The sequence below is a fragment of the Zalophus californianus genome, chromosome X (assembly GCF_009762305.2).
Source record: "Zalophus californianus isolate mZalCal1 chromosome X, mZalCal1.pri.v2, whole genome shotgun sequence".
Classification (NCBI taxonomy): Eukaryota; Metazoa; Chordata; class Mammalia; order Carnivora; family Otariidae; genus Zalophus; species Zalophus californianus.
In genome coordinates, this window is record NC_045612.1 from 87,481,321 (window position 1) to 87,550,360 (window position 69,040).

Here is a 69,040-nt window from a genome sequence, read left to right on the forward strand (position 1 = left end):
CCACACCGCGGCCATTCCCCGGCCTCCTCTTCTGGCGTGTCCCCCCGCGGGAGCCTGCAGGACAAGGGCCTGGAATGTCAGCGTTTCAAGTGAAGGGATTTAATTTCTCCCCTTCCGCCAGGCGATCGTTGCCGTAGACACCGAGTCCCTCGACGCCGGGACGTCGCGAAATACCACCCGGCAGCTAGCATGTTCATCACCCCAGCCCTGCCCTTCCCGGGCAGTTCCCGGAAGACACAACAGCGATTCAGATCTGATCCCGCCCCTCCCCGGTCACCATAGCGACGCCCCTCCTCCCGTCTAGCAATCCTTCTTGGCATTCCCCAACCATCTTGTTCCCCCCGCCCTCCGCCTTCCCTTCTCGGGTTCAAGAGCAGGACCCGGGATCAGAGACCACCTCCGGGGCTGCCTCCGGCTCTTGAGGCCCCCGGGGCGGCCCTGAGACCAGTGTCGCCCTTTCCTTCTCTCTGCTCCCTCTCTCAGGCTCCAGGCAAGATGGCCGCCTGCTGCCAGGAAGAGCTGCCAAGCACAGAGCGAATGGATAGGAACCCTTCCCAGGGCGTGGGAGAACCACGCAAGCGCGCTATGGGAGAGTAGCTTCCGGCACAGGATGGAGGCTCCACCCCTTAAGTTCTACCCACCCCCAGTCCCTAATGGCATTTTTTGTATACACAAGAATAATATCCAAGGGCCAGAGAGACAGGGAAGAGTATGCGAATCACTAAAAATTAAGAAATACGACTTTCTTTTGAAACCGTGGAATAAACTGATTCTTAGGAGCACAATCTTGGCCAAGCAAGATCTGAAGCATAGGAGGGACCCCATCATCACTGCCGATCCGATCGCTTGCCATAGCATCAAAAATAATCACATATGCAGAGGCTCCTAGGCTGTTCTCCAGTTCTTTTTTTTTTTAAGATTTTATTTATTTATTTGAGAGAGAGAGGAGAGACAGTGAGAGAGTACTGGCAGGGAGGAGGAGAAGGGGGCTCCCCCAAGGAGCCCGACCCGGGGCTCCATCCCAGGACCCTGGGATCATGACCCCAGCCGAAGGCGGACGCTTACCCGACTGAGCCACCCAGGTGCCCCTGTTCTCCAGTTCTTAAAGTGATTGACAGGCCTCCATACAACCCTGGGATGAGAAGAGTCTGTTTTGTGATGGGGGTGTGTGGGGGGGGGGGTTGGAGGGTCCCAGGAAGCTTGGTCTGGGCGTGAGTCTCGAAAAGCAGAAGACATTAAGTAGGCACAACAGGCTTTGGATCCCAAGAGGCCATTGGAACCATCCTTACTTCAACTCTAACAGGAAGTTGCAACTCTTAACTATTCATCTTTTTTTTTTAAGATTTTATTTATTTATTTGACAGAGAGAGAAACAGCGAGAGAAGGAACACAGCAGGGGGAGTGGGAGAGGGAGAAGCAGACCTCCCGCCGAGTAGGGAGCCCGATGTGGTGTTCAATCCCAGGACCCCGGGATCATGACCTGAGCCGCGGGCAGATGCCCAGCAACTGAGCCACTCAGGCACCCCTCATCTCTTTTTTTAAAGTAATCTACATCCAATGTGGGGCTCAAACTTATTTCCTTGAGATCAAGAGTTGCATGCTCTACCAAATGAGCCAGCCAGGTGCCCCTCTAACTATTCATCTTAATGTGGTCAGGCATTAACAGAACTTACAAAATTGAGATACGAAAGTTTAGTAGCTTCCTATTGGATCTTAACATTAATTAACTGCCACAATTCTCAAAACTTTTTTTCACACTTTATTTTATAACATACAATAATCTGAACAGTTTTAAAGCCACTTGAAATGAGGAGACACATCCAAAACATGTATTGCGCTTTGTGTGTTTTAACAAAAATAGACCACTCTGTTTCGTATCGACAGAGCACCTCCCTTGTCCGTGTAACTAAGCTGTGGGTGTCTTTTTAAAAAGATTTTATTTGACAGAGAGAGAGAGAGAGAGAGAGAGAGCGAGCGAGAGCGCAGGAACACAAGCAGGGGGAGTGGGAGAAGGAGAAGCAGGCTTCCCGCTGAGCAGGGAGCCCGATGCGGGGCTCGATCCCAGGACCCTGGGATCATGACCTGAGCCGAAGGCAGACGCTTAACTAATATAAAGTATATTAAATTTTTTTTAATGATTGTATTTGTTAATTTGACAGAGGTAGCACAAGCAGGGGGAGCAGCAGGCAGAGGGAGATGGAGAAGCAGGCTCCCGGCTGAGCAGAGAGCCCAATGTGGGGCTCAATCCCAGGACCCTGGGATCATGACTCAAGCTGAAGGCAGACACTCAACTGACTGAGCCACTCAGGGGCCCCTATGGGTGTGTTTTTAAATATCTTCTGTTTGATGATTGCTAAAGAATAAACTGTTTGCACAAACGTGTAACCATGAACATTTATTGGATATGCTGGACACATGGTGATTTACATGTATTAATCCATTTAATCCTAATAACTGAATGTTGTGGGTTCCCTTACTACCCCCATTTTACAGATGAAGAAAGCTGAAGCTCAGGGAGTTCAAGGGTGACATTTTATTGAACTGGTCTCCTATTTGTGACCAGCATCGGGTTTATTTTCAAGTATTTTTCTTGCCATAAAGAATGCTATGACCAATGAAGCCTTTCCCATTCACACCTTGACCCTCCCTGGATGGGGCCCCACCCCTTCATACCACCACTCAGCTTCCAAAAAACATGGTGGGGAAAAAAAGTACAGGAAAGTCAGGGATGCCAGTGAGACTTACCCTCTTAAACTGCTGCAATTGATTTTTGTTGTTGTTGTTTTTACAATATTCTGTATGTTAAAATTTCAAAAATTTTTTTAAAATTTCACCCCTGTAATGCTAGACTAGATAAACCTAATGACAGGGTTGATGTAATGAGCTAATGCATAGAAAGTGTTCACAACACCTGTTGCGTGAATGTTTGCTGTTTTTCTGAGAAGTACTACAGTACTTTTAAGAAGGCAGTATAACTTGGCCACTTCTGTAGGCTCTGCCAAATAGGAGCTATGATCTTGGGAAAATCACTTAATCCCTTTGTGACTGAGTCTCATCTGAAAAAAAAAAAGCTTCATAAGGTTATAAGGAGGACTAAATGAGTTAATACTTGTAAAGCTTAGACGAGCATCTGGAGAAGAGAAAATACCCACTAAAGGTTATCTACTGTCAGCTGTTTTAAGAACTTTTCCCAGTAACAGATCCATCTGTCAGAGGTAGTTATGGTGCAGAAATAATGTGAATTAACAACCACAGCCACCTCTTGCATTTGTTGTGTTTTGCATTTTTTTCTAAAATATTTACACACTCTCACTGGATTAAAAAAGGTGTTTTGAACAAGTTGGTGACAGAAGGCACTTTCAGTTTGCTGGGAGCTTGGCGAGAAAGTTGCAGAATTTATCTGCAAGAATGGCAGCAGGTCAGTGGGTAGGGACAGGAGGGTCTCAGGTCTGGGGATATCAAGTCATCAGAGGCAGCTCGTGGAGGCTGGGAATGACCTTGGTTGCAAACATGTCATCTAGAGAAAAAAGCTGAAGCCCATGGGGGAACCACAAGTCCTACTCACTCTAACAGGACCTGGGCTATTTTACTGTCAGACTGATGGTTAAGGTTAAGGGTCCTAGCCAGATGACAGAAAAGATGGTAAGCGAGAGCTCTTTGAAGGTAACACCACATCACAATAGCGACTCGAGTCGTGGCAGAAACAGTCAGGGGCTATGTTTTTCCTGGACTCTTCCTTCCTTCATGTGCCTCTTGCCCATTCGGCACCCCCTAATTTAGAAATGCAAAGGCAAGCACTGGACCACACTAGCTGTGCCCACTTTCCATTACTAAGACAGGCTGACACCAAGCCTGAAGTTGGGCCCCATCCTCAGGAACAAAAAGCAGTGTAATTTGAGGGAAAGCCTGGGTGGCTTGGGGTGACAAGGGTATGCTGAGAATCAAGACCAAAGAGCAAAATGGGAGACATGGAGCTGAGGTGTAAGTGGAGTGTAGAGTTCTTATTCACTTATATTACCCCCGAAGTTTCTTCCTGAATGGGACAAGTGGGGGTTGGGACATAAGGTCGTAACTGAAATCTTACCATTTCCTGATGGGAAAACATTTGCTTCTGAAGCCACAGTTCTCCTAATCTCCAAAGTCTTTTTTTTTTTTTTTTTAAGATTTTATCTATTTATTTGACACAGGGAGAGAGAGACAGCGAGAGAGGGAACACAAGCAGGGGGAGTGGGAGTGGGAGAAGCAGGGAGCCTGATGTGGGGCTTGATCCCAGGACGCTGGGATCATGACCTGAGCCACCCAGGCGCCCCCTAATCTTTAAGTCCTAATGGTAATAACTCTCCATAGCCTGAATCAGAAACAAGATTCCTGCAGTTGGGAGAAGCCTCAAGACCACTTGAGCAGCCCCCAGCAAGCTGAAACAGAGAGCCAGCCTTCCAACCAGTATTTATTTGTCAAGCCCCTACTAGGTGCCAGGCACTGGGAAAACAGTCGTAACTGAAACAAACAGTTCCTGCTCTCACGGAGCTGCCACTGTAACTGGAAAGATAAACAGTAAGATCATATAAGAAATTGGTACTTACTATCATTAAAATAGAAGTTTGGTTAGTGTTGCTGAGCTGTGGGGGAAGGGAGGAGGGATGAGAAAGAAATTTAAGTTGGAACCTGAATGAAAAGGGGCCAGATACACACAGCTCTGGATGCTGAGTGTGTGGTTAAGGCCAATGAAGCTGGTCAGGGAGTGACTCAGAGAGGGGGATGAAATCACTTCACAGGGCAGGACTGGGGTTGCTCTGCTCCTAAGATCTCAATTCCATTTACTCAGTGAAGGATTTGGGGCCAGATTGTGGCCCTGGGAAAGACTGGACCCTGGGTTTGGTACCTCATTCCCCAGCAGTACAGCCCTTGATTCTTCACATTTTTTTCTGCTAATACACTGAACTACATCTCACTGCTCTTCGAATATTAAAGGCGCCCTTGCTTTCCTGAGATCAGCCTTGCCTGGTCCTCCTGTGATCAGCCTGAATTTACCAGGCTCTTACTACATCCGTCTTCTGCGACTGTCACAAACCACCCTAGTGAGGTAGGTGTGACACTTAGCCCCGCTGTGAAGATGAGGAAAGTGAGCCCTGGAGGGGTTTACCACCCATGGTCACAGAAGCAAAAGACATTAGAACTAGCATTTGGACTCAGGCTGGAAGTGGAACTAGACTCATTTTCTTACCCTGGACACCAGAAACCACCAAGCCCCGGTAACCAGCCAGCAGCGTTGACAATAGTGCTCCATCCCTCTCTTCTCTACACATCCCCAGCACCGAGTCTCAGATCCATTTCCCCTCCTGTCTTTTGACCTTCTGCACTGGCAGGTCCACCCCGAAATTCACAATGGCTCCCAGCTGCGGTGAGGAGTTCTCGGGCCTCCTCTCAACTTCACCCCCTTGTTGCTCTTACTCAATCCAGTTAGGTTCCAGCCATGCTGGGTTTCTCGCACATCCTTTGAAAGCTGCACAAACTGTTCTTGGGCTCTGGAACGCTCCCTCCCATGCGCTCTCAGCAAACACTTCTGCTCATCCTACTAATCACAAGTGCTCTGTGCCAGGCACTGTCCTAAGCACTTCACGGACATGGAAAACCTTTAATCCTCACAGCAACCCTATGAAATGGGTTACTATTATGCCACATCAGAGATGGGGAAATGGAGGGAAAGGGCTGAAGTGACCTGCCCAAAGCCGGTCAGTAAGCGCTGGGGCTGGATTTGTACCCAGGCCACCTGGCTCTGGGAATCCTTGCTCTTAACCACTACCATTTGACCCGTCAGCAAGTCCCGTCAGTCCCACCTTCAGCACGCATCCAGAATGCAACCTCTCCTCTTCATGTCCACTGCCACCACCGCCTCAACCACCCTAAGCCCTCCCTGTCGGCTCTCACAGCAGCCAGAGGGTCCTGCTACAACCCAAGGCAGCCCTCAGCCCTCCTCTGTTCACGCCCGTCCTGCCTCCACCTCTCAGAGAAAAGCCCACAGTCCTCCCTGTGGCCAGTGAGGCCTCATAGGACTAGGCCCCTGTCACGTCTCCAAGCTCGCCTCCTGCCACCCTGACCTTCTTGCTGTTCCTCATGCACACCAAACAAGCTCCCACCTACCTCGGGGCCTTTGCACTTGCTTGCTTTTCCTTCTGCCTCCAATTCTCTGCCAGACAGCAAGGCAAGGTTAGGCTGACGGATCTGGTCAGGAAGGAAAAGAGCCCTCATTCGATCGAGAGGTTTGTTACTTACAGTGAAAGCAGGACCAGCCACAGATGCCAGCCCATGTCCCACATTCTGGGTAACACCAAAATGAAAGGGGCCGGATTACTGCAGCACGGATGGCAGCACATCCCGTTGCCAAGGAGCTAATGCCATGCTATGCAGTTCTACAGCCGTAGGTCAGGGGAGGAAAGGGACAGAAAGCCTCATACCTGACCAGATCCATGGGTGATGCAAAACTGCCTCACGACAGCCTCTTTGGTAGACAAGGAGTGAGAATTGGCCTCACAGCAGTTCCTCACTAGCCTCTTGTGCTCTGTGTTCTGAGGATCCCAGGGTGTTCTGCCCATACCTAGATCAGCCTGCCCACGTGGTCTGTGGGGACGTGCAAGGCAGCCAGAGTGCCATGGCAGAACCATTCCTCTGCACCAGATATCCTCCTTGCTTGCTCTCCCCAGCTATCACTAACTTCAAGACTCTGTTGAAAGACCACCTCCCGAGTAGCCTTCCCTAACCAGCTTGCATAAAATAGCACATCCATCGCTCTCCACAACCCCACCCAGCTTTAGTTCTTGTCACTCCCTAACATTACGTTACACACCAATTTATTACTTTACTGTCTTTAGACCCCACCATGACATGACTCCTGAGGGAAAGAAATGTTGTATCCATTGCTGTCCCTACAATTATGTCACACATAACAAATGCTAACATTTGGGACGCCTGGATGAAATCTTAAAAAAAACAAATGCTACCATTTATTGACCACATGAAACTACCACTGTTCCAGGTGTTTCCCATATTTTAACTCATTTAATGGGCTACTGCCTTTATTATCCCCCTTTTTATAGGCCAGGAGAGAGGTGTTAAGGGGTCCTGGGTATGGAGGTTGGAAGGCAGGACCTCCAGTGCCGGGCAAAGGGTAGTCCTTCTGCCTGGAAAAGCCAGAGGGGCCCTGAGATCTGTGATGGGGGCAGAGAAGCAGGATGGGATTCTAGGGCCAGTATCTGGAAAATAAGTGTCAGATGCCAAGAAAGAGAAGCTAGCATTTATAGGACGGGGTTTCTTGAGGCCTTTGGAGTAGAAATGCCTGTGACTATGCAGAGGCCTTTGGGGGACAGGGTAGGCTAGCAGAAGATAGCTGACGGCTACCCACCTCCCATGCCAATGCTGAGGTCTGACAAACCACACCCCTCACACTTTTGTTATAGAAAATCTCGAACTTACAAGAGTGTTGATATAATGAACTTTCATGTATCTATCACAGAGATTCAACAATTATAAACACAAAGCATTTTTTCAAAATGCAGGCTTCACAAGCATTTGAGAGGTTTGGGCCAGCTGTTTTGTTAAGGTACAATGAAGTGGGGGCGCCTGGATGCCTCAGTCGGTTAAGCATCTGCCTTAGGCTCAGGTCATTATCTCCAAGTCCTGGGATCGAGTCCCACATCCCTCAGTGGAGAGCCTGCTTCTCCCTCTGCCTGCCACGCCCCTGCTTGTGCTCTGTCAAGTAAATAAAAATTAAAAAAAAATAGTTTATTTTATTCATTTGAGAGAGAGAGAGAGAGCAAGCGAGCACAAGCAGGGGGAAAGGCAGAGGGAGAGGGAGAAGCAGACTCCCTGCTGACCTGAGAGCCCGATATGGGCTCGATCCCAGGACCTGAAGATCATGACCTGAGCCGAAGGCAGACACTTAACCATCTGAGCCACCCAGGAGCCCCTAGTAAATAAAATCTTAAAAAAAAAAAAAAGATAAAACGAAGTAGGAAACACCAGGGCACTTTGCCCATTTCATTCATTAAGCCTTTCTTCCACTTACATAGACAAATGGGTGGACTGGACTCCAGTGAAGAAAAATCTACCTGTTACTATGGATTACAATCATAAGGGTTAAAAACAGAGACTGCAAATCTTGTGCTGACAACTATTAAGAACTAGAAAAAGCAAAGCAAAATTCCAAAGATGAGTTTTACCTAAAGGAAGCTTAAAATTGAGTTAAAAAAATTTGACTCGACATTGTACTAGGAACGTTTATACAGAATGCCACTGTCCTTGACAATTTAGAAGCCTTAACTTTCTTTTGTGCGTTCTCTGTATGTTAAGACCACCCATTAGGATCTGGGGCAGCTTGCCATAACCACTTTTTTGCAGTAGCTCTGGGGTGTTGGCTGGCTTAGTCGGAAGAGCATGTGACTGTCTGAGGTTGTGAGTTTGAGCCCCACGATGGGTGTAGTGATTACTTAAAAAAAGAAACTTAAGGGGCACCTGGGTGGCTCAGATGGTTAAGTGTCTGCCTTCAACTCAGGTCATGATCTCCAGGTCCTGGGATCGAGCCCCATGTTGGGCTCCCAGCTTGGCTGGGAGTCTGCTTCTCCCTCTCCCTCTGCCTCCCCCCCTGCTTATGTGCACACTCTAACGAATGAGTAAGACCTTTAAAAAAAATAAACTTAAAAAGATTATGAAAAGCTCCATGTCAGGTCTTGTACCCAATTTGAAAAAAACGTTTCCAGTTTCTCATATCTTTATGCACTCTGAATTATAAAGGATCATGGCCTTGGGGCGCCTGGGTGGCTCAGTTGGTTAAGCGACTGCCTTCGGCTCAGGTCATGATCCTGGAGTCCCGGGATCGAGTCCCGCATCGGGCTCCCTGCTCAGCAGTGAGTCTGCTTCTCCCTCGGAACCCTCCCCCCTCTCATGCTCTCTCTCTCTCTCTCATTCTCTCTCAAATAAATAAAATCTTAAAAAAAAAAGTTTAAAAAAAAAAAAAAAAGGATCACGGCCTTTAAGTTAGCCGGCGGGCAGCAGAAGAAAGCAGCTGGGCAGGGACAGGTTTTGTCCTGAGAAGCTGTCGTGGAACACTGGCTACTGATCATTACCCAATATGCCTTCTTACATACCTTCAGTATTCACAGCAGCTTATTTTGAAAAGCTTATTCCAAGTTTCCTACACCCCCAAATCCAGGAGTGTGTGGGGCAAGGGTATGGGTGTACTATCAGTAATTTGCCATGTCCTAAAACGTCCATCTGGTGGGTACTATTATTCCCATTTTACACATTGAACCGGAGGCAGAGAAATGAAACTGTGAAGCAGGATGTATAATCTGTGTTTTCAACCCACATGGGGTGGGAGGGGTTAGGCCCTTGGATTTATTCTTGAAATGGGCAGGGGGTGGGGTGTCTTAAAGGTTTGGGTCAAAGTTTTTGGTCTAGGCAAGATCCAGGGCTTGAAAATACAAGTATTTGCAGACCAGGGATCTGGTCTTCGCAGGCCTTGGGACAGAGGTTCTTTAGGAACCTCTGCATGGAGTTCCTGGTCTCCGTGGGTTAAGAGACGGGCATGCACACTAGTGAAATTCTGGTCAAACTGAAGCAGAGGACAAGTATTTTAAGGGGGCTTTGACTCCCATATCTGAAAATTTTGATTCAGCAATTGCAGTGAGAAGATCCTCTAAGCCTTTTTTTAAAGCAAATAATCAGCAAGAGATTGGGCCTTTCTGGGCTGGATTACAAGGGATCTTCTATATTTAAGTAAACTCTATGCCCAATGTGGGGCTTGAACTCACAACCGGGAGAATCAAGGATCACACGCTCTACCAACTGAGCCAGCCAGGCACCCCTACAACGCACCTAACATCAGGAGAGCAGAGCAGGTGTAGAACACTGTGGTCTTCATTGACATCACTTAGGGATCACTTTGTTGCAGGAACTCTGCAGCTGATTATGGAATCTTGCCTCAAGCCACACCAAGGGTGAGGGCATTTCACTTCTCAACAGGCAGGGAGCAGGTACCCCCCACCATGGCCTACTTGCAGCGTGGTAATGGTGCTCCTCCTGCCAGGCCCCATTGCCTTGGCTCCCCAAAGGCCCAGCACAGAGGGCCTCCTCAAAGTACCCAATACCTAACCAGTCGTGGTAGCCACAATGCCCCTTTTCCTGGGCCAGTGAGTTGTTAAAAGTTCTCTAGTCTCTACCCACCTGCCAAAGCAGATGTATGATTACTTGGGTGGAAGGGTCCTTGCAGCCTGCCCCAGCTAGCTGGGACTGGGGAGGTAGGCTTCTAACACTGGGACTCTTCAAAAACAGGAACCTATAGTTTCAGTCAGTTCAGGAAACCGTAAAAACACCACAGACTGGGTGGCTTATCAATTTCTCAGTTCTGGAGGCTGAAGTCTATCAGGGTGCTAGTGTAGCTGAGCTCTGGTGAGTGCTTTCCCAGACTACCAACTTCTGGTATCCTCATGTGGCTGAGAACAGAAAGGGGAAGTTTTCTTGTTGACTCATGAGGGCACCACCCTTCATGACCTTATCTAATCCTCATCACCCCCGCCCCCCACCAAGGACCTCACCTCCTAATACCATCATATTGGGGTTTCAATACTGGACTTTTGAGGGAACACCTTGAGTTAACACGCTCCATGAGGAAGTAAGGCCGTTAAAAATGTCCTGCAACTGGCGATCTGGTGGTACTTGACTTTTCCATCAACTAGGTGGAAGCCACTGACACAACTGATTAGATCTAAATTCCAAAAGGAGGGACAAAGCTAATAGGACTCCACTGCAACCACCAGGACCAGGACCAGGACCAGGACCAGGACCAGGACCAAAGAGTAGCAGTAGGACTGAGGAACGAAGACCAGCTACACGTGCAAAAGCAGGCCCAACCATTACCACTACCCTACCACCAAAGACCCTCATAGCACCAAAGACTGAATCCCTATGACTAAGATATTTGCTAACTATTCTCAATGACTGTACATGCCTATTAAATGTACTTAACCCTCAAAAAATGCAAAATGCCCATGAGGCTGAGGCGCACAGGTTAAGTGTCCTACCCAAGGTCAAATATAGCTGGAGAGCAGCAGAGACTTTGTTTGAATCCGGGAATCTGAATCCAGAGCTCTTAGAACCTTGTTTTCAAACCAGGATTCTTCCATGTTCCTCAAAGGGGAGTTTAGTACACTTCCTCCACCTCCCAACGTTTCAGAGTCAGAAGAAACTGGAAATACTGTTTATGACAGAATTTAACTTCCACCAGGTGCTTGAATTCTCAGAACAATCCTGCAAAGGGCACCCACTGATGCTCTGAGAAGCTGGGGAAGACTCAACCCCAAGCGGTCGAATTCCCAAGCTGACACTGATCAAAACAATGGGACCAAGAGGCCATCTCAGGAAACCCAATTCCAGCAAGAGTATTTATTTCCTCTGTAACCCCTACCACCCCATTTCACTTATACCCAAATGCAACCAAACTTTGAGCTGGAGAGGTCTACTCTTATGGCAACTGCTGCCTACCCCCAACTACTTTCCTAAAAGTCTCCCCCCTTTCTTGATCTTCCATTTTTAGTTTGAAAACTGGGTTGAGCAAGGAAAAAACACGTATCAGTTGTTTTCATGTTTCAACTTTTTAATCAGCTCCGTGGACATCCTAAAATGCTAAATGAGACACAACAGAATATTTTTTCTTCCAGTACTAAAAAAAGGACATTCACAGTGAGTATTTTAAGAAATTTCTGTATACTTAGGGTGGTGACCTTGAATAAAAAAACCCACCTCTAATTACTTTGATTTCTTGTACTTGCATTTGGAAATTTCTTCCTAATCATGATAAACATTGTATACAGGCTTTTAAATGCCTATTTTTTTAAAAGCAGTCTGAACAAACATTTTTTGCCATGATCAGTAATCCTGAGAGTCCAAACTGAAAAACTGGTGAAAGGAAAAAATACCCAGACTCTATAAACGTCCCAGGATTAGTATTTAAAAGGGAGAAAATTTTAGAAAACACATGGAGCTTTCTAAAAGGTCTTTGTGACAAGCTACCTTGGGAGCTCAGTTCAAAAATAGAAGTTGATGTACTAAAACAGATGTGTCAGTGCAGCTCCAAAAATCTTTATAAATACAGCCATTTGGAAGGATGATCCTGGACCAGAAGTTTTATTCCTTGTGTATCTGAGAACAGTAAGAAGGGGGAGAATTGTAATGTTGGGAAGGCAGAGGCACACATGCTCACCTCCCAGGGTTGATAAGGATTGCTGAGCAATGCCGCTTCATCTCCTCCATGCCCAGCAAGAGATTACAAGGGAGACAAGTTTTTAGACATCCCCTCCCAACAGCAGACTAGCTCTGACAGGCACCTGAGAGCAAAGGAGGCCTAGGAATGGTGTCAGGTGGGCCAGGTGAACTAAGTGCAGGCAGGAGGAAAGGTTGAGTGGAACATGACAGGGCTGGTGGACAGAGGTCCGCTCAGTGGCAACATCTAAGCCTCACCTACATTAGGTGCACATGCCTCATCTCAGTTGTCGTAATTGTCTCTGTAATTTCCTCCTGAGTAGCGGTCATAACCACCCTGGCTTCTGGGAGAAAACAGACACAGCAGTTAGCACGGATATATCCTAGACACCTTAGTATTAACAACCATACGCACACAAAAAAAAAAAAAGCCATACGCATTTACACATCCTATCGTGTTCTGTATGTTATTATACGTACTTTAACGTGTAAAACAGATGTATCAAACATGCAGTACAGAAATCACGTAATTACATGACATGTAACTCACATACAGCACATTAAACACTAACAATATAAACATAAAACCAACTCGACACGATAAACATGTTATTACCATCTACCATATTACAACTTCATTAACTTACAATTTACTAGTGCGTTATACAGAACTCAAAACGTACTGAGTGACATACTTAAAGTTCCATTATAATTTGTAAAAGCTAACACTAACACCAAAATGAGATATGTATGAACTCTTAGGCAGCTGAGCTCTTAAAAAGAAAGCAGCACCACCAGAGTACCCCAATCCCTTGGCTACCCACCTGCCACCATAGTCTCTGGACCTTCCATATCCATACCCATATCCTCCAGGTCGACTGTCATATCTGCCACTCCCATAGCCCTGGTCCCCACCACCTACAGCAAATTAAGAAAAAGTTTATAGGCAGCTGCCCAGATGTAAGTCACTAATAAGCCACTTTCCCCCATATCCAAACTTACCACTGCACTTACCTCTAGAGTAGCTGCGACCACGCCCATGGGCCCCAAAGGCACCCCCTCTAGTTCCCCTGGCCGACTTGCCTGCGTGATCCACACGGATCTGGCGACCATCCAGAGACTACGTGTGGGGAGACACAAGGAGGATGGGTTAGTGGTCAAACAGGGCAGTAGTTAAGGGAAGAATGGGTAGGGCAGGTGGGCAAAAGAGCCCAGAAACTGCTGCTGGGCACCAGGTTCTGGGTGCCACGTTCGAGAACAAGCTCCTTTGACCAGAATGGTTTTATCAGGAGCTACAGAATCCCACAAAATGACCTAAATCCACCGTGTTCCCCCTGCTACTACTTACATCTTGACTGAACTCAGGCTGAGTTCTCCTCCCCACTCCTATAAGCTGCCCCACTATTAGGGCTAGATAGACACCTCTCTTGGTTTGAGACTTCAGAGTCCATCCCAGAAGACTCACGAGGTCCTCTCCGGGCCAGGCCCGCAGGTCTGCAGACTCTACTACCTAAGCCCAGGGCAGGTCAACCATCCACAGGTGGCTTCTCGGCCTCATGCAGGACCAGTCGTCGCCTCCCAGGCAGCCCGGCTCTGTCTGCCGCTGCCCTCCACCCCCTAGAACAGAAGGCAGTCATGCTCCTGTGAGTGGGCACTGCGGGGTTTGGTGGCCGCGCTGCCCCTAGCAGACACAGAGGGAAAAACAGAAAGAATGGTGGAAGTGGCAGATGGGGGCAGGGCCCCTATGTAGGTAGGAGACCTCACCTCTCCATTCATGGCTCTCATTGCATCTGAGGCATGCTCTGGATTGGTGAAGGTGATGAAACCAAAACCCCGGGATCGCTGAGTCTCCCGGTCCTTGACAACGACCACTGGATAAAAGAGAGAATGTGGGTAAGAAGAACATAAGTGACAAAGGGTGTCAGATAGAGGACGGACCCCCTCCCACCAATCCTCAATTGAAAAGTTACGGGGTTCTCGTAAGACTACACCTTAGACCTAGGAACAGAAAAAGGAATATGTGAAAGCCTAGGGTCCTGATTTTTCTCCTTCCATTTCTTGAAACGTAAGGGCCCCAGACTTTCACCAATACCCAGATCATCATACATCTGGCCCATGTCTCACCCTCGGAAATAGGACCGAAGCTGCTGAAGTGGTCTTCCAGAGCCTGCTCATCGGTGTTGAAGTTGAGCCCTCCCACGAAAAGCTTCCCTTCTTCAGAAGACATGGCAGCGAATTCGAGGACTGCTGAGAGAGTACGAAAAGGGGTGGGAGAAACCGTGGAGATGAGAGAAAAAAGCAGGAGCAAGAAAGGATTAAGAAATTAAAGACCACAGAAAGAAAGAAACGAAGAGGCGACTGCAGACCAAAAAGAAAAGCAGAAAAGGCGGGAATTGGAGGTGCCGCATCAGGGAGGCAGCCATTTGGGGGCGACCTTCGCGCATGCCCATATCATCATCACCACCACGCCCGTCATTTTGTGCCGCTGCGCAAGTCCAGAACACCCTCGCGTTCTCTCTGCTCCCGCAGAGTAAGATGGCGGCGATCACGTGGGGGGGGGGGAAGGGCGCCCGCAAATCTCGGCTGTCGCGCGGTCACTCCCGCCACCGACGTCGCCAGTCCTTCCCAGCATTCCTCGCACTCAGATATAAGGCGCCAGCCTCCCACCAACAGAAAAGTGTCACCTCTCAGCACGGGACCCGCCCACTCGGGAGAAGCCCAAGCCTACGTGTCAGAAGCCGCTGCTCTCCCCACTCGCGCACCTAGCTCCTGGCCGGCGCGGCGCACATCAGTGAGGCGAGAAGCAGCCGGTTCACAAGACATGTGCTGCTTACCTGCAAATTAAGCAAAAAGACCAGAAGAAGAGCTACGGTCGAGGAGCGCAGAGACTGGGAAGATTGCCGCGCGGGAAGACGCTTGATAAAGCGTACGTAGCGTACACGTCACGAAACGTCCCCCCCGCGCGCACCAGCGTTCATGCTTATTGGCTGAAGCCAGCAAGGGGGGTGGGAGGAAGGGACGGCAGAGGAAACGGACCAATAAGCTCAGCATGCTTCCGGGAATGGAGGCGAGCCTTGTGCGGTTGGTGCACCCTGGGGTCGTCTACGTTCGCTGGCCCAACCATCTTCTCACTTATGCGCATGAACCTTTTCGCTCTCACGCCCCTTTCCGGCCCTGACATCACCCCGCCATCCTTGACGTCATATTCCCCCATTGGTTCTGGCGTCTTCCTCACCGTCTCAGTCATTTTCCTGTAGGTCCCCAAGACGTAATTACTGCAACCTCCTTCACCTCCCAGTCCTCTCATATCCCTCAAGGGCCCGATGTTTTATTCCCCACTTTCCCTGTCGTCCTAACCCTTCACAGTCCTTAACGTCAGATCCTGCATTTTCTCAGTGTCTGATGCCGATCCCTACATTTTCTTCCCTGCCCAGCATCTAGCCGCCTGTTCTGGGATCCTTTTGCCTGGCGTCATTCCTTCTCATTTCTGACTTCAGCCCTCCTCCTTATCTGACAGCCTCCTGAAGCCAGTCTCTTGATTTCCCTGCCAGTAGACTGCCCGAGATGCTTTCTACAAAACAGGATGCTCCAATCTTCAGAGGGAGTAAATTCCAATCCACAGAACAAGGGTTCCTGAGCCCTTGATCCACAGAAAAGACTTTCACAGTACACAGTGGACTTACCCAAAGCAAGGAGGGGCTGAGCTCACTGCCCACGATTTGGTCTTGTCCAGCTTTCAAAGGGTGTCTAAGCTCCCCGTCAAGGAAGACTGGGTTAGTCCGCTCTCAGAAACTCTACATTTCTTATCCATAGGATGGACTTGTCCAGCTTTCTAAGGGTCAGCCCTCCAAATACAGACTAGATTTGTTAACTTTCGGAGTACACAATTGTATGCATCCACAAAATGAACTTGTCTGACTTTTGCCATATCCAGGCCTCCTATGCCCAGGATGGACATGATTAGATTTCACATTGTGCATATGCATAATGGTCTTAGGTAGCCTTTGGAGAATCTGAGCCCCCATGCAAAAAAGAAGTACGCGCTTGCCTCTCAAAGTGTCTGAGCTCTGATCATACCCGACAGTTCATGACACATCCTCATTGTTGTTCCATGAAAAGCCCCTCATTTTATTTATTCTCTTTTAATCCTGCACCCAACTTTTGTTCTCTTCCTTCCACAGCTAACCATTTTATTGGGTTTAACGTGTACTTTTTTCAACCTTTCTTTCCTGATAAATGTATTTAAAGCTACAGGTTTCTTGTGTTAACTGATCTTGCTGTGTCCTACAAATTTTGCATGTAGTGTTTTTATGTTATTTAGTTGTAAATATTTCCTTTTTTAACATTTTTTTAAAGATTCTTATGTATTTATTTATTTGGGATAGAGAGCATGGGGGCGGGGGGAGCAGGGCAGGGAGGGGCAGAGGAAGAGGGAAAGAGAGAATCCCAAGGAGAATCCCCACCAAGCATGGGGCCTTATGTGGGGCTCAACACTTGGACCCTGAGATCATGACCTGAATCATGAAATCAAGTGTCGGATGCTTAACTGACTGAGCCACCCAAGCATCCTTATTTATTTATATTTTAAAGTAAGCTCTATGCCCAACATGGGGTTTGAACTCTCGACCCCAAGATCAAGAGTCCCATGCTCTACGGACTGAGCCAGCCAGGTACCCCTAGTTGTAAATCTTTTTTTTTTTTAAAGTTTTATTTGAGCGGGAGAGGAAGAGAACAAACACAGGGAGGGGCAGAGGGAGAGAAAAACTTTAGCAGACTTCTTGCTGAGCTTGGAGCCCTACTCGGGGCTTGACCTCAAGACCCTTGACCTCAAGACCTCAAGATCCCTGAGCTGAAACCAAGAGTCAGATGCTTAACCCACTGCACCACCCAGGGCCCCCTTTCTTTTTTAAATATTTTTATTTATTTATTTATTTATTTATTTATTTATTTAGATTTATTTGAGAGAGAGTGAGTGCATGAGCAGGGGGGAGAGGCAGAGGGAGAGGGAGAAGCAGACTCCCCGCCGAGCAGGGAGCCCAATGCGGGACTCGATCGGAGGACCCCAAGATCATGACCTGAGCTGAAGGCAGATGCTCACCCAGATGCTGCTTAGTTGTAAATATTTCTAAAGTTCCTTTATGATTTCTTCTTTCATCTAAGGGTTATTTAGTAATGTTAGTTTCCAAAGATTTTTTTTTTTTTAGCTTTTTGCTGTGCTAATTTCATTGTATTATGGTCAGAGATAATGCTTAATATTGATACTTTCGAATTCACCGAGGCGTTAGTGCCCTAACGTGGTCTATTTTTGTAACTGTTTAAGTGTAAGCATAAAAGTAGTCTTCTCCAGGGGCGCCTGGGTGGCTCAGTCGTTAAGCATCTGCCTTCGGCTCAGGTCATGATCCCAGGATCCTGGGATCGAGCCCCGCATCGGGCTCCCTGCTCAGCGGGAAGCCTGCTTCTCCCTCTCCCACTCCCCTTGCTTGTGTTCCTGCTCTTGCTCTCTCTCTCTCTGTCAAATAAATAAAATCTTTAAAAAAAAAAAGTAGTCTCCGTTTGTTAAGTGTGGGTTATATAGGAATGTGTTCTTATATATATATGTTAATATATAAATCATATATATTATGTATTATATATTATACATATATATGAAATATCAAGCTTAAAAATGTGTTGTTCATGGGTGCTTGGGTGGCTCAGTTGGTTAAGTGTCTGCCTTTGGCTCAGGTCATGATCCTGGGGTCCTGGGATCGAGCCTGTGTCAGGTTCAGTGCTGAGCAGGAAGTCTGCTTCCTGCTTCTCCCTCTGCTCCCCCCACTTGTGCGCTAATAAAAAAATCTTAAAAAAATTTATTGTTCAGTGCTCCTTAGGTGTATATGTTTGTGGTAGACATATCTTCCTGTCAATGAGTGTATGTCCTTCTTTGTCTTTTGTGATCTTAAATTTTATTAACTATTGGGATGGCTATCCCAGCTTTCTTTGGGCTTTTATTAATGTGCTCTATCCCCTCTTCATCCTTTCATTTTCAACATTTCCCAATCTTTGCGTGGGTGTTGTTGGACCTTTTTTTTTTTAATCCATTGAGGGTCTCGGTGTTCTAAATTTTTTTTTTTGATGTCGTGTTCCATGATTCATTGTTTGCATATAACACCCAGTGCTCCATTCAATACGTGCCCTCCTTAATACCCATCACCAGGCTAACCCATCCCCCCACCCCGTTCTAAATATTTTTTGTGATTGCTATTTATAGTAAAACTTCTGACATCCCATTTCATATTCTCCATTTATAGCATTTTTCTGTTCCCTTTTTTCCTATCATACTCACACCTAATATTTTCTTTAGGTCCCTTTTATATCACTTGTTCTGGTTTTATATTCTACTTTTATCTCTTACTTATTGTATTTACTTCAAATTCTTCATGTGTGTCCCAATACTTCTGCTTTGGATATTATATGTCACCCGGTATGGTAGCCAGCCTCCAATATAGCACCTGATGATCCCTGCCTGCTGGTATTCACGTCCTGTGTAGTTCCTTCCCATGTTGTCCTAGGGTTGGTCGGTGTGACCAAGGAAATATAGCAGTAGTGATGATATGTCATTTCTGAGGTTGAGTTATAATAGATGCTACAGTTCCGTCTTGCTCATGGTCTCCTGCCTGCTTGTTGGGACCACGTGTTGTGAGGAGCTCTGTGGAGAGGCTCAGGTGGTGAAAAACTGAAGCCTCCTCCCAACAGCCTCCTGAGTGGGCCATGTTGGAGGTGGGTCCTTTAGCCAAGCGGTCATGTCTTCAGTCCTGACAACTTGCCTGAAACCTCAGATGAGACTGAGTCAAAACCACCCAGCTGAGTGGCTCCCAGATTCCTGACACTCCAGAAACTGAGAAAATAAATGTTTGTTGTTTTAAGCTGCCAAGTTTGGGGATCATTTGTTATATGGCAGTAGATACCTAATACCTCCAGTTTAATTTTCTCTGGAGGCGGTTATGCTGCCCCGGTGTCTAGTCGTTTCGGTGGTGAGCTCATGTTCCCCGGATGGGAGCAGCTACTGTGGCATGTACAATGTATTGAGGGAAGGCTGAAGGCCAGACTGGACTCTGCTAAACCCCCAGGAGTTCAAAGTGTAAAGACACGGGGCGCCTGGGTGGCTCAGTTGGTTGGGCGACTGCCTTCGGCTCGGGTCGTGATCCTGGAGTCCCGGGATCGAGTCCCGCGTCCGGCTCCCTGCTCGGTGGGGAGTCTGCTTCTCCCTCTGACCCTCTTCCCTTTCGTGCTCTCTATCTCTCGTTCTCTCTCTCTCAAATAAATAAATAAAATCTTTAAAAAAAAAAAAGTGTAAAGACACGGGTGGGGAGATGAGCCAGAGGGTGGGCAGCCCCGGGCACCACAGGAGAGCTACCACTCTCATCTGCTAGTGCACCGCTTGGCAGTTCCTCTGATAGGAGTTTCTTCTTTAAACTCCAAGAGGAGGCCATCTCCCTAAGTGTCACCAGCAGCCCTGGTGTCTGGAGGGGGGCGGGTGGGAGAATGATTGCCTCTGGCTGCTCATTTCCTCCCCTCAACAGGGTTCTTGCTGCCCTGATAGTAGCCCCCCCGCCACCCCGACAACTGTAAGTGGTTTGGATGATGTCTGCAGTGAGGGGCAGACAAGGACCTTCCCAACACGACATGGGGGAGAGGTTAAGAGCCAGAATTTAAAGCTATCCTGTATTTGCTGCCTTCAGCCATTGCCACTCAAAATGTAGGCCATTTAGAGACAGCCTTCCATTTTCCCATAGGTCTCCATAGCTGTGCTGCGGTTTCTGGAACTCACATTTCCCTCTGTAGTTTCTCCAGGGTTGCTTTTGGGCAAGGGAGTCAGTGCCTTGTGCTGTTTGCCACTATGGCAGGAACTAGAAGCCCCAAGTATTCTCGGGGACTAATAAGAGGTTTCTGCCCTTCAGCGTCTCTGAGCTTCCCAGTCACAGAAAGGACTCCTTTGACCCTCAGAGGTCCCAAGCTGCCATACACAGAATTGACGTGTTTGGCCCCTCAAATATCTGAGCTCATCAATCACAGAATGCACCCAGAGGGTATCAGCTGGTGCCTGATAAAGGGGCCAGTTCAGGTCCTCAGAGGGCCAGATACCCTCTTATCTTGGACGGCCCTTGGATGGGATGTGTGTGTCTGAGCACCTTTCCGTACTCATTAGACCGGTAGCCTTGGAGTACCCTGGACACAGGATGGTCTTGTCCTGCTCTTCCAGTGAAGCGAGCCCTCATCGGAGGAGTGGTCAGCTTCCCCTCTAAAACTGGGGCACGATGGGAACCTTTTAAGGGTTTCTCTCCAGCTTCATATGGCATTCTTGGGGGAGACAGATGAGAGGATGGCTGCCCCAATGCCTCTCATCTCTGTGCCTAGTGCAGCAGCAACTTCCGGCCAGAACCTGGTATAGCCAGGCCATAACCTGAAGGAACCCAGTTACCTAACCCATCATCTGCCATCTTTGTGGAGAACGGCACCTGGCCCATGGAAGAATCCACCTTCTGAGAAGGTAAGTGGGGAAAAGGGTCTTCTTTTGATCATTATCTTCCCAGTAAGTAGGTGACATCTTTTAGGGCCTGAGTTTTATCAGTACTTGATTTGTGTGCCAACATAAGTGGGATGGAGAAGGCTAAGAAATGGTTTCTGTTGCTAACATGGTTAAGACAGGCCCTCATGAGCTACAGACCCAAGTTAGGGCTTAGAGCCCTAGACATGGCAAGGCCACCGTCCCTCGAACTGGTCCCAGAGCAAGTGATAAGAATAGGCACCTCAAACCCCTGCCCAGGACCGCCAGCATTAGTGCATGAGACTCACAGGGGAGGGTCTGGATCCTAGAAATGGTGACACGTGGAATGGCAGAAGTGGCTGGCCCAACATTTCTAAGTAGCCTGTCTGTGTAATGAGACTTGCCCTTTTGGAGTCAGGAACTCCCTCTCTCATGCCTCATTTGGGGACCTGTCCTGAAAACGTCCATTCACAGCCATAATCCAGACCCTTACCGGCAGGCAAATGTACCACAAAATGGCCTCAGGCCTCCCCCAAGCAGTCCTCGACCTGCGCTCACCTTCTAGAACCAATTCTCAGCACCCACTCTCCTGCCACTGGGGAAGCGGGGGCCACCCTCCACCATGTGAGGCGTTTCCACTCCCTCAGGGCAGGAGCCCCTGGGGACTCCTGTCTATAACAAAACCCAGAGAGAGGGCAGAGAAATACACAGACCACAGTGACCTTCATGTGTGCAAAGTCCAGTTGTTAAAAACAATACAACATAAACTGAGAAAGGAGGCCGTGGCCTCCATGGACCAGTGCCAAGGCAGAGCCCCATACTCTCAGACCTGGGGAGAAAGGGGCCTGCACTCCAACAGGTTGAGGGCTGGCAGGCAGGGAGCTGGGGTCTCGTGTAGGCCCCCGTGGTAAAGAACAGAGGTCTGGTGGGGCTCGTGGTGGGCTGCAAGGAGCCTGATTACGACGGGGCTGTGGCCTCGGCCCCCTCCTCTGAGTCCCACACCTCTGACTGCAGGTAATCAGCGAAGAGAGCCTTGGCCCGGCGAAGGACGCGCCCCAGGTGGTGTTTTCGCACAAGGCGGTCAAAGTGCATGGCCAGCTCGTTGTAATCTAGCCCGTTGCGCATGATGTGGTCGCGGTGCTCCAGCAGGATGGCAAGGCAGAGGAAGAGCATAAATGGGTTCCCTCGGCCAAATTCCTGGGGCGGGGGCAGGCCCAGTGGGGGTGGGGGTGGCAGGGACTTTCCAGGTTCTTGTGGGGAGCCCAACTCTGGCATCAAGGGGGATCCCGCAGCCACATCACCAGCGGGAGAGGCCTCTTGGGTGGATGGCGGAGATGAGGAGGATGGGGAATCAGGGCGGGAAGAGGAGGAGAGTGGGTCTGAGGAGTTCAACAAGGGCTCGGAGAGGGACTTGGAGCTGATGAGGGCAGCTGGGTGGGGCAGCTGGACCAGAGGGTCCCTCCTGGAGCCCGTGTTATCCCTGAGTTGCTGGAGGTCATCCAGACTGGCTTGTCTCAGGAGACGGCCCCCGCCACCAGGCCCCTGGCCGGTCGTCACTAAGTGGTCAACAGCATCTTCGAAAGCACTGCCCCCTCCCCCAGCAGGCCTCAGCATGTGCCTCTGTCGCATGGGCCGCCCCCTGTGGCCACTGAAGCCAGGGTCTGCCACTTGGCTGGGGGGTCCGACGAGCTCTACCTCATGTTCAGGAGGATCGGGGGGCAGCGAACTCCAGGTGACCTCGAGCATGCGGAGGGCATCGTCAAAGGCAAACTCGCGCTTGAGTTCCAGCAGCAGCCAGCGGTAGCAGAAGAACAGGTCGTCAGCACCGGCTTCTTGTAGGTACTGGTAGAAGTCAGGGTCGGCATGTCGTAGCAGCAGCTTGAGGTGGGCAAACTTGGTGGCCATGGCGCGGCCATCAGGATGGAAGTTCGCGGCCAGGCGCTTCATGATGCCACAAAAGCAGACGAAGGCATGGCCTTCGTGGTCCATGACGGCAAGGATGGGCGAGGCGAGGTCGCTCATGCCCTGGCAGTAGGACACCTGCGGGTGGGTGACGGCGTAGGTGGTGAGCAAGTCGTGCAGTGCCCGCAGGTGTGGGCCGTCCTCGGGCCCTGCATAGTAGGGGTGGGCCCGGTCCGTCCGCAGCACATCCTTGAGGACTGTGCTGCGGATGAATTCCAAGTCTTCAGGGCTCGCTCGTTGTGCCCACTCACTCTTGAGCTGTTCATACTCGCGACTCTTGCGTTTCATGTAGTCCATCCGCTCGCGGCCCGTCAGCCCATCTGGGTACACGTTCAACAGGTACCGCCACACCACCTGGCCACGGACAAAAGGGATAAGGCTGAGGTTCTACAAATGAGCCACCACATCCCAGTGGCTATCCGTTGCCACCCACCCTGCTGCCTTGGGGCCTTTGTCTTCCTTCGGAAAAGTCGGCCTTTCCTCCTCTGCCTCCCAGCCCCTCCTGAAGGAGAGCTGGCTGTCCTGGAATGGCGCCACGCCATCCCGTGACAGCGTGGTCCGCTGCCTGTGTCTCGTGAGCTAGTCATGGACTGCAGGAGTGAGAGATCCGATGAGTGACCGAGGAGGCTCACCTTTCGCAGGGAGGGCTCCACACCACCGTGATAGATCCGCAGGCGCAACTCCTCAGGGCGGGAGAGCTGGCCCTCGTGGTTTAGGTATGTGTGAAACTCGGCATCGCTCAGGGGAGGCTTGAAGGGCTTGACATCTTCCCCATATGACCAGCTTAGCACCTGCTGGACCTTAGACAAGGTGCGGCCCACCTGTGAAAGAAGGAGGGAGAAAGGCCACCAGTCAGCTGGGCAGGCTACGGGCAGGTGCCAACCAGCATGCTCAGAATCGGGGGTGCCAGGTAGGCCTGCCCTCCCCCTGCAGCCGGCCACAGGGGTCCCTGAAGCCACCTGAGAGAGGATAGACTGTGTGAAGGGCAGGGCAGCTGTCGTGAGCGATGACCTTTTCTCAGCCAGTAGCACGTCAGAACCAATGACATCCTTGGGGCTGATTATGTCCCAGTCTTCCAGCAGAGGGCCTAGGCACACAGAATGACATGTTACAAGAACAGGGTGAGAGTCCCACACCTCAGAGCTGGGTTCCTCTCCTACCAAGGCCAGGCCACCACCACCGCACCCCCCGCCGGGGCAATGAATGACTCCCGCTCTCTCTTCCCATGTCATCTAAATCAGGCAAAACATAAAACCGTGAATAATTCTTTTGTGGTAACTGTCCCACAAAATGGCTCGGCAGACTCTAAGCAGTACTTTAATGGTATAAAGTAATAGTTATTGTGGGGCGCCTGGGTGGCTCAGTTGGTTAAGCCACTGCCTTCAGCTCAGGTCATGATCCTGGAGTCCTGGGATCGAGTCCCGCATCGGGCTGCCTGCTTCTCTCTCTGACCCTCCCCCCTCTCATGCTCTCTCTCTCTATCTCATTCTCTCTCTCAAAAAAATAAATAAAATCTTAAAAAAAAACCCAAACCGAAATTAAAAAAAAAAAGTAATAGTTATTGAGCACTTACTATGTGCCGAGCACTGTGACAAGGGCTTCCCTTTATGCCAGGAAGTGTTCTGAGCCGTTTGCAAATACTGACTCATTTAATATTCACATCCTTTCTATAAGTTGGGCACGATTTTTTTTTAAGATTTTATTTATTTGACAGAGAGAGACACAGCAAGAGAGGGAACACAAGCAGGAAGAGTGGGAGAGGGAGAAGAAGGCTTCCCACGGAGCAGGGAGCCTGATGTGGGGCTCGATCCCAGGACCCTGGGACCATGACCTGAGCTGAAGGCAGATGCTTAAACCAACTGAGCCACACAGGTGCCCCTGGGCACTATTTTTTTAAAAGATTTTATTTATTTATTTGAGAGAGAGAGAGAGAGGGAGGGAGAGCACCAAGGGAGAGAGAGGGAGCAGCAGATACCCCACAGAGCAGGGAGCCTGATGCGGGGCTCGATCCCAGGGCCCCAAGATCATGACCTGAGCTGAAGGCAGATGCTTAACAACTGAGCCAACCCAGGCATCTGGCACCATTACTACTAGTACTACTACTATTATGATTATTATTTTTAGAGATTTTATTTATTTATTTGATACAGAGAGACACAGCGAGAGAGGGAACACAAGCAGGGGGAGTGGGAGAAGGAGAAGCAGGCTTCCCGCCGAGCAGGGAACCCGATGTAGGGCTCGATCCCAGGACCTTGGGATCATGACCTGAGCCGAAGGCAGACGCTTAATGACTGAGCCACCCAGGTGCCCTATTATTATTATTATTATAAATATTTTTATGTCTAAGTAACTGCCACACACCCAACATGGGGCTTGAACTCACAACCCCAATATCAAGAGTCACATGCTCCGCTGACTGACCCAGCCAGGCGCCTCCAGTTAGGCACTATTATTAACACCATTCTTTCTATGAGGAAATAGGCACAGTCAATATAAGAGAGTTGCCTGGGGCGCCTGGGTGGCTCAGTTGTTAAACGTCTGCCTCCGGCTCAGGTCATGGTCCCAGAGTCCTGGGATCGAGCCCCACGTCAGGCTCCCTGCTCAGCGGGAAGCCAGCTTCTTCTTTTCCCGCTCCCCCTGCTTGTGTTCCTTCTCTTGCTGTCTCTCTCTCTCTCTGTCAAATAAATAAAATCTTAAAAAAAAATAAGATAGTTGCCTAAGGCCTCATAGCTAAGCAAGTGAAAGAACTAAATTTGAAGCCCAGGCCCAAAGCTCGAGAGCCCAAACTCTTAATCTTATATTCACGCTAGTCTCCATCCCACAACTGGTACAGGTTACCATATCATTCTCATTTTGTAGATGATGACAAAAAAGGTTGGGACAATTAACAGTCAGCCAAGATTCTACAGCTGGGAAATGGTAGGGCTGGCTAGATCTGTACCTTGTTTACCTTACTCCAGAGCCCAGACATATTTTAAGGAGAGGTATTTGTGGAACAGCAATTTCGTGTATCTTACACAGAGGAAACAGTGCTGTCGTCACTCTACCCAGTTCTGGCCCTTGGAACATCAGCAGAAGTCTATCCCTTCCCTCTCTTCCTTACTTGCCCTCACATCCTTTCTTCCCACCTCAAATGTGATGTGATGGCTGAAGTGACAGTGGCCACGTGCAGGGAAGTTTGAGAGACTTATTAAGAGATGTCAGCCCCGGCACCACAGAGCTGCTAAGATGACAACAGCAATGTCCAGTGGATTTCAAGCTCTGCTATATGAAACAAATCAGCTTTGTTTAAGCCATCGTCATTTGCAGGCCGATGCTGTCCCTAAGCAGCCTGTCCATAGAGTCCACTGTACCTTCTCCCACAGAGCCGAGGGAGGAGCAAACCCTAGGCCATATTTGGATGTCACTGCCTCTCCCTGGATGTCTCATAGAGCACTGAGAACCTACAGAGTCCAAAAGGAGAGCCAAAGATCCACTCTGGACGTGACCTCCTCCTCTGCTCCTCTATCTGTTCATTTGCTTGAGCCAGAAACCTGAGAGACGTCCTTGCCGCCTCCCACTCTCTCAACTCCCAGGGCCAAACTGTCGCTAAGCCCCATGGCTTCTGCACGCAAAACATACTTCGGTTCCACCTCTTCTCTCATCTCTGCCTTGTCACCTGAGCCACCACATCTCTCACCTGAAACTGCCTCTTTGCTCCTCTCCACTCTCTCCCAACAGCTGCCAGAGTGGTACTTTGGAAAGAAAGTATATACTTTGGAAACAAAGTATGAAAACACTTAACAGGCAAAAGAGAGAAGGTCAAACTAATGGTCTGAAAGACCAAATAGAAGAACCCCTTCAAAGTACAGAGCTAGAGCTTGATGATTTGAGTGAAAATGTAGAGATACCCGGAAGACAAGTCCAGGAGACTTAAGATGCAAGTAGTGCTGTTCCTCAACTCTGGAAGCAAGAAGACAGTGGCTTGCTGCGCCCATGGAGCACTGTTAGGAAAGCCTTGAGATGCAAGCCCCCCCGCCCAGCCAAGACAGTACATATCTATCGTAGCCAAAGAAAGACATTTTTGATCATTGGAGTACATCCAATCCATGCATCTTGTTGGAAAACAAGAAGTTCTCTAAGCAAATGACTCCTGAATGACTACCAGGGCTCCAAGTGGGGAAAGGCAAAAGGGAGGGTAAATGGCGACAGGCCACAAGTTTTTAATATGTGTAGTTAAACATGAAATGACAAAGGTACTGTGATTGGGAGTTTGTAGGATTCCTGAAACATAAGTGAACTACTATAAAGAAAATATGACAGCCTGGAATTTAAAAAGAAATTACTATCTATCTATCTATCTATCTATCTATCTATCTATCTATCTATCTATCTATACAAAAAGAAATTACTACCTAACCAAAACCCAGAAGTTAAAGGTTAGGGATCAGAGTAAAAATAAGAATTAAAAGTGTTCTGAAGCTTCCATTTCAAGGGCCTGGGAGGGTGGGAGAGACTGGAGGGAAAAAGATTTCACTGTCACTTGCTTAAGAAAACATAAATCCTAGTATGGGGTTTTTGTGAGAGACATACCTAAAACTAAGTGACAGAGAAAGGCTGAAAGCTGAAGAAACCTAAAGGTATTCCTGGCAAACACCAACAAACAGAAAGCAAGCACAGCCATGTGAATGTCAGAAAAAGCACCGCTCGAGGCCAGAAGTATTACAGGAAAAGAAAGACATTCTATATTGATTAAAAAAAGAGAGAACCCATAAATAGGACGGGCAAGGGATTTCTATAAGCACAAACTCATCCAGTGGCAAAGCCTGATCTGAACTGCCATAAGACTATATAAAGTCTTTATATAACCTACTAAGCGTGAATGCGTACACATTTCCCTGGAGAAGCATCCAAATGTCTCATTATGGGGTGCCGTCCCAGGCCCTACTTGTGGTATTACATAATAGATGCTATGCATACTACATTTTCCTAAAATTGTCAAACTTCCCAAACCCTAAATTAATACATAAATTCTGTGCAATGCCAATCAGAAATCTAATGGGGTTTTTCCTGGAACTGGATAAAAACTATTTTAATGATTATATGGAAGAATTCACATTTAAGAAGAGTTAAGAAAAAAAAAAGAGCCAGGAAAAGAACAGTGGGAGGATGGCAATGCTTGCCTTATTAAAATTAACCACAAAACCACGGTGATAAAAATATGGTGTTAGCACAGCAATAGACAAATGGAGTCAACCGGTGGAATGTGGTAAACAGCCCAGAAATAAATCCCAAGTACACACGGGAACTCAGTGTATGATAAGAGTGTCACTTCAAATCAGTGTAAACATGGTGGTTCTTTAATAAATGATCCTGGCATAACTGTTTATCTGGAATTTTTTTGAAGAACCAGGTGTACTTATCACAATGTTCACAGCATAGAGATTTATATGTAAAAAAAGAAAATAATAAGCACATTAGAAGAAAACGTAGGAGAATATTTGCATAAGCTTGGGGATGGGGAAGATGTTCCAAAGTAAGGGGAGATACTCAAATCATAAAGGAAGAGAGAGGTATTATGTATAAGACTGCATACAGATTATAGTTTTCAGTAGGACAAAAAAAAAAAGACACTGTAAGCAAAGTCATAAAACAAATGATAAGCTGGGAAAAAATGTTTGCAGTACATATGACAGAAAGAGGATTCCATATCCCAGCTGTACACAGTGGTTGAAGGTCTAGGCTGGGTGATCTTCCATCTGTAGAGGTGGCAGAAACGGGCTTCTTCCCAGAAAGAGGGACTGGCTGTCCACGTTGTCACAACAAGCCTGTTGCTTTCACAGTCATGAACATGATCACAAGAACATCATTAATATTTATAATGACAGCCGCATCTATTGGATACTTAAGAGTCTGAGACCATTTATGTTAAACACATACCATTTGTGTATATATACAAATACAAATATACTTATGTTTATATGTGGATAAATATGTGTGCTTGTACGAATAAGTAAAGGAACTGCAAAATTACACATCAAGCTAATCAAAGTGGTTCCTGTAGGGCAAAAGGGTAGGGGATCAAGATTAGGCACAGTGCAGGGTGCCTGGGTGGCTCAGTCAGTGAAGCGGCTGCCTTGGGCTCAGGTAATGATCCCAGGGTCCTGGGATTGAGCCCCGCATCGGGCTCTCTGCTCAGCAGGGAGGCTGCTTCTCCCTCTCCCTCTGCCCCTCTCCCCAGGCTCCTGCTCCCTCTCTCAAATAAATAAATTTTCTTTTAAAAAAAGGTTAGGCACAGTGGTTCCAGGAGACTTCAGTACTATTTGAAATGTTTTCATTTTTCATAAGGAAAAATTTTTTTTATTTTTTTTAATTTTTTTTAAAGATTTTATTTATTTGACAGAGAGAGACACAACGAGAGAAGGAACACAAGCTCGGAGAGTGAGAGAGGGAGAAGCAGTCCCCCCGCCGAGCAGGGAGCCCGATGTGGGGCTCCAACCCAGGACCCTGGGATCATGACCTGAGCCGAAGGCAGACGCTCAACGACTGAGCCACCCAGGCGCCCCAGGAAAATTTATTTACTAGGTAACTAAAAAGTTAATTTCTTTAAAAAAATGCAACTTAAATCAAATTCCCATTAGGATTTTAATGAACTGATAGGCTAATTCTATTAGATGAAAAGAACAGTAAGTGCACAAGAATATTTAAGAAAAATTTTTAAAAAGGAAAACATTAAAATCTATCATAAAGCTATGTGATTGAAACAACATGAACTGGTTTGGCTTTAACAAAGAGATCAACTATAAGAAGACCAGGAATTCAGACGAATGGCAAAGACAGATAGCCAGAGATAGGAACTTCTGCCAGAGTAGCCCTGTGTGCTTAGCTCAGTCACTTAACTAATTGCCCAAGCCTTGGTTTCCTCACCTGCAAAATAGACACAGTAGCACTGTTTCAGTAAAGAAATCAAATCTGTGCAGGGACGCCTGGGTGGCTCAGTCGTTAAGCATCTGCCCCTGGCTCAGGTCGTGATCCCAGGGTCCTGGGATCAAGTCCCGCATCGGGCTCCTTGCTCAGCAGGGAGCCTGCTTCTCCCTCTGCCCCCTCCCCTTGCCTGTGCTCTCTCTCTCTGATAAATAAATAAATAAATAAATAAATAAAAATTTCTTTCTTTCTTTAAAAAAAAAAAGGAAAGAAATCAAATCTGTGCAGCTAATAAACATGAAGAAAACCCCAACTGCATAAGAACTGAGAGGAATGCAGGGACGCCTGGGTGGCTCAGTGGGTTAAGCGTCTGCCTTCAGCTCAGGTCACAATCCTGGGGTCCTGGGATTGAGCCCCGCATCAGGCTCTCTGCTCAGCGGGCAGCCTGCTTCTCCCTCTCCCTCTGCCACTCCCCCTGCTTGTGCTCTCTCTTTCTCTCCGTCAAATAAATAAATAAAATCTTTTTTAAAAATTAAAAAGAACTGAGAGGAATGCAAATAAAGCAGAGAGACGGACCCTTCTCAATTTGACAAAAAGACATTTAAATGTTATTTTTTTAGAGAATCAACTTTCCAGTTATTGATGAGTCCATTCTTTTCCTACTGTTCTCTCATTTACTACATTCCTGCATTTGGTAAACAAACCTGTTTCTGTCTTTTGCCCATCTCTGTCACTATCTTTCTCCCTGACTCCAGTTTTTCTCTCCCTCTCTCCACCTCCTGCTCTTTTTCTCAAGGCTGCCAATCTTAACAAGCCCACAATTTCATAGAATCAAATGGTTAAAAGCAAGGAATCTGGAGCCACCATCTGGGTTCAAATCCTGCTCTTGCGCTTACTGTCTGTGTGACATGCGCAAGTCCTGTTCCCCTCTCTGGGCCTCGGTTTCCTCAACTATAACATAGGGATGACCATCATGCCTACCCTGTAAGGTTGTTTTGACAATCCAATGAATAAATATTACATGTGTAGAATGGTCCTAAGTGTTCAACATATATTAGCTATTTATATGTTACTATGACGTTCATAAAAGACCTCAGTCATTCCAAATGAGTATATGAATTCCCTGAGGCTGGGAACCATGTTTTCCACTCCACGACTTTTATTATTTATTTTTTAAGATTTTATTATTTTTTAAAAAGATTTATTTATTCATTTTAGAGAGAGAGACAGGGACAGAGTGGAGGGAGGGGCAGAGGGAGAGAATCTTCCAGCAGACTCCCCGCTGAGCATGGAGTCCAATGTGGGGCTCGATCCCATGACCCATGAGACTATCACCCGAGCCAAAACCAAGAGTTGGACGCTTAACTGACTGAGCCACCCAGGCGCCCCCAAATTTTATTTGTTCGTCTGAGAGAGAATGAGAGGGAGAGAAAGCATGAGCAGGGGAAGGGGCAGAGGGAGAGGGAGAGGGAGAAGCAGACTCCTCGCTGAGCACAGAGCCCAAGGCAGGGCTCGATCCCAGGACCCTGGGATCATGACCTGAGCTTAACTCAGTTAAGCAGCCAGCTCTTGATTTCAGCTCAGGTCCTGATCTTGGGGTCCTGGGAATGAGCCCCACTTCGGGCTCTCTGCTCAGCGGGGAGCCTGTTTCTCTCTCTCCCTGCCACTACCCTGCTCATGCTCTCTCTCTCTCTCTCTCTGTCAAATAAAGAAATAAATTTCAAATCTACAATAAAGTTAAAAAGATGAATTCCGGGGCGCCTGGGTGGCTCAGTTGGTTAAGCAACTGCGTTCGGTTCAGGTCATGATCTTGGAGTCCCGGGATCGAGTCCCACATCGGGCTCCCTGCTTCTCCCTCTGACCCTCTTCCCTCTCATGCTCTCTATCTCTCATTCTCTCTCTCTCAAATAAATAAATAAAATCTAAAAAAAAAAGATGAATTCAGAGGGCACATTCTGCGTGGAGCACTGGGTGTTATGCACAAACAATGAATCATGGAACACTACATCAAAAACTAATGATGTAATATATGGTGATTAACATAACAATAAAAAATTTAAAAAAAGATGAATTCATTGAATACCCATACATCCTTCATCTAGCTCCCCTAATTATTCACATTTTTTGCCACACTTGCTTCATCTTGCTCTCTCTCTATAGATACATATTGTTTTTTTTCAAAGATCTATTTACTTATTTCAGAGAGAGAGCAAACGGGTGGAGGGTCAGAGGGAGAGAGAATGCTTGGGCAGATTCCCCACTGATCGTGGAGCCCGACGTGAGGCTGGATCCCAGGACCCTGAGATCATGACCTGAGCTGAAATCAAGAGCTGGCTGTTTAACTGAGTTAGCCACCCAAGTGCCCCAATACATACTATTTTTTTGCTGAATTATTTGCAGACATCATGACACTTTACCCCTTAGTACTTAACTGTTTTTCCCAAGAACAAGGATATCTTCCTTCAATAACCATGATACCATTACAATACCCAGGACATTTAACACTGATACAATATTATCATCTAATGTATGGTTTGTAATCAAATTTTTGGGCCCATGTCTTAATTTATCTGTGTGCTCCCAGGGACCAACACAGGTAAGTGTCAGGGAACAAATATGAGAAGAGAGGAAGTGGCTGAGAGATCAAGGGAACAATGAATGAGTGAGCAAGAGTACAAACAAATATGAGTGCATGATGAATGAATGAATGAATGAATACAACCATCATTATTATAATCAGCATTATATAGTTAGGTGTTATTATAATGGGAACATACAATACTACATTTCCATTGTTATGCTGCATTATATAATTATAACTTGTATTACTAGATTATATAATAGTAAATATAATATAAGTTATTGTTAGAACTAATATTTTTTTAATATTTTTATTTTGGGCGGGGTGAGGCAGGGGGGAGAGAGAGAGAGAATCTCAAGCAGACTCTGCAGTGAGCGCAGAGCCCAACACAGGGCTCGATCTCACAACCCTGAGATCATGACCTGAGCCGAAACCAAGAGTTGGATGCTCAACCGACTGAGCCACCCAGGCTCCCCTAGAGCTAATATTTTTTGAGCATTCACTATGCAGCCATGCATTGTTCCAGGCATTTTACGTGAATTTCCCTGCTTAATCCTCACGATGGTCCTAAGATACCATTATTTCTACTTTACAGGTAAAGAAATCGAGGCCCAGTGGCCAAGCTAGGATGTGAACCTAGGATACCTTCTTCCTTTCAAGCCCACTGAGAGGGAGTGTATTGTAAGGGGGTGAAGTCATCCCCTGGGGAAAGGGTGCGGCCCAGAGCAGTGCCCCCAGGGCGCCAGGTACTCACTGTCCTCGGTGGGCCGAATGTCTACCCGCAGCTGCAGGTAAGGTTTGGAGGCTGTGGTGAAGGCTGTACTGAGGTCCCAGTCAGAAAGGAGTGAGAGGTAAGTTTCCTGCCCCAGCCGATCCCGGCCCAGGTAGCTGATGCCAAAGTTCTTCTTCCTGTACAGAGGAGGTGTGGCAGCTCTCAAGTGCCCCCAGTGCCCTGGAGGCCCCAGGGACAGTTTCCACAAAAAGCCAGGAAAGGCAGAGATGATGCTGAACAACTCTGCTATGTGTTGGGTACTGTGCCAAGGATTTTGGGCTGCCTGAGGTCAGATGGTTTACCTCTACTTTGTTACACAAACACAGAAATGGGTACACACCTGCTTATATCTAGAGGGCACACTGAACACTTAAAATGTTGATCCCCTCTAGGGAGGGTGACAGGGTAGTTGAGGGATAGAAGTGGGAAGAAAGCAGCCTTCCTGCTGCATAAAAAATAAAGCAAGCTGTGTGTTTGTTATTTTTCAGAACAAAAAATGTTTATGCAAAAAAGTCAAATAACAACTAAGAATTTGTTCCTCAGATACACTTGAGCAATTGTGTGATGAAGTATGTGGTGTAACTACTGTAACCATGGAAACATCCTAAGTAGACATCACTTGTGTACTCTTTATTACTATATGCATGTATTCCTCCAAAATAACAACCACAACAAAATAAGCATCACACCTGTCCCCAAGAGACACCACTTTTCATCTATCAGGTCAGCAAATTTTCCAATGTTTTCTAGTAACCAGTGCTTCTGAGGGAAACAGGCATTTTATATGCTGCTGGGGAGATTGTAAATTGGCAAAAACCTGTCTGGAGAGCATTTTGGAAACATCCATTGAAATTTTAAAAAGCATACACCCTTTAACCCAGCAATACCACCGCTAGGAATTTATCCTATGACTAGATTTCCCCAAATATCCCAGGATATTCAAATGTGGCAGTTCACTGGGGGATTATTTGTAATAATGAAACAAACAACAAAAAAGCCCAACAACCACTGTTGAGGTAGGTGGCCCCATGGTCAGTCCCCCAGCATCCCATAACTCACCCATTCAAATCAAATGCTCGGATGAGGATGTGCTGTAAAACATCGAGTGAGGTGATCTGGGGGTCGACAGCAAAAGAGCGGAACTCAGGTGACAAAAAGCTCTCACACTTCTGGGGAGAGAAGACACAGGGTGGGCCATCAGGTGCCACATCACCACACTGAAGCGGAGTGAGGGATAGGAGGCAAGGTCAGACAAGGTGTGGGCAGGGGCACATGGAGGTGGGTGTTCTGGGTCATGGTTTTTGCTCTGAGTGAGGAGTAAGACTTGGAGGGTTCTGTGCAGAGGAGGAATGTGATCTGACTCGGGATTTAACAGGATCCTTCTGGCTGGTCCTAGAAGAACAGACTGTGGGGGGCAAGGGAGAAAGCAGCAGTCCAGTGAGGAGGAGGCTACTGCAGTGGTCCAAGCATCTAGTCCTTCTTCTTTGTTCCCTCAACAATGGTTGTCAGGATCACCATGTCCAGTCTGGCCCCCGTTAAATCAATACTCCATGCTGCATCAATTTAGTACATCTATCTACAATACTATCCTGCTTAAATCTCTTCAAAGGCAACCCCCGGGTCCCCAGAAGGTGGGCCTATAGGACGCTAGCCAGCCTCTCTTCAGTCAGCTTTTTTGAACTTTACACTCTGGCACCACCAAACTGCTGGAAGTTACTTTGAACACATCCTGGCTCCAGGACTCTGCCTGTGCTGATCCCCCTGTTTGTAAAGTCCTTCCCACTTTCTTCCAGCTGGCTTACCCAGAGCTTGGCCATCATCTCTTTTCTGAATTCCCAAACCCATTACCCTGAGGCGATCTGTTTACTTCTTTCCAGAATCTACCTTCTCACCAACACCAGTGCCACCACTCTAGTCCCAGCCACCATGACCACTTGCTGGAGCTATGGCAACAGCTTTCTTAGAATACATGGCAAAGGCCCTTCACAATCTGCCCCTCTTTTGCCTCATTGTTTTACCCCCTACCCACTCCTGCCCTTGCTCTCTCGCTCCAGCAATGTGGGAACCTAAGGTAACATGCCAAACTCATCCCCAGCTCCCAGCCTTTGCCCTTGCTGTTCTCTCTGCTTCCACTCTTCCTCCAATACACACAGGGCTGATTCCTTTTGTATTTGGGTCTCTGCTTCCTCAATACCTCTCTAGGGACTTCCCGCTACAACCTTGGCTAAAGTAACTCCCTAGTTCAGAAGCTTTTTCCTTATCTCCTCACAACATTCACCAGTGTCCAAAGCATCTCATTTATTTAGCTGTCTTCCCGACAAGCAGGTCAGCTCATCCTGGGTGAGACTGTAAATCTGCACACAAGCGCAGTCTCAATATACATGTTAATTGACTTCAGCACCTCCTTTTCAGACACCAACAGCCCCCCTCACTCCTCAGGACCTCACTCCTTAACTATTTAAGGCCCCTCCTCCAGCCCTATGGCCCCTCCTCTCTACCCATAATCTCCACCTATCCATTCCTTAGGCCCCCTACCCTTCCATCTTCAGTCCCTACGTCCTCAGGCCCTGCCCGGCATGTCCAGGTCCAGCCTCCGCCCCCCCCCCCGCTCGTCCCCACCACTATCACTCTGCCCTCAAGCCTCGCCCCTCAGGTTAACACCCCAGATCTCGGGTCCCGCCCTCCAACTTGGGAGAGTCACCGCCTTCCCCTCCCCTGGGCACCCCAGGAGGGCAGGCCGACCAACTGTCAGCCTCACCTTGACTCGGACCCGTACCACCTCTCGCTCCTCCTCCTCAGCCGCCGCCGCCTGGGCTCCCCCACCAGGTGGGGGCGCTCCAGAGCCGGCCAAATCCGAGGATCCAGAGGCCGACGCCATCCCGCCGCCACCCGCCTCAGGGCGACGGTTGACCGTTGCCCCCCACCTCTGTGCGCACTCCAGAGTACGGGCGCCCGCGGCCCCACCTTGCGCCCCGGCGCAGGCGCAGAGGGCGCTGTGCGACCCTGCCCCCCCATTGCCCCTCCCACCCAACACAGGGTGGAGTTGGCCTCTGCGCACGCGCTTGAGATACTGTTGCCAGCTATCCCGCCCCCAAAAGCGGTGCATTGTGCCTCATTTCCACCAGTGCGCAGCCGCCTACTGAGGTCCCATCTCCCCGAGCCTGCGGTTCGGTTGTCTTGGCAGCTCAATTCCCGATTCACCTACGCGTTACTGTGACGTTTTACTCAGGCGAGAGAAGTGGGCGGGGAAAAGAACCTGCTGTGCGATGACGTCAGGCCCCACATCCCGCCCCGAGTTCCCTCGTGCCTCTGCTTAACAGATGATGTCATCTATTTCAAAAGCCTGTGGCCCTTGCTTCAAATGAGTCCGCTGAATGGAAAATAATCCTTTTCCAGAATCTCTTAAAAATAGTTTCCACTTTGTGAAAATTCATGGAGCTGCACATTTATGACTTTTGCAGTTTCTGTCTGCATATTCCTTTTTAAAAAAAGACTATTTATTTGCGAGAGAGAGAGTGCATAAGCCAGGGGAAGGGGCAGAGGAAGAGGGAGAAGCGGACTCCCCACTGAGAAGAGAGCCTTACCGTGTGGCTCGATCCCAGGACCCCAGGATCATGACCTGAACTGAAGGCAGATGCTTAATTGACTGAGCCACCCAGGCGCCCCTGCATGATATCTTTCAATAAATAACTTACTAAAAACTATTTTTATGCTCTCTGGAGGTCCTAGCTTTTTAAGTTTGCCTTCATTTTATTTAATCCTCGCAACACGTTGAGGTCAGTCCTGTTATTAAACAGTGTATGTCTACTAAATATCAGCCGGATGATTGAACATTTTAGACTCCTTAAATCACAAAATACATGAAGGCATTCTACTCACTTCATTGCATACCCATCTGGTTTGGACAAAATACAGACTGCCCTTACAAGTGTAATTTCTAACAAAGGAGTCCTGTAAGATGCCTGGACTTGAGGGAACCTAGGTGGCTCAGTTGGTTAAGCAACTGCTTTCGGCCCAGGTCATGATCCTGGAGTCCCGGGATCGAGTCCCACATCAGGCTCCCTGCTCGGCGGGGAGTCTGCTTCTCCCTCTGACCCTCTTCCCTCTCGTGCTATCTCTCATTCTCTCTCTCTCAAATAAATAAATAAAATCTTAAAAAAAAAATGCCTGGACTAGAGTTATTATTGCAGTGTTGTATGAATGCTACTCTTAACATTAACTTTTTAGAGAAGTCTGCAATTCTATTTTGGTATCTTTTTTAAAAAAGATTTTATTTATTTGAGAGAGAGATCAACAGCACGAGCTGGGGTGGAGGGGCAGAAGGAGAGGGAGCAGCAGACTCCCTGCTGAACAGGAAGCCCAACTCGGGGTTTGATCCCAGGACCCCAGGATCACGATCCCAGCAGACACTTAATCAACTGAGCCACCCAGATGCCCCTATTCTGGTATATTTTTAAATAATTTGTTTCCTTGATATTAATATTAGATAGATGTCAATTTTTTAGATGGTATAGATAATGGGGACTTTTTTTTTTTTTTTTTTGAAAGCCAGAGAAGGATTTTTGGCACATTTCTTCCAACCCATGTGCTTGAGTAAACAACAATTCTTATGGCTCTGCTGGATTTTCCGAAGGAAATTAGAAATTTGAGAGTCTGCTTCTCATTACAATTAACATAGGGTGGGATGAACAAAACACTAGCCTGGAGTTCAATCCTGATGGCCCTGGAGCCCAGGTTTTAAATGGGGGTATAATGTGGTCAGATGCCTGTCTTGGTTGTGGAGAGGGCCTTAGATGGAAAGACTGCTTAAAATTGGAAGCAAGGAGACAAAAAAGGAGGTCCTTGTTATGACAAGTCCTGGGGAGAACTTTCTCTTTCATTTATTTATTCTTCCATTCAACAAATACAAAGTGTATACCAGGTGGTCTACATATATTAATTCATTTACTCTGCATAAAAATCCAATGAGGTAGGTACTCTAATTAGAATTTTACATGGGAGCACTGAAGGTCAGGGAGAAACATGCTCAAGGTCAAGGGGATAGTAAGTGGCACAGAGAGTAGGTGCAATGGACAGAAGGTGGCTGTGCCTGGCGTTGGCTTTAACAGTGAGGCATTTCTCAAAAGCTATACTGGAGGCTTGAGCAGAACCAGGATTTGAATTGAAGTCCTGCTCTGTACAGGTCACCAGGAGCCAGTCTACAGGTATCTGCAGTTTTTTTTTCATTCTTTGTCATCTCCTCAAAATTCCTCAAGTACCCATTTGTTTTATGACTCAAGGTCTGTGAGGTTAATGACAGACTAAGGGAGGAGCGACGGGGGTGGGTCTATAGGGTGAGAGGAATCTGTGGGGTGAATGATGAGAATCTGTGGATACATGATAGGTAGGTGGTCTGCAGGATAGGATGTGGGGTGAGTGATGGAAGATCTGTGGGTAATTGGGGACCTGTGGGGTATGAGGTGACAAATTCTGCAAGGTGAGTTATAGGGGTTTGTAGGGTAAGTAATGACAGCCTATAGGGTAATAGGGGATTTGTGGGGAGACTGAGAGGGTCTGTGTTATACATGATGGGGGGGGTCTATGGGGTGAGTCATGGGGTTGTAGGGTGTATGACTAGAGGCCTCTTGGGGTAAGTTATGGGGTATGTGAAGTGAGTGATGGGTCTTGTGTGAGTTTTGTGGGGTCTCTGGGGTCCAAAGATGGGGATCTTTAGGGTACTGATGGGTGTCTGTGGGTTAAGTGATGGTGGGGTCTTTGGAGTAATGGGGGAGTCTGAGGTGAGGAAAGATCTGTGGAGTTATTGATGGGGTGTCTGTGGGGCACCTGATCAGTAGACACAAGTTCTCAGCCTGTCCATATTACAAAAAATGAGAAAGTGTGTTCTGGAGAGAAAACCGAGGGTGTGAGTAGATGATCACTTCTTAAGAGAGATAATGGGCATCTCGTGGACCTAATTAGTCATCACGGGACTCTGTGGGGTCAGTGATAGGGGGTTTGTGAGGTTATAGATTGGAGGTCTAAGTGATGATAATGGAGGGGGTCTATGGGGTCAGTCATAGGGCATTTCTGGGGTTAGTAATTAAAGATCTCTCAGTGTTACGGTCAAGATCTTTTATTTCCTGATTTTAAAAACTGCCACCATTATGGCCCTTCTAGTTTCTTCTGTACCTTTGTCCCAGTGGCTCCTGGCTGTAGCTCCACACAGCTCCTTTTTTGCCCCTGCCTCTGGCCCTTCTGGTGCTTACCCATTAACCCGAGTTTGACAGATCAACTTGCTTTGTCCCTCCAACCTATCGGACTGGACTCTTCTTCCTGGTGGAGGGTTCCTCATCGGCCAGTGTTCAAGCCCAGCCTACTGCTTATTAGTTCAGCTTGCTCTTGGCTGTTGTGGTTTTGGTGTCCAGCATGCTCTGGGCATGAGTGAGCTGTTTTACAGAATCGAGCACAAGGATTCCAGGCAGCACCAGCCACAGGCCATTCATGAAGACAAAGTAAAACCAGAAGTAGAGTGGGTGGCCCAGCTCCCCATGCTGGAATCCGTCCCGGTGCTCTGTTAGAAAATAGAGCACATCCCCATAGATCTGACCTGTGGGAGGCAGAAGGGGAAGGGGAAACCCAGTCAGGAGGAAAAGGTATTCCAAGACATTTTCTAAGTCATCATTCAAGGTCTCAGAGCTCAGGATCCCCAAATTTAAAGAGCTAAGAATTCTGAAATCATACAGCTGAAAATCTGATGAATTAGAAAAGTAAGAATTCCAGAAATCAGAAGCTGAGAATTTCTCAACTCAGGAGAGTTCCCATCTCCAGAATTTAAGGAAGCTCAAAATCCTTTAATTCAAGACAGCCATGATTCCAGAACTAAAGAAAGCTAGCAATGTAAGAACACAAGAGGACTGAATGCCAGATGAATGGAGCTCAGAATCCTAACCCTGGAGGATCCAGGGGCTTCCCGCCACCTCATGTAACCTTCACAGGAGACGTTGTGATGAAGGAGGAGGAGGGGGAAATGAACATTTCCCACTCGAGAACACAGACTGAGAGGGTCATGGCTGTTCCAGAACCTCAGGAGGATGTCATTCAGCCTGACTCAGCCCTGGATGGGCACAACTGAGCAATGCTCCCTGCAGGGATACCCCTGTGTCTGTGGATCCCCCATCAACCCCTCCAGCACCCACTGTGGGCCCTCTCCTCACCCACAGAGACCACGAGCTGTAAGACAAAGCGGAGGGGCTGCTGGCGGAGAAAGGCGATTACCACCCATAGGCTGAGTGGTCCCCAAAGGCAAGCTGTGATGGTCTCCATGCATATTGTGAAGTTGTCACTCCTGTGGGGGGAGAAAGGGTTGGGGAACACTGGCATCACTGTGCTCTACCCACAGGGCACCCCATGAGTACTCCCCGACTCACCCCCCACCCCAATCAATGGAGGTTTCCCTTGATGGAGGCAAACACTTACAGGATGTATCGGCTGTCTCCTTTGGCATACTCTTTCCCTGAAGAAGATAAGAGACATACATGAAGAATAAAGGCAAGAAAAGGAACTCGGATGTGTGAGAGTTGAGGGCCCATGTAAGGTGGGATTCATAACCTCTCCCTGCCTCAGTTTCCTCATCTGAGAAATGGGGTAGCTGTCTGGATTCTAGAGTGAACATATGTATATAAGATAATGTGTGCAGACCTGACATAGAACAATAAGTAATGCTGTGAATGTCTGGTATTCAATAAATGTGGAATAAAAGAAGGCAAGTGTAGGTGATGGGGTGAGTGAAGTAGCCAGTGAGTGAGTGAGTGTGAGAGCATGAGAGACAGAGAGAGAGCGCGTACAAGCGAGCGAGAAAGCACAAAGGTGAACAGATGAGTGAATGAAAAATGAACAGAGAATTAATAAGAAAAAGACCACTCAACATAAAAACAGACAGGAGACAACAATAGGTTCTTCATAAAAGAGATTCCAAAATGGTCAATAAACATATGAAACATGCTCAAACTTTCATGAGTTATTAAGAAAAAGCAAATTAAAACCATAATAAGATATCACTTGCATCCACTACGACTAAAATTGAAGAAACACCTGACCATACCAAGTGTTGGTGAAGTTGTGGAAGAGCTAGAACTCCCACATACTGCTGGTGGGAAAATAAAATGGTGCAGCCATTTTTAAAAACCGTTTGGCAGTTTTTCATAAAGTTAAACACACACCTACCATTCTTCTCTTCCATATTTACCCAAGAGAAATGAAAGATCTCCACACAGACTTGTGTTAGATCAAAGTTTTATATAAGAATAGCAGTTTTATGGGCACCTGGGTGGCTCGGTTGGTTAAGCATCTGCCTTCGGCTCAGGTCATGATCTGAGTCCTGGAATGGAGTCCCACATTGGGCTCCCTGCTCAGTGAAGAGTCTGTTTCTCCCTCTCCCTCTGCCCTTCCCCCCTGCTTGTGCGCTCGTGCGCACATGCTCTCTCTCAAATAAATAAAATCTTTGAAAAAAAAGAATAGCAAAAAAATAATTTATTCATGAGGCCAAAAAGGAATATTATTTATAATAGCAAAAGACTGGGGGTGCCTGGGTGGCTCAGTCGGTTGAGCATCTGCCTTCGGCTCAGGTCATGATCCCAGGATCCTGGGATCGAGCCCCGTGTTGGGCTCCCTGCTCAGCGGGGAGTCTGCTTCTCCCTCTCCCTCTGCTTGTTCTCTCTCAAATAAATAAATAAAATCTTAAAAAAAAAAAAGATTGGCGGGAAATATCCCAAAATACTGGACAAGTCAAATAATTCTGTAACATCCATGCTTTGAAAGCTTTTTATGAACTGATGAGGAGTGACCGCATTGAAAAAAAGCAAAGTTCAGAGGTGTATATACCATATTACTATTTGTTTGCATAGAAGGGAAAAAAACGATGATGATGACGATAAACAGTTATGGCATCTACTATCTGCCAACACTGTTCTTCAAGTCTTTTTTTTCAAGATTTATTTATTTGAGAGAGAGTGTGTGTGTGCATGAGCAGGAGGAGCAGAGGGAGAGGGAATCTCAAGTGGACTCCATGCTGAGCTCAGAGCCTGACACAGGGCTCGATCTCATGACCTGAGCCGAAACCAAGAGTCAGATGCTTAACCGACTGTGCCATCCAGGCGCCCCTGCCAACACTGTTCTAAGTGACTTACATATATTTGGGTATTACCGTTATCACTCTTTTACAAATAGTAAACTGAGGCTTATCCGTGTAATTTTGTGTAAATAAACCCTGGAAAAAACCATACACAATTATTAACATTGGTTAATAACTACAGAAACTTGGTGGACAGAAGGTAGATTTTCACTGCACACCTCTTTAAATGGTTTGGTGTTTTTTTTGACCCATATGAATATATATCCAACAAAAAAGTTGCATACATTTTTAAAATAAATTAACGTTAGAGTTGGTGGGTGGAATAAACATCTAAACCAATCTGTGCCCAGAAAATTCCCTCCCACAGCACATCAAAGAACTCAGGACTCACAGAGTTGGGACAAGAAAGCTTGGTCTCCAAGAAGGTCTTCGTGGTAGAGGCTGAACCAGCCCTCAATCACCATGTGAATGAACCCACATATGGCAAACCAGCACAGGGACAGTCGCCGCCAAGTCCCCAGGGGGACGACCGCAGCACGACCTGACAACAGCCATGTGGTCACAACCAAGACCCCAGAGATGGAGAAGAGGCCGGCCAGGAGATGCCAAGTAGGGCAGTCATTAGGCACAAAGTTGTCCAGCCTCAGATGCCGAGGCCAGTATGGGTGCAAGGGGCTGGCGTTGGTGGTCATGTCTTTGTAGGCTGATGGCTGTGTGTGGATAAGTAGAAAGGAGAGGAAAAAAAAAAGAGAAAAACCTGAGCAAATAGAACACACAGAATGAGATCATAAAATCAAATCCAAATAATTTATTATCACAAGAAATGTAAATGGACTAAAATTATCAGTTAATAGACTAGATTAAAAATAATCTAATTATATGCTGTTTTGAAATCATGACTATAAGGCTGTTTAAGTCCTCCAAGAGTCCTATGATGTGGAAGATACAGGAACCAGGCCAGGTTCTAGCCTTCATTGGTCACAGTCTGGTGGGCAGACACAAGAACCGGACTAGGTCCCAGCTCTCATTGGTCATGCCCGGATAGGGGACACACAGGGGCCCGGCGTGGTCCCCACCCTCAGGGGTCACAGTCGGCTGGGGGAGGCACAGAGACCAGGCTGGGTTCCACGGCAGGGGTCAGGGTCTAGCATCTTTCCACAGAAAGCTATTCCCTCCCCCATAGTCCTGGAAACTGCAGGACAGGAGAGAGGAAACTAATCAGAACTACAACCCTCAGGTTCAGTGTGTGGAAAGCCAAAACCCTCCTGAAATCGTGCATAAGGCCACCGACCTGCGAGAGAGGAGGAAAGCGGAAGGCAAGGGTCTTGGGCGCAGTTCTAAACAGGAAAAACGAGGGTCAAATTCAGAGACCACCAATTAGAACTAGAAGCCTCTCGGCCAGCTGCCCAATGAGAAGGCAGATCTTCTGTCGTCCGGACAACCGCGCGGTAGCTGGGGGTCTCGCGCAGGCGCGTAGGGTGGGCTGTGGGAGTGTGTGTGTCGGCGTGGGACGGGGAGGCGCGGTGGGGGGAGAGGAAGGGTCGAGCGCAGGCGTCGAGGGCCGGCTGTTTAGCAGTTGAGAGCTAGGGGATGGAGTGGGCAGGCTGGGCGGAGGACACTCACCCAGCGGCGTGGTCGCGGCGGCCTCGCTCGCAGGCAGCGGGCTCTCCCTAGCTAGCGCGCTGGCTGCATAAATGCCTTCGTTCCGATTTAGCCCCTCACAGGTTCCTCACCTTACGGAGCTGGCCAATGGAGGGGCTGGGAAGGCGGCCAGTGCCGCTCCTAACCAATAGGAGCTCTCTCGGTGCCGCCGGCCCCGCCCCCATGCGTGGTGCCATTTTCGCTGTTGGTTGAGACCCAGTCAGGAGTTGCGAGGCTGGGACCCGCCAAGGTTGGTGGGCGTTTTGGGGCTGAACCCCGTCCGCAGTGAGTCCTAGCTTCAATTTCCCTATCCCATTGTCAGTCAGTCGTATTGGAAACTGGGTGTTTACCCTCCTCATCTCCTGTTGAGTCAGCATTGCTCTGTGTTCGCTCACCTTTGCCCTCGTTTTTTAGGCAGAGCAGTCAATGAGTTCCCGGACCAATCTCAATCCTAATGCTCGAACCGGCAAGGAAACTTAATATGACAGGCAGATCACATCTTGTACACTGTGCCTCTGCCCTCTCCCTGGGCGCTCAGAACTCCTCAGCGGGGATCTCCACCTCTCCCGACTTAAGTCAGAAGAACTAGTCAAAACCCAGGCTCCTCAGCCTTGCTGGCCAATTGGCATGGAGACCGTTAGTCTCCCTGTGCCAACTCTAAAGGGCCAACCCGAACTCCGTAACCCTAAGCCCGCGGGCACCCCAGGCTGCGCAATCAGTCAAAACCCAGACCTATCCCAGACCTTCCTATCCAATTAGAACCCACAATCTGTCTTGTTTCCCCCCTCCCTGTCCTACTCAGAATAACCAATCAGTTTTCCAGCCAGCTAGTATTAGGTTCCGCCCCCCCCACCCCATTCCACATCCAACTATCCAGGCTGTCCTGGCTCCACTCAAATCAGGCTGTGCAGTCCTCGGGCTCATCATCCAACCCTGAACAATAATAAATTAATCATGAACCGATCACGACCTGCTCCCTCTTGAGGATTTACAGCTTCCAAACCTTTATCCGTGCTGTGTCCATTCCTCACTCAATTGTTCCCCACTGAGCAGTGAAGAAAGAGCCTTTTGTATCTTTCCTACTTTTATTTGACAATAACAAACTGTATATAAAAAGGGAGAAGGAAGGCGGGGAGGCCCTGGATCTCCCCCTCCCTGCTTCCCCGAGCATCCTCCACCCCTAGGCCCCAGCAGGGACCACCCCCTTCCCGCCTTGTGGTGGAGTGGGGATCGACAGGCATGGAAATTGTGTGTGTGTGTGTGTGTGTGTGTGTGTGTGTGTGTGTGTGTGCGTAGGGGCGTCGGGGGGTCAAGGATGGAGAGGGGTCAAGAATTAGAGATAGGGCCTTCCCTCATCCCCCATCAGAGCTGGCACCCTGAGGAGGGGTCTTGAGGGAGCTATGAGGGTCCACAGATGTGCCTCAGCCTATGAGACGATAGAAGATCCAACATCCAAAAGTGACCCAGTGACTGGCCCAGCTGAGCTCTGACCACTTGTGGACAGTGTATGCCATGCCGTAGCCCTGTGGGAGAGAAAGAGGTGACAGTCCCACTTGGCAAGAACAAAGAAAGGTCTCAGGAAAACCCATCCTTTGTTCCAGGACATTTCTGTGACTCCATGGTAACCCTAGGTGAGGCCCCAGAGAAGAGACTGGGTACATATAAAAGGTAAGCAGATTCCGGGGGGTGTGTGGGTGTGTGGGTGTGTGTGTGTGTGTGTGTGTGTGTGTGTGATGTTTTCTTCTTCAAATATTATTTTAAAAACAAAACAAGGCAATTCCATCCTCTGCCCTGTACTCTCCCTAATACAGGAGCTCTTAGAAAGCGATTTTTCAAAAAGAAAAAAAAAAAAAACTGGCAAAGGAGGGGAGTATGCCATTCTCACTAAGGAAAAACCCCACTGGCTCTTAAATATATGAAAAGATACTCAGCTTCACTCATAATCTTCCTCCTCTCAAACAGGCAAACCTATCCAGGAAGTCTGAGAGGCACTCTGTTGGTAGGGCAACAGATATGGTCACACACGGCTGGCGGGGGAGGCAAAAAAGAAACTTTTTCATTGTAACTATGGAGGCTAGATCCTATAGTTCTGTCTGCACCTGTGTGAATCCACATGGGTACGAGGGTATGATTACTTGCTGCAGCACCATGTGCAATAGGAAAGGGCTGGAAATCGCCTGGGTGTTCGCTGATAAGGGACAAACTACACTGTGTCATATTGTCATATCCTAGCAATGGAAAACGAATGAGGACATTCCATGTACTTATGTGGAAGATTTTCAAGAACTATTATGTGAAAACAGCGACATGCAGAACAGTTTCATTCATGAGTTATTTTAGGGTAAAACCTGGGGTGAGGGAGGGAATTAAAATATGTTATAAATATACTATTGCGCTTATATTTTAGAAGGATATTTTAATAAAATGATTAAAAGTAGTTACCTGTAAGAGGGGAGGAAGTAGACAGTAGGAGCAAGACTTTTCCCTGAACATCTTGAATACTGTTTTGTTTTTGAACCTTGTGATATATACATGAACTATTTTTAAATGTTTTAATAAAAATAAAAACCCAGATTTTGCACACTCAACCTGAATGACGATTAAAAATTGTTTTTAATGACAAAATAGAAAATAAGTTTTATTTTCAATTAAAAATTAAAAATTCAACTAAGAGAGAAGCAAAACCTGGATCCTGCAAGAGCCATATGAAGAAACAGTATTTTTAAAATCGTCTTTCATTTAAAAAGGAGTAAAATCTGGAATGTGCATACTCCACATGAATAAAAATAGTACATACATTTTAATGTGCATTTTTAAAGCAGAATCCAGAGTTTGCACATTCAATCTGAGTAAAAATACTTCCTTAATTAAATAAGAAAGAAACCTTGCGAATTCTACCCAGACAAAAATATGATGAAATAATTAATTTTTTGAAAAGTAAAACCTGGGGACACCTGGGTGGCTCAGTTGGTTAAGGGGCTGCCTTCGGCTCAGGTCATGATCCTGAGGTCCTGGGATCAAGCCCCTGCGTTGGGGTCCTTGCTTAGCAAGGACCCCACTTCTCCCTCTCCCTCTGCCCCTCCCTCTGCTCCTGTTTTCTCTCTCTCTCTCTCAAATAAAATCTTAAAAAAAAGATAAAACCGGGATTTTGCACACCATCTCCATAAAATAAATTTTATAAGTAAAATAAACATAGTTTGCACTTCACCCTAATAAAAGCCCCAACAGGACAAATCAACCAGAAGGACCCTGGGAAAGAAGGAGCGAGGAGCACTAGCTTTGCAAGCTAGATAGACACATGACACAAGGTCCTCAATGCCTCAGCCTCTTCACCTTTGTTCTCATGGTTCCCATGAGCAGGTAGCACATCCCTAAGTAACCTCCAGCCCAGGGCCCCACCTCACCTGCTCCTCTGTGGTGTCATCCACATCGACATCAAACAGGGAGCCCAGGTAGGCCAGGTGGAAGATGGCCAGGGCCCCAAAGAGCAGGTTTAAGGCTCGCACCCCCAGGCCCTGTGGGGGACAGATGGATATGCTTGGCAGCTGGATCTACTCACTGTCCCCCAGCCCCACCTGGGCAGGGGAGCCCAGGGAGATGCACAAGGCCCAGTGGTTCCCAGGAATGAGGATGTCCAGGGCACAGGGCACCCCCTGGGGTAGGAAAAAGATGGTTTGGAACTTCCTATGGGAGCTCCAGAGGTACCCAAGGATGAGGGTACTGTTAGCCTGAGGGCATCCAGGGGGAGATGCGAGTGTTCAGGCAGAGGAGGAAGAATGGAGGGGCTTGAGCTGGGGGCTTATGGTGATAAACATCGGTTGCAGGGTGGGAGAAAAACCTGAGGTTGTCCATATTACTGCAAACAATGAAAAAACAAACCGAAACAAATCCCCACCATGACCTACGAGACCCACCACTCTGCCCCCTCACTCGCTCTGCTCAAGCCACACTGGCCTCCTTGTTGTTCCTCAAATATTCCAGGCTCTCTCCCATGTCAGAGCTTTTACACCCATTGTTCTCGCTTTGCCTGGAATGCTTCTCTTCCTCATCTCCTTCAGTTAAAGAACTCAAAAGTCACTTCCCTATTTAAAATTGGAACCACTCACCCCCTCCATACTTCCCTTCCCCTTTCCCTCATGTCTTTTCTCCTTGGCATTCATCACAATCTAAGAAACTATTATACTTTACTGACTTTAAAAATTTACTGTCTCATCTGTTAAAATGCTTGTCCCATAGGGCTGGGATTTTAGTCTCTTTTGTTCACCACTGTGTCTCCAGTGCCTAGAATAGTGCCTGATGTCAGCAGGTGCTCAATAAATGTCCGGGGGGGTGGGGGGACAGATGCCAGGTGTGTATACAGCAGGGGCTTGATAAATGTTTGAGAGAGAAATGGATGCCAGTGAATAGAAGTGAGGTTCTGGGGATTGCTCAGGCACCAGAAGAGGAAGCTGGGCACCCCGAGACAGATTAAGATGGAGACGGAAGTAACGTTTTTGAGGGGGAGTGTTGGGCATGAGGTTGCCCGGGCTGAACCCTCACCAAGCGATGCTGGTGCGAACAGTTTGGTGGGCACCGTTTCGACAAGACGCAGGCACTGAGGATCCGAGCCAGGCGCTTCCGGAGGACTGGGGTGGATGCCAGGAAGGTAAGCGGGGGGGGGGGGGGGGGGGGTCAGGTTAGCCTCAGGGGACAGTGGTTCTAGCCCTGCCCCCACCTTCCGTCCCATCTGCTGGGCTGGGCTCGGCACTCACCATGTTCCACGTAAGTGATAAACGCCAGGGACAGCAGCACCGCAGCCAGATGGAAGCTGAAGCCCTGGAGGGCCCAGGGGGCAGTGAGGTGAGTAAGGAGGAGGCCCTGCCCCCCTCCCCACCCAGCTCTCCCCACCCCACATCCCTGCTCTGCCCTGCTCACGTGCAGGAGGGCACTGGCGGCATAGGTGACCAGCACCGCTGAGAAGGTCCCCAGGCGGAGAGCATTCTTGAAAACATCTGGAAGGGGGAGATGTGGGTCAAGAGTCTCCTGGGGTCCCCTCTGCCCTTCCCCGGGGGGCCAGAGGGCAAGGCGAGGAACCCGTGACCTGTTGGAACCCCCAGGATAAAATCTTTATAATGGGCCCAAACGTCCCATGTCCAAAACTTAGCTCCTGATCTTCCCTCCCAACCTGCTCCTCCCATAGTGCCCCCAAGTTCAGCCAATGTCCAAGAGACTCTTCCAGGTCCTCAGGGCAAAATCCTAGAATCACCCTCGCTCTGCCCTCCCCCCCCCATATTCCCACAAGCAAACTCTCAGCAAATCCCGTCAGTTCCACCTTCAGAATGTATCCAGAATCTGCCCTCTCTTCTCCACATTCCCTGCCACCACCGCCGTAGCTTGCTTGGACTACTGCCATGGCCTCCTTACAGCTTGCACCCTGTCTGCTCTCACAGCAGCCAGAAGGCCCTGTTACAACCCGAGTCAGCCCTCAGCCCTCCCCTGCTCACACCCCTGCTGTGGCTCCATTTCTCAGAGAAAAAGCCCCAATCCTCCCTCCAGGCCCCTGTCACCTCTCTGCCCTCCCCTCCTGCCATTGATCCCCTCGCTCACTCTGCTCCCACTGCACCCGTCTCCTCCCTGTTCCTCAGACACCTGCCCAGTATGCTGCCTCAGGGCCTTTGCACTGGCTGTTCCCGCCATCTGCTCCCCTCCTTCCCGACATATCGGCATTGCTTGTTCTTTCACCTTGCTCAGGTCTTTGCTCAAATGTCACCTCAGGACTTGCTCTGGCTAATTTATTTAATATTGCAACACTCCCCCCCCGGACTCCTGCCAACACTCCCAGATCATCTTTACCTGCTTCATTTTTTTTTTTTTTTACCATAGCACCTGTCACTACTTGAACTATTACGTATTTTTTTTTCTCTGTCTGCTCTCCCCACAAAAATGCCAACTCCACAGGGGCCAGGGACTTTGGTTTTGTTTTTTTTCCTCGTCCCTGCAGTATCTTCAGTGCCTAGTACACAATAGGTTCTCAGTAAATGTTTGTTATATGAATGGAAAAGGGCCTGGGTTGAGGACTCCCAGCTCCCTTGGAGTGGTGACTTGGTGACTCACAGTTATTTAGCCAATAAGACATGGGCAGGTTCCAGCTTGTGACAACTTCTACCATGGACCGGGGCAGCTCCACGTTCAGTGGCTTGGACACCGTCAGGTCCCTGTAGGCAAAAGAGACCTGCAAATTCATTTGGGGTCTCAACCCATCCATCTAACCTCCATACTTTCGTCTTGGCTGTTCCCTCCCCCCAGGACTCCCTCCCCCCTCCCTGCAGCTCCTCTAGGCAGCACCCTGTGGGAGAGGGGGGGCCCCCCCAGCCCTCCCCACCATTCCAGGTGATCCTTCTCCTCAGTGAAGCCGGCCCCTGCCAACGTGGCCGTGGCCTCGGACAGAAAGCCCACAAAATAGTTGCTGAAGTGGAAGGAGACAGCACTCTCGTAGGCTCGCAGCCACCTGGGGAGAAAGTAGTGGGGAGAGAGGGATCACTCCTAGGCCCCCGGCATGACACCCCGCCATGTGTCAGCATCCCCAGCCCCACTCTGCAGACTCACCTTACCATGGTGCCCCTAGGGCCCCCAGGGGTCAGGAAGGCAGCAGAGAAGAAAGGAAAGAGAGTCAGAGAGGACCTGGAGTCTGGCTGGAGTTGTTTGTAGACAAGACAGAAATATGGCAGCAAAAGATAGTCACACGCATGCGTACGCCGTCAGTTTCACGCGCCCCAAACAAAAGTGTGAGCCGCCCTACAGTATGACACGGTCCTGTAGCCTCCTGGGGCCAGACATCCAGACCCAGCCACTGTCAGAGGCCCGACCTCACCATGCTACACACCGACACAGCCACGGGGCCAGGCACAAACGCTCTCAGACTCCCAGCCTCGCAGCTCTCCAGTCTGACCCAGTGACCGGAAGATACACCAGAGTCCTTTACTCAGGCACAGACACCACCAAGCATCCTGCTTTGCACACGTACACAATACTACGCTCAATCCAGTCATCCTGTCAGCTGAACAATCAGACATGGTGAAAAAGAGACCGCGTCCCGGAAAAAGTGTAGGTTCTGGAATCGGGCCTGGGAATATTGTCCGGCTGCTTAGCTAGGTGACACTGGGCAAGTCCCTCCACCCTTTGCGAGCTTCATTCAGCATCAGCCACCATCAGCAGCCAGTGAGTGGGGCACTGGGTCATACAATCAAACAGTTGGATGAAATCCTACAGTCACACCAGAGGTGGATGGTCGGTCCCACAGACAGGCAAAGACACACGGTCGGTCATGAGCCCTCAGCCAGACAGCACCAGGCGGCCAGAGAAGGCAGACTCACAGGCGGAATCCATCACAGACAGACACACAACAGACCCATTCCCAGCCAGAGTTATGGACGACCCCGCTTTATCTTATCCAGGGACAGGCACACATCCCATCATTGAAAATGGCACAGCGAGACAGTCGGAACACCAGTCCCACACGGAGGGTGAGTGGCTGACAGGCAAACAACCCATATACACCCCTAGCCAGCGTCACAGGCAGGTCGGCGTCACCCACCAATACATACTTGTCACTCCCCATTGTCGTCACATGATTTGTTCCTAGCTGTGGACTAGATGGACAGCCAGGCACAGTTATGTGTTGGAGTGTCAGTCATATAGAGTCACAGAGCCAATCGTGGTCAAACAACAGCCATAGACACTCAGTCTCTGTCTAGTCGTGGGATAGATTGCTAGACAGTCTCGGACTTACAGAACAAACCGGCCATAGACTGCGACCCCCCCAACCCCCAGTCAGCCCCACTCGCCCTTAGCACCTGCCCTCATTTACCTGGCTTTGCGTTTCTTGCTGTAGTAACAGAAGACAGACAGAAGGATTAAGAGACAGGCTCAGAGCCGGGGAGACCCCAAGTCCCTACCCAACCCCCTCACTGTTGGGCAGAGGCCTCGAAGGCTGTGCTCACTTGCGAAGGAGGCGGTCACCATCAAGGGGGATGAAGTATGGGAAGAGGTAGGGGCCCACACAGGTGGACAGCACAAGGCACAGCAGGGCCAGCGCCAGGCTCCGGGCCACCTTCTGCAGCCATTGGCGGCTCTGTGGGGATCAAGGCTCCATGAACATTGCCCCACGGTGGCTCCCACAGTCCCTGCCCACCTGTCCACCCAGGACCTCACCAGTGGGCGGCCTTGGACAGCCTGTAGGTAGCTGTGGAAGGATATCCAGGGCCCAAAGACGATGGTGCCCACGAAGTAGAGGTAGCCCATGAACTCCATGGGCGAGGGCACTGCACCCACCTCGCCCCGGTCCAGGTCGAAGCCCAGAGACACCGCCTTCATGGCCACGATCATCTGGGCCCCTATGTATGGCGCCCATGGTCAAGTGGACAGGCAAAGAGCAGGTCCGCGTGGGGGAACGGGGAGCACCGGGTGAGAGGTGGTAGGAAAACAGGAGGTCAAGTGTGAACAGGTGGGCATGGTGTCAGACAGGCAGGTGAGCAGGTGGGCCCGGGACCAGCAGACGCCCTGACTCAAGTGTCAGGCACGTGCGTACATGAGATAGGACAGACGGACGGCGGTGGGGTGGGGAGGCATGGGAGAGACACAGATGTCAGGGGAATCTGAGGCCCACATGCCCACTGGGGCGGGCAGATGAGGGAGAAAAGCGGGGAAGGACAGACAGAGTTGGGGGAATTAGGAGCTGTGGAGTGGGGCAGGACAACCAGGGCAGGCGAGAGGGCCGGGGTTGCCTACCTCGCATCTTGTGCCATGTCACAGTGTCCACCATGTGCATCTCACTACGGAAAAAAGGTGGTCTTGGCTCCATGACTCCCATGGTCTCAGAGACCACAAAGTGGGGGAAACCAAGGTGCAGAGAAGGCTATATATCCCTCCCCCCTCCCGTCCCGTACAATCTCCTGGAGAAATAATTCTCCAGGACTCCCTCCTCCAGGGGGAGCCCAAGCCCCGCCTGTCCGGTACCGTAGCCTTCAGAAAGCACCAGTCTCCCAGATTGCCCCCCCCCCCATCCCCTATGCACTCCTTGTCCTGGACAGCCTCACGGAGGAGTGGCCTGGGGGCCCCGCTGGCGCCTTGGCCAACGGCGCGGGGAGGAGGACTCGCGTCCATACCCCATGAGTAGGTAGATGAGGATGGTGACCGAGAGGAAGACGCCGCGATGGGAGGAATGTCGGCAGAGGAACAGCACGAGGTAGCACAGGAGGCTGAGCAGCACGACCCAAACCATGTGCAGCTGGAAGAAGTGGTAGAGGCTGAAGAACCCACCTGCCACGGTGCTTGCATGCTTCAGGTAGGATGGCAACCCTTCAGGGGCGAGAGAGAGAGAGAGAGAGAGAGAAAGAGAACAGGAAAGGGAAGTTGGGTGGGCTGGGAGGAAGGGAGGGCAAGTGGGCAGAGGGCAGAAGAGAGGCTGGAATGTTCGGTGAGATTGCAGCCCCCCCCCCCCCCCGAAGCGAGTGAGTTTGAGAGGGGAGCAGGAGAGGTGGCAGGGCTTGGGTTTAAAGGAAAGAAACATCTATAAAGGACATTTTGGGAACCCTGGGGGAAATGTGAATATCAACTTCTGTTGGATAATTATTATTGCACCCAGATTACATTTCTTGAGGCGTGAGGGTGGAGGGTGTGCTTGTTGGGGGAAGATGTCCTTGTTCTTGGGGGATGCACACACTGAAGGGTTTGGGGTGAAGTGTCAGCACGTTCTTCACAAGATTTAGGAAGATGATAGGTAGACAGATATATAAATAAAGAGCTAACGTGTCAAGATGTCAGTTGGAGAATCTGGTAATGCATATATAGGTGCTCATAACATTATTCTCTCAGCTTAACTTTCCGGTAACTTCGAAATATTTCAAAATGATGAACCTGGGGAAAAAAAATCCATTTAAAATAAAAGAAAAAAGGGGGGGCACCTGACAGATGGATAGACCTGTCAGGGGAGCGTGCAACTCTTGATCTTGGGTCATGAGTTCAAGCCCCACGTTGGGTGAAGAGATTACTAAAAAAAATAAATAAATAAACTTGAAAAAAAAAGAAAAGAAAAAGAAAGTAATAGAACCTTTGAATCTCAGATTTCCAAAATTCTCAGCATCCCATGGGAAATTTGGGAACTTGGAATCTTATCGTTTGGATATAGGCTTGCCACGATTGTGGAAACATTCCAGAATCCTACAATCCAGAAATCTCATCATGCCCGGAGTCTTGAAATCCAGAATGCCAGCATTTTGGAAGGCTAGAATGTGAGAATTTCAATTTGTCAAAATGCCCAAACCCTGTAACATGGTACTTTGGGATTCTATAGCTGACATCAGCATCCCAGAATCTTGTAACCTTGGGATGGAGACATTTCAGGATCCCAAGATCCAAGAAGCTCATCTTTCTAGAATCCCAGAACCCAGGCGTACTGAAAGACATGACTTGCCATGGCAGGACGTGGCTTGGTGTGGTGTGGCATGGGGTGGTTGGGCATAGCGGGACGTGGTGTAATGGAATGGCACTTGCGCTGGTGGGATGTGGTGGGCTAGACACGTTGGCGTCCGGCTTGGCATGGCAAGATGTAGCAGGATAAAATGTGGCTTGGGATGGATGAAATGTGGTATGTGTGATATGGCCTCCTGTGGCGGCACCTGGTGTGGCAAGCACTTACCAAGCCTCCAGAGGAGGCGGCAGGTGAGACAGATGGCAAGGAGCAGCCAGATCTGGTCAAGGCCCTGCTGGGCAGTAGGCAGGAGACAGCCCTGCAGCAGTTGCTGGAAAAATTCCTGGCGGCTGAAGGTGGCCATTGCGGACCCCCACGGATGGATGGACAGATGGATAGACCTGTCAAAGTGGGGACAGAGAGGGAGCCAGGATGTCCATGGGGCAGACCATGCTCAAGGGATGGACTTGAACACTCAGATTTCAGTTTGGGGCTGTCCGTGTGGAGACGTGGTCCTGGAGGGCTGAGGGAGGGTGTGAACGTCAGGTACATCAGACAGAGCCACCAACTGTGTGTGTGAATGGGCGTCCTGGGTGCACACACACACAGCCCATGACCTGTGGTGAATGAAGGACCCGGGTCTCTCGTATGCTGTGAACAGTCCGGGTCCGATGTAATTGAACGGTGTACATTCTAGGCCCACGTATCAAATGCGGGGCCCCCCTGGTTTCCAAGGTAGAGTCACTGTGTGTGGAGGGCAAAGAGGGAGATCCTGTGACACTTGGGGGCCGTGTGCATCTCTTCTTCTACGGATGTGGGGGGTGTCCTGTATCCCCCGCGCGCCCCATCTCACCCCCACCTGGCCTCTTGCAGCCGCCAACAAAGCTCTGCCCAAGCCCGGGAGCTGCAGGGAGGTGAAGTTGGCACTAGGGGATGTAGCAATTGGAGCAGTGGGAAAGGTGATGGAGAGGGGGCCCCAGGACACGCGCTGCAGACCCGCGCGGGGAGGCCGGCTCAGGATGGGAGCGGGGCAGCCGCACGCGCACTGCTGGCGACTTACCTGGCAGGAAGGAAGCCGCGGTCCTGGGGCCCGGGGACGCACCGCCGCCGCCACCGTCGCCGCCTCCTCCGGGCAGCCTCCCCCGCAGGCCGCAAGGCCGGGACCAGCTGCGGCTCCCTGGGCGGCGCGGAGAGCGGGCCCTTTAAATCCCGGGGAGGCCCGGCCGGCCAGCTCGGCCAATGAGAGGGCAGGAGAGGGGCGGGGACGGAGGAGGAGGGGAGCCGGAGGAGCGAGGGAAGGAGGAGCGGGAGGTTGAGAGGAGCGGGGCGCGGGAGGACGTCGGCGCGCGGAACGTTCGCGCCCGCACCTATCCGGCTTCTTGGGGCCGTTCCAGCCCCTTGAAGGTTCGCGCCGGGAGGTCCTTTGGCGGCCCGGGAACAAACTTTGCAGTCGTCAGATTCCTAATCCTTGAAGAAGCTGAGACGCGAGAGATGGGGGAGGGAGAAGGAAAGCCCGCTCCCGCGACCCGGCCAGACTGCCCACCCGCGCAAGACTTCTGGCCACTTTTGTCACCCCCCCCCCCATTTCACAGATGGGAAAATAAATCGAGATCTCTCCTTCCCCATCCGGTGAGGGAACTAAAGGAATCTCCAGCCCTACCCACCCGCAGAGACGGGCTAGAAGCGTAATTACTGTGTCACCTAGGAGCACGAATTAGGCGCCTGTGCTTCCCCTAGGGATTCCTCGTGAGCACTTGGCTCGTCGTTGAGAACTGATATGCCTGCATAACTCCCTACTGGACTCACTCCTGCCCTGAGGGTGACCCCAGCAACTAGTAGTGAGTGTTCCCTGTGAACTAGGAGGCTAGTACACAGCATCGATCCGGGAGCATGTTTAAAAAGCACTTAACAGTTCCCCTCAACAATGATTTCTTTTGGGTTCCATCGGCACCAACACTGAGGATTTATGCTGCACCTGGTGTTTACCTCCCTTACCCAGCAGTGTCTGACACTCCACTCTGTCCCTAGGCTGATGGAAGTGTTTATTATTACAAAGGGGGGCATTTATTGGGCACATACTGCATGTTTAGCAGGAGTTGGAAGAGAGAAGGAAGCCCAGGTCAAGCTGGACCTCACCGTGACCTGAGGGACTAAGGAAAACAGGGTCTAATCAGATTGATAAAACACCGGGCTTCAGTGTCCCTTTCTGTTAAACAAAAGAGTGGCATTGCCTCTTCTTTGCTTGGAAATACCAATGGCAGTTGAAGAGAAATGAATGCTTCATCTCCTTAAAAAATGTTAACATAGGGGCACCTGGGTGGTTCAGTTGGTTAAGTGTCTGCCTTCGGCTCAGGGCATGATCCCAGGGTCCTGGGATGGAGTCCTGAGGTCAAGCCCCACGTGGGGCTCCCTGCTCAGCCGAGAGCCTGCTTCTCCCTCTGCTGCTCCCTCTGCTTGTTTTCTCCCTCTCTCTGTCAAATACATAAATACAATCTTTAAAAAATAAAAAAAAGTTAACATAAAGTTAAATAGGCATTTAACTCATAAAATTAGTATTCATGTATTACAAATGAAAAATATTTAACACAGTAAGAATATATATATATATATACACACATATATATAATGAATGATTACATGGTCCAGATGCACAAACACTAATTCCTTTCCTTAACAGAATACAGACCATACATTTTTTGAATTATCATTTTAATTTTTTTCTCAGTTTTCAAACATACTCAAGTAGAGTCAAGAATGACCGGCACCATATGCCAGAAATATTTCCCTTAGTTGTAAGACCTAGCATTTAAACTGGAGGATCCTCACTGTGGATGACCCTGAGCTTCACAGACTTAATTGTTTCCATCTAGTCTTTTGATGTGTGTGACAAAGAACTAGTATCTAGACTCTAGGACATCTAAAGGACGTCTACAAATCAATAAGAGAAAGACAAACAACACACTAGAAAGTGGAATGTGGACACGAGTAGGTAATTCAGAGCAGAAGACACCTGGAATGACCAACATGTATAGTATATGAAAAGATAACCCGATCTCTTTAGTTGTCAGTGAAATGCAAAATTAAAATGACAATTAGGGGTGCCTGGGTGGCTCAGTCGGTTAAGTGTCTGCCTTCAGCTCAAGTCATGATCCCAGGGTCCTGGGATCCAGCCTTACATTGGGCTCCCTGCTCAGTGGGGAGCCTGCTTCTCCCTCTCCCACACCCCCTGCTTGTGCTCTCTCTCTCTCTGTCAAATAAATAAATAAAATCTTAAAAAATTTAAAACAACAATTAGATACCATTTCACATCTACTAGATTGGTGTTTCATATTTTTATCACTGGAGCTTAGTAAAGGGTGGGGTTATCTGTCAAATCTTTTAGCCTTTGTGGTCATTGCGGTCATTCCAGATTATGGTTCCTGGGGCATTTTAAATGGTCTCCCGTAATTAAAGAGATGCAAATTAAGACAAATGAGATCCCATTTTTCACTTATTAGATTGGCAAAAAAATGCCAAGTCTCATAATAATAACAACATATCTCTCTGGTTCTTTCTGTCTCTGCCTCTATATCTCTATCATCTCTATCTATATTTTTTCTAAACCATTTTTATATATATTTTTAAGATTTCATTTATTTATTTGTCAGCGAGAGAGAGAGAGAGAGCGCAAGCAGAGGGAGGGGCAGGCAGAGAGAGAAGCAGGCTCCCCGCTGAGCAACGAGCCCGGTGCAGGACTCGATTCCAGGACTCTGGGATCGTGACCCGAGCCAAAGGCAGACATTTAACTGAGCCACCCAGGCTTCCCTTTTCTAAACTATTTAATAGTGGTTGCAAGCGTGATACCCTTTCAACTGAATACTTTAATATGAATTTACTAAGAACAAGGACATTTTCTTCCGTTACTACCAGCGAAGTATGAATATTCCAATTTATCCACATCCTTACCAACACTTTGTTATTTGACTTTTTGATTATAGCCATCCTAGTGAGTGTCAATAATGTCCTTTTTTATTTTTTATTTTTATTTTTTTAAAGATTTTATTTATTTGAGAGAGCGAGAAAGAGAGAGAGAGCGCACATGAGAGGGGGGAGGGTCAGAGGGAGAAGCAGACTCCCCGCTGAGCAGGGAGCCCCGATGCGGGGCTCGATCCCGGGACTCCAGGATCATGACCTGAGCCGATGGCAGTTGCTTAACCAACTGAGCCACCCAGGCGCCCTGTCCTTTTTTTTTTTTTAAATGAAGTATAGTTGACATACAATGTTACGGTTAATCTCAGGTGTACACACAGTGATTTGACTATTCTATAAGTGTAGTCACCATGCAATGTTATTACAATACTATTTACTATATCCCCTATGCTGTACCTTTCATCCCTCTGACTTATTTTATAACTGGAAGTTTGTACCTCTTAATTTCCCTCACCTCTTTCACTGTGTCCTTTTATAGTTAAAGGAAATCCTAGGTCACAAGATACATTCTGTTATCTGGTCTTTTTAATCTCTTTCAATCTGGAACAATGTCTCGGTCTTCTCTTAACTTGCATGATCTTAATGTTTTTGAAGAGCACAGGGCAGTTCTTTGGAAGAATGTCCTTCAATTTGGGTTTATCTGATGTTTCCTCAGGATTTGATTTGCATTATGCATTTTTGGCAGGAATTCCACAGAAGTGACTGTGTTCTTTTCAGCGTATCCGGAAGCTCAAAGTACTGGTTAATTGCAAAATTGTTGGTGTTAGCTTTGATCATTTGATTAAGGTGGTGCCTTCCAGGTTTCTCCATTGTAAAAGCACTATTTCCCCTTTGTAATGAAATGAGTATCTTGTGGGGCGCCTGGGTGGCTCAGTTGGTTAAGCGTCTGCCTTCGGCTCGGGTCCTGATCTCAGGGTCCTGGGATCAAGTCCCGCGTCGGGCTCCCTGCTCAGCAGGAAGCCTGCTTCTCCCTCTCCCTCTGCTGCTCCCCCTGCTTATACTCTCTTGCTCACACTCTGTCTCTCAAATAAATAAATAAAATCTTAAAAAAAAATAAATGAGTATCTTGTATGAAAGACCTAAACGTGAGATGAGACAGGAATCCATCAAAATCCTAGAGGAGAACACAGGCAGCAACCTCCGTGACCTCGGCTGCAGCAACTTCTTGCTAGACACGTCTCCAAAGGCCAGGGAAACAAAGGCGAAAATGAACTACTGGGACTTCACCAAGATAAAAAGCTTTTGCAAAGAAAACAGTCAACAAAACCAAAAGACAACCGACAGAATGGGAGAAGATATTTGTAAATGTCTTATCAGATAAAGGGCCAGTATCCAAAATCTATAAAGAACTTAACAAACTCAACACCCAAAAGACAAATAATCCAATCAAGACATGGGCAGAAGACACGAACAGACATTTTTCCAAAGAAGACATCCAAATGGCCAACAGACACATGAAAGAGTGCTCAACATTGCTCCACGTCAGGGAAATACAAATCAAAACCACAATGAGATACCACCTCACACCGGTCAGAATGGCTGAAATTACCAAGTCGGGAAACAACAGATGTTGGCGGGGATGCGGAGATAGGGGAACCCTCCTACACTGTTGGTGGGAATGCAAGCTGGTGCAGCCACTCTGGAAAACAGTATGGAGGTTCCTCAAAAACTTAAGAACAGAGCTACCCTACGACCCAGCAATTGCACTACTAAGTATTTACCCCAAAGATACAAACATAGTGATCTGAAGGGGCTCATGCACCCCAGTGTTTATAGCAGCAATGTCCACAATAGCCAAACTATGGGAAGAGCCCAGATGTCCATTGACAGATGAATGGATAAAAAAGATGTGGGAGTGCCTGGGTGGTTCAGTTGGTTAAGTGGCTGCCTTTGGCTCAGGTCATGATCTCAGGGTCCTGGGATCAAGCCCTGCATTAGGCTCTGTGCTCAGGGGGAGTCTGCTTCTCCCTCTCCCTCTCCCCCAGCTTTGTGCTCTCTCTCTCAAAGAAATAAATAAATAAAATCTTTAAAAAAAGGATGTGGTACACACACACACACACACACACACACACACACACATACACACACACTGGAATATTACTCAGCCATCAAAAAATAAAATCTTGCCATTTGCAACAACATGGATGGAACTAGAGGGTATTATGCTAAGTGAAATAAGTCAGTCAGACAAAGACAAATATCGTATGATTTCACTCATATGTGGAATTTAAGAAACAAAACAGAGAGGGGAGGCTGGGTGGCTTAGTCGGTTAAGCATCTGCCTTCGGTTCAGGTCCTGATCCCAGGGTCCTGGGATGGAGCTGCACATCGGGCTCCCTGCTCAGCAGGGAGTCTGCTTCTCCCCTTCTCTCTGCCTCTCTCCCAGCTTGTACTCTCTCTCTCTCAAATAAATAAATAAAATCTTAAAAAAAAAAAAAGAAACAAAACAGGATCATAGGGGAAGGGAGGGGAAAATAAAGCAAGACGAAATCAGAGAGGGAGACAAACTATAAGAGACTCTTAACTCTAGAAAACAAACTGAGGGTTGCTGGAGGGGAGGGGGTTGGGGGGATGAGGTAACTGGGTGATGGACATTAAGGAGGGCATGGGATGTAATGAGCACTGGGTGTTATATAAGACTGATGAATCACTGAACTCTACCTCTGAAACTAATAATACACTACATGTTATTTTATTTTTTTAAATTTGTTTATTTTTTATTTTTCTAAAGATTTTATTTATTTATTTGACAGAGACACAGCGAGAGAGGGAACACAAGCAGGGGGAGTGGGAGAGGGAGAAGCAGGCTCCCCGCCGAGGAGGGAGCCCGGTGCGGGGCTCGATCCCAGGACCCTGGGACCATGACCTGAGCCCAAGGCAGATGCTTAACGACTGAGCCACCCAGGTGCCCCTAAATTTGTTTATTTTTTAGAGATTTATTTATTTATTTATAAGAGAGAGAGAGCGTGAGAGGGGGGAGGGTCAGAGGGAGAAGCAGACTCCCCGCTGAGCAGGGAGCCCGATGTGGGACTTGATCCTGGGACTCTGGGATAGTGACCTGAGCCAAACGAAGGCAGTCGCTTAACCAACTAAGCCACCCAGGCGCCCACTACATGTTAATTAAAAATAAATAAATAAAAATAAAGAACATTAAAAAAATGTGTATCTTGTAGGGACATACTTTGAGATTACATAACTCTGCTACTGTTCCTCGAATTTCCACTTACTAATTTAGCATCCGTTGGTGATTCTTACCTGAAACAATTACCACTATGATGGTGGCCAAATGATGATTTTCTTTTACATGTATAACTTGGATTTTACGGTAAGGAAGAGTTTTCCCTTCCTCCCCATGTCTTTATTTATTCATTTGTTTATTTGTATTAGTATAGGGCTCATGGGTTCTTCTTTTAATTTAAAGGTTAAAGTCAGTTCCTATCTTTATTTATAAAAGTAGCTTAACTGAGATAAAATTTACATGCTATAAAACTCACCCCTGAAAAACCAAAAATTCTAATTTTCAGAAATACTCAACAGCTTTTTCCTCCATGATCTTTTTTTTAAATTTTTATTTCAATTCAATTTAATTATCATATAGTGTATTACTAGTTTCAGAGATATTCAGTGATTCATCAGTTGCATATAAAACCAGTGCTCGTTACTTCAAGTGCCCTCCTTAATGCCCATCACCCAGTTACCCCATCTCCCCCCCATTATCTTTACATTTGATTTCTATTATTAAAACAAAAGTACTTACTCTTGCATGTATATTTTCCTGTAAGAGAGGAGGAGAAAAGTAAATTAATGTAAATCTACATATTTGAGGTAATATGCAAACATTATAAAGCCTTTAAATTTTTACTATATAAAATAAAGTGATGTTATTTTCCATGGGAAAAAAAAAAAACTCACCCCTGTTAGTTGTACAATGCAATGGTAGTATATTTATTGACTTGTGTAAAGTTCACCACAGTCTATTTTTAGGACCTTGCAATCACCCCAAAAAGAAACCTTGTGCCCACACAGAGCCTGATGTGGGGCTCGATCCCACAACCCAAAGATCATGACCTGAGCTAAAACCAAGAGTTGGATGCTCAACTGACTGTGCCACCCGGGTGCCCCAGAAGTTTTTAATTTTGACATAGCCAACTTACTTATTTGTTCTTTCATTGCCTGTGCTTTTGGTATCATATCCAAGAAATCATTACCAAACCCAATGTCATGAAGCTTTCCCCTATGTTTTCATCTAAGAAGTCCTTTATATTTTAGATGTTTGATCTATTTTGAGTTAATTTTTGTACATGGTGTCAGGTACGATTCCAACTTCATTCTTTTGCATGTAGATATCCAGTTTGCCCAGCACCATTTGTTGAAATGAACTCTCATTTATTTTAATGCTCTGACTGTTTTAGATTTGGCCAGTGGGAGTCTCCTCCAGTTGGTTCCTATGTCCTTTTGACCTATCTCCATCATTTTTTTGAGTACATCTTTCCTTCGGATCACATCAGGATGTTTCAGGCTCAGTCATTTCCCCCAAGAAGCCTTGTTTCCTTTTAATGGAGAACGGCATTTAGGAAACCAAGATCTGGGCACTAGAAGTGCTCATTGCTTCTAATAGTGTTGCTGATTCTAGGCCCTCTCAAAGGACAGAGGTAGGATATAAATATAGATGCATATATGTAGTGAATCCATATACACATACATATATAAGTCCATACACACATCTATCTTCCTGCTTATATATTAAAATCTATGAGTTCCTACTGACATCTACAATACCAATCCAACACCAGAGTGTTCATCCTAGCCTTTTCCTTTTCTGTATTTTTAACTCCCTTCTCCAGCAGTGAGAATCCCGATTCTCTTCATCCAAGAGAATTTACTTATCTCAGTCCCAAGATACACATTCAGTAGTTTCAGATTCACTAACTGATACTACTGTGGAAGACAAGCCTACCAACTAGAGGTCAATATTTGTCATAGTCATTTTTGTTTTTAGCCTTATGGATACTATATTCAAAAGCTACTTGGGTTAGTTCTTCCTGCTCTCCTTCAGTGAGGCTGTGTTTGAAATACAGTGAAGGTTAATCTGTTCTGTTTGTATTCCTTTTTAGGATCCTCCCCATCCTAAATAAGTTAATTTTACTTATTTATTTATTTTAATTTTTAAAAAGAGTTATTTATTTATTTGGGGGAGGGAGGGGCAGAGGGAGAGAGAGTCTCAAGCCAACTCTGCGCTGAATGCGGACCCCGCCATGGGGTTCAATCTCATGACCCTGAGCCGAAACCAAGAGTCAGACGCTTAACCAACTGTGCCACCCAGGCACCCCTAATTTTATTTATTTCTTAAGTATGTAAAACATTAACGTGGTTTCAAAAGTCAGAACTATACCAACAAGTATGCTCAGAGAAGTATCACTTCTCCATTCTATGCTTTCCAGCCGGCTCCTTCCCAGCCCCTCCAGACAACCAACTTTAATAGTTGCTGGTTTATCCTTCCTATGTTTCCTTTTGTAAAGATATGCAAATATACGTGTTTCCTTAAATGCTCTTGTTTCTTACATGAAGGACTGCACACTGTAGATAGTTTTCTTTTTTAAAAAAATGTTTATTTATGGGGCGCCTGGGTGGCTCAGTTGTTAAGCGTCTGCCTTCGGCTCAGGTCATGATCCCAGGGTTCTGGGATCGAGCCCCACATCGGGCTCCCTGCTAGGCAGGAAGCCTGTTTCTCCTTCTGCTCCTGCTTGTGTTCCCTCTCTCTCTGTCAAATAAATAAAAATAAAATCTTTTAAATTAAAAAAATGTTATTTATTTTTTTAAGTAAGCTCTATGCCCAGTGTGGGGCTTTGAACTCATGACCCCGAGATCAAGAATCCCATGTTCTACCCACTGAGCCAGCCACATGCCCCACTTTTCTCTTTTTTTAATTGAAGTATAGTTGACATGCAATGTTATATTCGTTTCAGGTATACAACATACCTAACAATTCTATACATTGTACAATGCTCACATTGTAGTGTGATGAGTGTAGATACCATGTGTCACCATAAAAAGTTATTGTAGTAGTGAGTGTAGATACCATGTGTCACCATAAAAAGTTATTGTAGTATTATTGACTATGTTCCCTATGCTGCACTCTTCACCCCTGTGACTTCTTTATTTTATAACTGGAAGTTTGTACCTCTTAATCCCCTTCACCTATTTCACCCACCTGCCCCACCCCCGTCCCCTCTGGCAACTGCCAGTTTGTTCTTCGTATTTATGAGTTTATTTCTGTGTTTGTTTGTTTATTTTGTTTTTCAGATTCCACATATAAGTGAAATCATATGGTATTTGTCTTTTTCTGTGGAACTTATTTCACTTAGCATAATACCCTCTAGGTCCAGATATTTCTGTGCACTTTCCTTTTTTCACTTAACATATGTCCTGGAATCACTCCTCATCAATTCATAGCATTGATCTCTCTAGAGCTGCGTAGGACTCTATGGAATGAATGAATGAATGTACCACAGTTTATTCAACCACTGCCTATGTATAGGAACTGATACTGTTGCCAATATTTTGCAGTTACTAACCATGCTTCAGTGCCTACATATTTTCACATTGTTGGAGGTGTATCTTCAGGGGCAAATTGCTGGAAGTGGGATTGCTGGGGCAAAAGAGAAACACGTATGCATTTTTATTAGATGCCAAATTCCCTTCCATTTGGGTTGTAAAAAGGACATTTATAAAAGCACAGAGAAGAGGGGCGCCTGGGTGGCTCAGTCGGTTAAGTGTCTGACTCTTGGTTTCGGTTCAGGTCATGATCTTGCGGTCATGGGATTGGGCCCCAAGTCGGGCTCCGTGGGCTCCACGCTTAGTGCGGAGTCAGCTTCAGATTCTCATTCCCTCCCCCTCTGCCCCTCCCCCTGCTAGCTCACCCTCTCTCTCTCTCTCTCTCTCAAATAAATAAATAAAATCTTAAACACACACACACACACACACACACACACAGAAGAAAAGCTACTGTTCATAAGAGAAACCAAACAGACTTCCTTGCTGCCATTCAATAGTCCATGTTGGTTTTAAGATTGAGGGATTTAATTTCACAAAAAGTGGCTTTTCCAGAGCGATCTAATTTCACCAGCATTGTTGAAGCCTCTGTGGGTAGCTGTGCCGTGCCCCACACAACGTGATGTTGTCATAGGAGCCACCCAGTTCATAGAGGCAGCCACTGAGGTCACGTGTGATAAGCCATGGGAGGCGCCATCAATGAACAGATATCTGTGATGCAAAGCCTGTCTGGGCTATAGGTGATTTTAGAGATTAAGCATTTGTTTTTTTGTGAGATCCCAGAAAATCTGATCAAAGCTCTCTCCTTAGGAACACACCGAGAAAGAGGAAACAAACTCACATCCAGGAGCTGGCCTTGCACACACAGCCAGCCCCTGGTGTCCTCCTGCTGAACATGAACAATTTCATAGAACATCAGCCTCAGAGAAGGCCACTCTACAACTGCAGTCGATCAAGACAAAAACAAGACCACTCCGTAACTGCTTCTGAAAACAGATGGAACATGAGCATTGTCCAAGCCACAAAAGTGACCAAATAGTCCCCTAACCTGGCTAATGGGCTGCTTCTTTGCCAATTTCTTTTTTTTAGATTTATTTATTTGAGAGAGAGAGAGAGCGCATGTGTGAGTGCAGGTGGGGGTGGTGGTGGTGATGGGAAGACGGAGAGAAACTCAAGCAGACTCTGTGCTGAACGTGGAGTCTGCCACAGGGCTCGATCTCACAACCCTGAGATCATGACCTGAGTTGAAACCAGGAGTCAGATGCTTAACCGACTGTGCCACCCAGGTGCCCCTTTACCAATTTCAACTTTAGCCTCACTTTCGTCTTCCCTCTTTCTAGATAAGATTTATTAAGATACCCAATCATAGAATGCCCTTCTTCCAATACAGAGCAAAGCACTGCTCCCTTAAACCTGCCACCAAATCACCTAACACCAGCCCAAATCCTAGAAGAAGTTCTCTCCAACACCTGAGACTGAGACACCCCATGGTTGCCCACAGTGTGCTCTCTCTCTTGTTGCAACAAGCAAGCAACCCAACTTGTTGAACCACAGATGTATTCCTGGGGGTCTTTGGTTGGAGGGCTTTGGTGGCACTTACGGAGTTTGCTGCAAGTTCAAGGGCTCTTTGGAGCCACTAGTCCACAGACTCCTAATCAAGTGGCCTTGAGCCTAGAGCATCAGTAATGCCCTTAAACAGACTGAGAAACCAAGGTCTAGACAGACAGTGACTTCCTCAAAGCCCCACCACGAGCTGGTAGCTGGGTGGGAACTGACAACCATGGTGGCTGACCCCAAGGGGAGGTCTGTCCAGCAGACACAGGGCCTATCCCCGAGCCCATTCTGGCCCAGGCAAGCTCGAACATGTGGTCCCTCGTGCATGGGCCACAGAAGTCTCTGCAGGACACACACATGCCCATCTCTGAAGCATGGCTTCTTTTCCTCCTTGCCTTGTTTTCTTTCTGTAGAGCAATAAGATTCCAGGTTGAGGTGAGGAATAAGGGAACCCCCACACCTGGGTTGCCCTCAAGGAGGTTCAGGCAGTGAGGTCTCAGCCCAAAGAGGCTCCATCTTCCGTGTCCTACAGTCGGGTCCCTCACAGAACCTGTCATCAGGAGTACACCGAATTCCTGTCTCTGTTTACCTTTGCATACCTTCCCGCCTTTGCCCATGCCATGCCCTCTGCTCGGAATGCCCTCTGCTTCTCATCCTTGAGCTCTGATCATTTTCCTTCAAGATCCACCTCAGTGGGGCGCCTGGGTGGCTCAGTCGGTGAAGCGTCTGCCTTGGGCTCAGGTCATGATCCCAGGGTCCTGGGATCGAGCCCCGCATGGGGCTCCCTGCTCAGTGGAGAGTCTGCTTCTCCCTCTCCCCCTCCCCCCTGCTTGTGAGCACTCTCTCTCACTCTCGCTCTCTCAAATAAATAAATACAATCTCAAAAAAGGATCCAGCTCAGTATTACCTCGGGGCGGGGGGGAAGCCCTCCCCGCCTCCTGCCTCTGTGACTCCCACACCCTGACAGACCCTCTCTTCAAAAGCCTCATCACACAGAAGTGTCCATGTCCCCACCTGGGATCCTAGTGCCTGCACTGGGCCGGGCTGGGCTTCCGGGCCCTGTCAAGCAAGTGTTGACGACAGGACTCCATCAAGTAGCCGGAGAGCGGAAGTGCGGGAGGGGTGGCTGCTGCTAGCCTCTGTACTTGGGATGAGGCCCCCAAATCCATCTCTGGATTGGGGGGGAAACTGAGGCTCCTCTTCACCCTGCAGCTTTACTGCCCTCAGCTTCCTGTGCCACCCCACCCTCAAGCCGCTGCTTCCTTCCTTCCAGAGCCAGCATGGGCCTCTCCACGGCTCCTGTTCCCTGCCCCAGGTCCCTCCAGTGCCCCAAGAGCTGACTGCACCGACCTCACATCAAGTTGTTAACACTGTGGCCCTTTCCCAACTGGGCCTGACCCTGGAAGTCTGCCGCACGGGGTTTTGTTGGCCCCTGAGCCCGGTTCCCTGCCAGGGATGTCATCCCCGGGGCACATCCTCGACTGTCCTCCTGTCGTGCTCCCTGTGGAAGACAGTGCCATCCGACAGAATCGGGGATGCTGCCGACGAGAGGCCTAGGATGGGTCTTTTAGATAAAACTTCAGCTATGCTCAGGAAAAACCAGGAGCTGCTTCGCTCAAGGAAATTCTTAGAGCCCCAGCTGGGCAAGGCCTCCACGTTCTGGGGAGGGACGCTCAGCAGCACGGCTGCCCTGGCCACGGCCTTCAGACCCACTTCCCTTCTCTTCCCTCGGCAATGTGGCCATGTCTCTTGTGAGTCCCCCAGCCTTGCAGAGCGAGCTCCATTGGGGGGCTCATGCCTAATGCCTCGGACCCTATTGGGTCCCTGGCACATGAACCCGGAGTGCGTGGCATGGACCAGAGTTCTCTCTCTCTCTCTTTTTTTAAAGATTTTATTTATTTAGGGGCACCTGGATGGCTCAGTCGTTAAGCATCTGCCTTCGGCTCAGGTCATGGTCCCAGGGTCCTGGGATCGAGCCCCGCATGGAGCTCCCTGCTCCGCGGGAAGCCTGCTTCTCCCTCTCCCACTCCCCCTGCTTGTGTTCCCTCTCTCGCTGTGTCTCTCTCTCTGTGTCAAATAAATAAAGAAAATCTTTTTTTTTTTTATAAAAAAAGCAGGGGGAGCAGCAAGCAGAGGGGGAAAGTAGGTTCCCCCGCTGAACAAGGAGCCCGATGTGGGGCTCGATCCCAGGACCCTGGGACCATGACCTGAGCTGAAGGCAGACGCTTAACCAACTGGGCCACCCAGGTGTCCCTGGACCAGAGTTCTTAGTTGCAGCTGCATACCAACCAGCTGTCTGTGCATCTATCCGTCCCTCTGTCTGTCCATTTCAGGGACCGTTCCCTTAACGGCATCCTTCCTGAGGTTTGGAGTCTTTTGTTTCTTTGAACTGTGGGTTGGCAGGCATGTCTCATCGAGTCCTTGAGCAAGAGTGCGCTGGCCACTCCCAGGTCTCTGGCCACACTCTCTGTGGGCTGGCTCTTTGGCTCAGATGTCGCCCCTGGCTTCCTGGGGCCAGGAATTAAAGGTCCCTGCTCAGCTTTCTAATGTCAACTTCTGCCTCAGCCCTCCATTTACCCTATGTTTCAAACACTCTTACACCTCTCAGAATTCACCCATGCTCTTCCTGCTTCCCAGAATGCCCCTCCTCCTCCTCTCTCTTGACAAACACCAACGGATCTATCAACATCCAGCTAAAGTGTCATTGTCACGATTAAATGCTCCTTGGGGTTTCCACAGCATTGATCAGAGAATCATGAAGTGAGATATGCCCG

General features: G+C 48.2%; 5 protein-coding genes across 14 annotated transcripts in view; all 5 read right to left on the reverse strand.

Moving 5' to 3' along the window:
• The window catches only part of WDR13 (WD repeat domain 13), a 6,991-nt gene extending 6,434 nt beyond the window's left edge, over nt 1-557 (reverse strand). The window contains exons 1-2 of one of the 5 annotated variants that reach the window (XM_027608354.1): nt 398-557; nt 1-54 (exon numbers count right to left, since the gene is read on the reverse strand). The exon at nt 1-54 is cut by the window's left edge and continues 26 nt beyond it. In XM_027608354.1, the coding sequence (XP_027464155.1) occupies nt 1-15 (15 nt within the window). In that variant the 5' untranslated portion in view covers nt 16-54; nt 398-557. The other 4 variants (XM_027608359.1, XM_027608355.1, XM_027608357.2 and 1 more) reach the window with 4 other exon arrangements.
• An 11,069-nt stretch (nt 558-11,626) lies between these two features.
• On the reverse strand, nt 11,627-15,237 carry RBM3 (RNA binding motif protein 3). Of its 4 annotated transcripts, none has more exons than XM_027608353.1 (7): nt 15,087-15,231; nt 14,377-14,499; nt 14,017-14,123; nt 13,267-13,372; nt 13,077-13,170; nt 12,511-12,593; nt 11,627-12,192 (listed from the first exon to the last, which is right to left on the reverse strand). In XM_027608353.1, the coding sequence occupies exons 2-6, from the start codon at nt 14,477-14,479 to the stop codon at nt 12,536-12,538; spliced, it is 468 nt and encodes a 155-aa protein (XP_027464154.1). In that variant the 5' UTR covers nt 14,480-14,499; nt 15,087-15,231; the 3' UTR covers nt 11,627-12,192; nt 12,511-12,535. The 4 variants fall into 4 exon arrangements, with proteins under 4 accessions (XP_027464154.1, XP_027464150.1, XP_035581478.1 ...); XM_027608349.1 differs by having other exon boundaries at nt 12,511-12,596; nt 15,087-15,230; XM_027608350.1 differs by having other exon boundaries at nt 12,027-12,192; nt 12,511-12,596; nt 14,377-14,496; nt 15,087-15,237.
• A 6,249-nt stretch (nt 15,238-21,486) lies between these two features.
• TBC1D25 (TBC1 domain family member 25) lies at nt 21,487-36,171 on the reverse strand. The gene is made up of 6 exons (XM_027609294.2): nt 35,753-36,171; nt 34,054-34,163; nt 32,977-33,131; nt 23,698-23,825; nt 23,371-23,559; nt 21,487-23,092 (listed from the first exon to the last, which is right to left on the reverse strand). The coding sequence occupies exons 1-6, from the start codon at nt 36,098-36,100 to the stop codon at nt 21,734-21,736; spliced, it is 2,289 nt and encodes a 762-aa protein (XP_027465095.1). The 5' UTR covers nt 36,101-36,171; the 3' UTR covers nt 21,487-21,733.
• Nucleotides 36,172-39,094: 2,923 nt separating this feature from the next.
• LOC113931473 (EBP cholestenol delta-isomerase) lies at nt 39,095-43,858 on the reverse strand. Its single transcript, XM_027609494.1, has 5 exons — nt 43,727-43,858; nt 42,495-42,813; nt 40,450-40,486; nt 40,188-40,318; nt 39,095-39,580 (listed from the first exon to the last, which is right to left on the reverse strand). Exons 2-5 carry the CDS (start codon nt 42,793-42,795, stop codon nt 39,357-39,359), a joined length of 693 nt encoding a protein of 230 aa, XP_027465295.1. The 5' UTR covers nt 42,796-42,813; nt 43,727-43,858; the 3' UTR covers nt 39,095-39,356.
• Nucleotides 43,859-44,818: 960 nt separating this feature from the next.
• PORCN (porcupine O-acyltransferase) lies at nt 44,819-55,381 on the reverse strand. 3 transcript variants are annotated; one of them, XM_035725709.1, is made up of 15 exons: nt 55,252-55,381; nt 54,420-54,592; nt 52,888-53,080; nt 52,511-52,554; nt 51,935-52,116; nt 51,724-51,854; nt 51,591-51,608; nt 50,330-50,344; nt 50,106-50,231; nt 49,838-49,938; nt 48,659-48,735; nt 48,496-48,559; nt 48,284-48,369; nt 47,149-47,259; nt 44,819-45,267 (listed from the first exon to the last, which is right to left on the reverse strand). In XM_035725709.1, exons 2-15 carry the CDS (start codon nt 54,553-54,555, stop codon nt 45,166-45,168), a joined length of 1,386 nt encoding a protein of 461 aa, XP_035581602.1. In that variant the 5' UTR covers nt 54,556-54,592; nt 55,252-55,381; the 3' UTR covers nt 44,819-45,165. The 3 variants fall into 3 exon arrangements, with proteins under 3 accessions (XP_035581602.1, XP_035581604.1, XP_035581603.1); XM_035725711.1 differs by lacking the exon at nt 55,252-55,381 and adding an exon at nt 53,531-53,638 and having other exon boundaries at nt 54,420-54,539; XM_035725710.1 differs by lacking the exons at nt 50,330-50,344; nt 51,591-51,608.
• Nucleotides 55,382-69,040: the final 13,659 nt, after the last annotated feature.

Coding starts and splice junctions, on each gene's coding strand:
- TBC1D25 (XM_027609294.2), bottom strand. CDS start 36,100: ATGCACCGCTTTTGGGGGCGGGATAGCTGGCAACAGTATCTCAAGCGC. Junction 34,164..35,752: donor TGGTACGGGTCCGAGTCAAG/GTGAGGCTGACA, acceptor TTCTCTCCCCAG/AAGTGTGAGAGCTTTTTGTC. Junction 33,132..34,053: donor CGAGCATTTGATTTGAATGG/GTGAGTTATGGG, acceptor TCCTCTGTACAG/GAAGAAGAACTTTGGCATCA.
- RBM3 (XM_027608349.1), bottom strand. CDS start 14,479: ATGTCTTCTGAAGAAGGGAAGCTTTTCGTGGGAGGGCTCAACTTCAAC. Junction 13,373..14,016: donor TGAGAGCCATGAATGGAGAG/GTGAGGTCTCCT, acceptor CCCCACACGTAG/TCTCTGGATGGTCGCCAGAT. Junction 13,171..13,266: donor TGGTCGCAGCTACTCTAGAG/GTAAGTGCAGTG, acceptor AATTTGCTGTAG/GTGGTGGGGACCAGGGCTAT.
- LOC113931473 (XM_027609494.1), bottom strand. CDS start 42,795: ATGACCACCAACGCCAGCCCCTTGCACCCATACTGGCCTCGGCATCTG. Junction 40,319..40,449: donor GGAGACAGCCGATACATCCT/GTAAGTGTTTGC, acceptor CTCCCCCCACAG/GAGTGACAACTTCACAATAT. Junction 39,581..40,187: donor ACAGCTCGTGGTCTCTGTGG/GTGAGGAGAGGG, acceptor TGCCTCCCACAG/GTCAGATCTATGGGGATGTG.
- PORCN (XM_035725709.1), bottom strand. CDS start 54,555: ATGGCCACCTTCAGCCGCCAGGAATTTTTCCAGCAACTGCTGCAGGGC. Junction 52,555..52,887: donor CTCATCTACCTACTCATGGG/GTATGGACGCGA, acceptor TTTTTTCCGTAG/TGAGATGCACATGGTGGACA. Junction 49,939..50,105: donor GAGAAGGATCACCTGGAATG/GTGGGGAGGGCT, acceptor TTTTGCCTACAG/GGACCTGACGGTGTCCAAGC.